A 52,105-nucleotide genomic window follows, 5' to 3' on the forward strand; every position below is an offset into this window, starting at 1 on the left:
ACCACCAACCTGGCATTAATTTTTCGGTAGGATGGAGGCTGGTATGTGTAAATTTGTACGGAATTTCTGCCATTTCCCCAATAAATTGCCGTCATCGCCAAAATGAAAGTCAATAATGATACAATGGTGGTATATAGCCTGCCCTCCATTGTTCCAATTGCAGAAGCAAAAGCCAGCACCCGACTATAAAATACTTCCCTAGTATTAGCTAATACTGTGTACGTATGAATCCGGACGTTGTCGTTATGAAGATTCGTTTGTACTAAGAGTCAAGATTCATTTTTGTTTGAGCGAATCCGGCACTATCATCCCAGTTCTGAAATCAAAAGAAAATATGTATCAAGGTGTATGCATCCTTGTTATAACAATGCAGTTTTTTAAGTTTTTTTGCGGACATGTGATTGAAGGTTCGGTAATGCGGTGGACAGCGTGGAGACGTTTTTACTACAGGAACCCCTCACCCCCGCCCCACACCCCATCCGGGTTCTTAGTCCCACCATACCTCCTCATATATTAAATGAAAGTTGAAAATTAATGTTGCAATTAAAGTTGCAAGTTATACATTTAAGGCTAACTGTGATAATAAAGGTACCGCTCTTCTCAAAATCAACAGATAAACTCTTTCTTTCTCTCTCTTTCTCTGCGATCAAAATTGGGCGGGTGAGGTACTGATGTTCTTACTCCACTGAAAGGTCTGTCAAAGATATATGTTACATGGTACATATAGTTTCTAATTATTCAGTACAAAATAAAGACAGTCAACTTTAAAAAGTGTTATAGATTCTTTGACTGAAATATAATAGGAAGGTTAAAATGATAACTTCAAGCAGGGGTGCAACTTCCTCTTTCGTAAAGGAGAGATGGGAGGGGTGGGGGGGGGGGGAGATGGGGTAATTATGTTAAGTCTTCCAATAGTCTGTAATAGTTATCTGAGCAATTTTGGTAAAATCGACGGTGCTTAAATTCAAAATTGGGTACTAATTTAGAATCCGTACCATCCGATATCCGACAGGCTAAAAGAGGGCGCTCTTTTTGATGGGGTGAGCGTTTTTAAATGGGGCTTGGATATTTTTGGGGGACTAAAAGAGTTTGGCGGTTTTCATGAACATAGTAAACTCGCTTCAGTTTAGTCTATAGTCGAAAACCCTTTTTTTAAAGAAATGTCACCCAGGAAAGAACCTGGGCACGAAAACCAAACTACCAAACGTCTGATCCGCTCTCAGCCCCAGCCCCCTTACATCGAGACTATGACTGTCATGTGATCATCGTCGGGTGTGTTTCACCATTCTCCTCGAAGGGAACATATACTTCACATGATAATGTCGAAAATAGTACCACATCCAGAGGTAACGGAAGTCGGTGTAACTAACGCACTACGGACACTTATAGCCAATTTGCCCCATATTCAGTACATTTATTGTGTGTAATGTATACTCATTACAAATCTGCTGACATTTTTCGAATGCTCTTGACATTCCCAAGATATACACATTTGAAGTTTTGACAACTTTGGGAAACTCATTAACTATGCGATGGTCGAAATAATAATAGATTAAAACCTTATAATTACAACCTGCACATAATTATCATGCCTATTATGTGATGTTCCTCTCTTCAAAGAAGACAATAAAACATTTCAAACAAATCACATGAGGTTACAAACCTGTGTTCCGTGTCCTTGTAACGAAGGTTGTAAAAAACAAAAGAATAACATAACAGAAAATAATTAAGCAGTCACTCCCTTTTCCACCATCAATGTGCATAATTAGCTAACGTTTATTCATAAATAAAACTAGAATTATACAGCCAATCCTCACGTGACAGTATAGAGAGAACCGTTTTGTACACAGTTAAATATGTCGAGCAATGTCATCATGCATGATACAGCCCAAATGAATGACGTATCTCGTGGACCTGGAAAAGCCTATGGTTAGGGTTAACCCCTAGAGTTGACCCTAACCCGAGAAATACTGCATCACATGTAGTATCATAAAATACCGCACTTCTTGAGGCAATGCAACTTGCCACATTTTAACTTGTCTTGAGAACTAAGAATAGACTTGTCATATGGTCACTCTTTGATGGATTTTTTCATGATTGCTAACTTGCCTGTTAGAGTGATTAGGATAACCTTATTCATAGGTGACCGTAGACCTTTAAGAACCGTATATGGATAAGAAAGAAAGTAGACGAAGAAAGAAATAAACTTCACAAAGAAACGCTTATTCCTAATCGCAACCAGAAATTATTCTATTACACAGGCTCTCTAGTGGATAAGCAGTTTGCTAACAGTTTTATTTTACTTAGACATTATATCTGTAAACAAATATATTGGGAGTCTCGTGGTTTCGATGGTGCATATATAAATGTACTACAAATTTATTTTCTATGTCAGTTTGACTGTATAGAATTTTGAACCATTTTTTTTGCAGCCGTACCGTACATATCCAATCATTTAGCAATTTCTCTACCTGAGACTATATTTTGGACATTTTTATAGACTTCCAACAGAGATCGGCCTGGTGTGTAATAAATAAATGACGCAATGCGGAAATAACAGTAATGTGCATCCATCCACTCGAAAAGATAAACTGTACAAAAACACTTAGCCTACTATGACCGCGACTGCAGTGCTTGTTTTGGCATATTTTCAGTAACGATCATCGTTTTTTTTTGCTGCCTTTATGTGAATGGAGCACAAATCAAAGTTCATATGATGCGAAAAGAAGAAGGCTAAAGAACTCGCACTGAGTGGTTGGTATAGCAACAACTGTTCATGTCCCACAACAGTGCATCAGTCACCCAGGAAAGAACCTGGGCACGAAAACCAAACAACTGAACGACTGATCCGCCCTCAACTTTACTTCCCTTGCACCGAGACTGTGACTGTGTGATCATCGTCAGGTGTGTATCACCATTCCCCTCGAAAGGGAACAGATACTACACATGATCTTAGCCAAAAGGCCGAGAACGCGCATCAGTAATTACAACTTTGTGTTCGAGACAAGGGCGTAGGAACCGGGGTTCTGGGGGCGCCAGCCCCCCAGTGAAAAACATGGGGGGCGGAAGTATCATTCCGCCCCCCCGCTCCGCAAGTCAGAAAACCCCTTTTTCATTTCCAAGTGAGAATAAAATCTCATTTGGAGCCCCAATTTGCATCTAAGGCCAGGTGAAAATGCAAAATTATTTACAAAATGGAGTGGGTGTTGAAAAGTGCTATATTGCACCAAATTGCATCTGAGGCCACCTGGAAATGCAAAAAAAATCCACACCCCTCACCTTAGACCCCTCCCCAGTCTTCAGACCCCCCCCCACTCAAAAGTACCTTCCTACGCCACTGGTTCGAGAAATATTTAACATGTGTTACAGGACATGAACAGAATTTACTGTACGAGCTAAGAGTATCGGGTGCCATATATATAGTTCAGCATACACCGTGCAATGCCTCATTACTATATATTGTCTGTGGCACCTCAGTCTCTACTTATTACAAGTTCCTGCAAGGTCTGACAAAAGCAAATGTAAGTTACACCGAGTTAAAACGACCACTTGACCATTAACAACGAGTAGTTTTGAATAAAAAACAACAAGGGGATGGGGTTGGGGGGGGGGGTGGTGAGCCATTTAACTCGAATCAAATCTATATCAAGATTGTTCAGGTTAGTACTACAAGGTAAATTTCTGAGTTGCAATGTATTGCCACTCATCTACACTGGAACACCTATCTGTGTATTCAAATAAGAAATAATATCTAACGACAAGATTTGAAATATTCCTGTTCAAATACTTATGTGATAAAGAACCATGCCTATATTAGACTTGCAAACCTATGTCCACAGAACCTTGATTAAGAAGTATGTGATGAAGTGTGTTAGAGTTCAAGTGTAATCAAATAATGTAATTAAACATTGCAATAAAACAATAAATGAAGCGAGATCGGCAATCTTGAACTTGGACTTTGTTCTATATATGATTAATAAGACGTGGAATGTCAGCGTCAATGCCACTATCTTTTCTAAACATTGACCAATATCGAACGGGTAATCTTCACAAACAGACATTTGGACTGGTAGGGACAATTTTTGTCATCAAACACATGTCATGTATAGAGCATTGAAAGGGCAACATCAATGTGAATTTAATGTTTTCAAATTTATAACTAATTTAACTGCTATGAAATTATACTTAAAAACATTATAAAACAACCCATTGAGTTGCAGATCTCAATTGGGCTGCATGACCTTTGACCGCTGACGCTATGATTTCATCACTCACATGCCCAGGTCTACATGCACTCACCAAGTTTGGAGACTATTGAGTTCTCACGAATGTGACATCACCCTCATGATTATAGTGCTGATAGTCGTAATCGATTAATCACCAGTAGTCGCGATTACACTTTGGAAGTTTGATAAATCGCCCTCAAAACCTAAGTTGCGATACTCGACCACAAGCTAACACTACACATAGGTTGCTATTGAAAAATAGCTTAAGCTATTAAATCAACACTAAAGCAGTTTGTCAGCAAGTATCGCAATACGTATATACAGGTTCTCACAATGCTACACTATAGCACTGAGTTTTTAGAGTTTTTAGAGTGTATTTCCACATCTCACCCGGGTAAATTGCATGATGTGAAATGAGCATAAACCATCAATATATTGTCATTCAACAAACGACATGGCGGCCATTACTGTTCTGTATAGTTGGTCATAATTCAGATGTCTTTTGGAAAGCAACGACACCGGTGAAAGGGGATGAAATTTCAAGAAGGAATTTCATTGTAATGTGGAGGTTTGCATGGAAGGCTTATATTAGAGCAAACAATTGTCAAGATACGGTACTGCATTGAGACAATTGATACATATTTCCCCATGTTTCTTAGATCCGGTAATAAAAAATGCTACAGGCAATTAGATTATTACATGTTTAATCAAATTAAATTTAAAACACCGAATGGAGGATATGCTTCAATAAAATACATGCCGCATGATTGGGCTTTTGGAAACTTGCGCGTGGACCGCATATACGACCCACGGGCCTTTGTTGTGACATCGTAAAGATAAGCCGAGGAGAGTGTTTCAAATGGACGAATTGAACACCTTTATTATATATATTAGTTAGCGACCTAGGGCGAAGGGAAAAGCCCTACACTACGACACCGGGAGGCGAAGCTCCCGGAATCTCGTTCGTTTCTAGTTCTCTCGTAAAGAAGAAAGTCACTGGTTAGAACTTGGAGGGAAGGCATGTCAATTTCTTGAATTAGAATATACGCTATCGCCTTCTATATAATAAAAAGATCTTTCTTTATCTTTGCCTTTGCTTAGCAAATTTAGAAGGCATAATAATGACATCATTTACCCCTACTCCTCTGGTTCCTACGTTACTGCTTTAATCATGTATCAAGCTTAAGAAATGATCACTGCTTCAAAAATATTGACATCTGTTAGAATGATCGTCTTTGAAAGCATAGAGGGTAGTATCAGGTCATGCGCCGCTACCGAAACATTGTTTATGTAGGCTCAGTATCTCATACACTTGTGTTTTGGAAAATATTGTCGTCTTGATCATTAATATACTAACATTAATATACCAGACCCATGATAACAATTTTTGCACTTTACGTCTAAAAAGATAACAAACAATTACTTAATATACGCGATCATTTTTAACAATGTTACAAACCGTTATTCTTCGAACTTATTGCTTGTTCTCCGCCAATGGATTCAGCATAAAAGTTCTGGCTTTTCTTCTAATAAAGATACAAAGATGGCAGCTATAAGTAACCACTCCCTGAGCGAAAACATGCCAGGTCATCACGGATAAAATAAACTCAGATATACCAGCTACGGTACATATATGTTTATATGAATATATATAAAGGCGAAGAACAGAAACTCTTTTCCAGGTGCACACTGTGAACCCTCACTTTATAACCTGATAACCTGTCTAGTATAGGCAAACATGGAACAGCCAGTTAAAGTTGGTTCTAGCTTGTAGACGGAGAGCTTTTGTTTTATGGCCACATGACCTATGCGACTCATGTCATTTTACTCCGCAAAGCCCTGTTTATAACCAATTGCTTACAGGTAGCAAACTCATTATAGAGTCTATATCGAGCAGCACGAGTGTTCTTCCGTAGGGAGAGAGTCGGAAAGTATCAGGAGAACATCTTTTTTGATATGTTATTTATACACAAAATCTGTTTTACGTGCTTGGATGTTGAAGTGCATGAATGTTAGTACAGCAAAAGGGGCGCCTTGTCTGCGATAAGCCCTGATATGTCGAACTAAAATTGGACATATGTAAGTTTCTCGTAATTGGATGAAATCTACATATGAAGAAGAAATCCGCATAAATCCATTTAAATTGACGTATGCCGGCTTCTCGTGCTCTCTTTCGACGGCTTTAGTCACATGTCGTTTCCTAGTGCACGTAACAATGTCTTCCAATGAGAGCACGGAAACCGACATATGTCAATTTAATTCGACATATGTCGATTTTATCGACATATGTCGATTTCATCCAATCATAGCACAATAAACTAGTATGTACTAAGTAATGTCGGTATGCCCAGGAATGCCACTGGGAACGCCACTGGGAATGCCACTGGGAATGCCACTGAGAATGCCACTAGGAATGCCACTGGGAATGCCAACTGGGAATGCCACTAGAAATGCCACTGAGAATGCCACTGGGAATGCCACTGGGAATGCAACTGAGAACGCCATTGGGAATGCCATTTGGGAATGATTAAAGAGTAACCCTTAGATTGGTAACTAGGAATGCCATTTGGGAATAATATTGGGAATGCCATTTGAGACTGTCATTTGGGAATGCCATTTGGGAGTGCCGCTGGGAATGCCATTTTGGAATAATATTGGGAATGTCATCTGGCAATGTCATTTGTGAGAGATTACTTATAGCTCTGTAATTTGCAAAACAAGTACCAAGCCCGGATTTCTTTTTAAGAGAGGTGGATGATGGCACACTTAAAGGTCATAGACTCATAGGGAACTCGCATGTGCAAGAGAGGCAGATTAACTATATCTAGTAACAAAAGAGACCATAACATCTAAACAACCTTTTAGTAAATTAAGAAGTGGGAATGGGGTCAATAGGACATGAGGCATCTGAGCTAGACATTATAATGCCCCTGACGTCATCTTCAGACAAAGGCTTAAAATTCGACAAAGTTGAAGTATCCTTGTAGAAATATGTAAAGGGATATGAGGTGGATAACAATTTCATGTAGCCACCAGTTTGGAAGAAATCGTGGATGACGTTTAGTCATGTGATATTGTCATTACTTGATTGATATCTTGAAGGTAAACTTATATTGACATTCATAATTTCGCTTACCTGAAGATTATCTGTTCCTGAAGGCATGTATGATCCCAGTACATAGTTCGAAGGTCAACTAATGTTGATATTGCCGATTTTACATGACTGATTGCGTAGTGACGATGAGCCCGACCACTAGAAGCGACACATGCCAGTGTATAAGCTGAAGGATTTGGCGTTATGAACTGATAGATAACTGTAGGAAAAACACACATAATATATATATATATAGGTTGTATGTAGATCGTAACTCGTGTCGTCGTCTGCCGCTACGACCACTAAAACTAGTGTTACTACTACTGCTACTACTACTACTACTATTTTTACTACTATACTACAACTACTTCTATACTACTACTACTATACTACTACTATACTACTACTACCATACTACTACTACTACTATTACTACCACTACTACTACTATACCACTACTACTACTACTACTGAACTACTTCTGCTACTACTACTTAAACTATTACTACGACTGCCGCTACCACTATTGGTACTGCTACTACTACTACTACTACTACTACTACTACTATAGTACTTCTATATACTACTACTATAACAAGTACTGAAACTACCGCTACTATTGCTACTGCTGTCTGCACTACCACCTATACTACTACTACTATAATAACTACTAATACTACTACTACTACAACTACTACTACTACTACTACTACTACTATAACTACTACAACTGCTACTACAACTAAATGAAAAACAAGTGCACACACGCACATTCACAAATATACAAACATTGTTTTTTCTGTCTTCGACAGTGATCTGCAAATTACAGACTTAGAAAAACCACTATAGTCCTACTTAACTCATTAACCACAGCAATGAAGTCACTATGTGGCGCTGCTTGAGTTATTCCAAACGTTCATTATAGAATGGCACATTACCTTTGATATGCTGTAGAAAAGGAGTTCCCTAACTGGGGCCCGTGCATGAACCCCCAGGGTGCGTGAGTCCATCCCAGGGGGGTCGTGAGACGTTTCTGAAAATCAAAACTAAAATCTGATATATCATATAATTTAGTAATGTACAAAAGTCGTACCTATCGAAAAACAGGAGCATAAGTCTCATCGTGTGTAATGGGTGATCGATGCGTGATACTATTCGTGATCTGATCTTGAAGTTTCCAAATGAATATATGTCTTTTTTTTCCATTACAATATTACATTATGATCTTGATCTTTTACGAAGCACTGTTATGCGTATAATAATGACTCAGATCGTGTCTCGAAAAGTTGGGGGTTCGTCGATAACTATGACATCCACTGAGGGTTCGTGGGGGGGGGGGGAGTTAGGGAAACCCTGCTATATAGCATTATAAATTCGGAAATCAAGTTCCATTATTTGAGCAGCAGTTAAACACATCTGTTGAACTATGGTTATATATATATATATATATATATATATATATATATATATATATTATTTGCAGTGTGCGGCGATCATCAGACAACTCATATAGATTTATTTATTTATCTATCTATATATATATATATATATATACATCTGTGTATATATACATTATATATATATAATTCTATATATATAATTCTATATATATAATTCTATATATATATATAAAGGTATAAGTATAATAATGACTCAGATCGTGTCTCGAAAAGTTGGGGCTTCGTGGACAACTCTGACATCCACTGGGGGTCCGTGGGGGCATAAAGTTAAGGAAACCCTGCTGTAGACCATTAAATACCACTGCTTTCATTCCAGGTTGTAATATAAACCTTTTTAATTTTTGAGAAATAACTGAAATGATTATATGCTTGCAGTGTAGGACACACTTTGTTTATATCATTATAGCGTTGATTGTCATCCAGTGATACTCTGCTGTTAACATGAAGTAAAAAGTTGTCTTATTAGAATGTATGCATTAGCATTTAGGCCTGCACTGAAGAGCCGACGTCCTAGCTCATTAAGTAATCATTTAATGGGCATCCAGAGATATAAGATATTTTAATAGTGAATACCTTGAAAATCCGGAACCGCTATCGAAACGTTAAAAGCAGTCAAACCTTTTTCTCTTTTTTGTTGTTGTTGTTGTTGTTATTTTGTATTTATCAAGAAGCAAGACCAAAACTCTGAATAACGTCAAGCTTTAAACATCTCTTCCTGGTTAAGCCCATCATGTAGCATTTTATTTATGGCAAAGATATGGAGAATTTGTTGTAAATGACCGCCCTGTAAAAGTGTCAAATATGTTTGATTTAGTAAATGACGTGTTGCGCCAGCGGAAATCTGGCGCGGGTATCATCGAGGTTGTAGTCTTGCAACACAGAAGATAAATTTTCTTCAAGTTCTGGTAATTGAGGTCTGGATGATTTGACTCGACTGAGATACTCTGGTGCAGGGACTAAGACGAGCTTTTTTGCGTGTTGCATGTTTTGATTCACTTGAATAATACACTGCCAAGGGAAGGGAAGGTGGTAACTTTTAATTTAATGAATAAAAACAAATAAAAACAAAACCGGATAATGATTATTACTTTGCTGTTCTTCTTTATTAAGTATATATCATTATAAATTCGAAAGTGTGGTTATGATATACATAATGGCTTGTCATACAATTCACACAAAGAGGCAAATTTGTTTCGTTTAAGCTCGTAAATACATTCAAATATCTAAATAACTTGTTTCAACACCATCGCTCCCAACTTTACGTTTCATGTATAAGTATGATAAAGCGACCTTCTCTTGAACATATGTTTGCATTTGATTGCCATGAAATCTAAATCCTCTATTCTTCATTTGTACAGAAGCCTTATTGTGCAGAACACTTAAATAGCTTTCCTTTGTTAGGTCGGCCATGTTTCGATTAATACCTTTACAAGTAACTTGATCTTTATCAGAACCGAAACAATAATAACATATCGATAATAATGAAATAATCGCGTTACTTTCCCACTCTAACTTAAACAGCCCAGGTGTGCTTTTATCATACTTTTCGATGTTCGACAGTGTCCCATCCAATCATAAGGAAAGAATCCCTTTTCTCCTTTGCATATGGGAATGGTTTTCTAGTTTTCTGATTAATTGTCATTGATATAATATTTGGACTTTGCTTGGTGAAGTTGGACAGTTGACCTTTAGGAGACCCTACCATCGGGAAGGATCCTGGTTTTGTGACATAAATTGTTCAATTTGTGATATCTTGTAAAACCCACCTTGATTCGGGTTTTTGGTTTATAAGCAACTGCTCAATATCTCGATTGCTGAACTTTTCGAGGAAATTATCGAAGTCTCTTTTGCAACTTATTACAAAGGGTATTCAAACAACAGGTGATTGTTGTGTGAAGAATGAAAATATCTTAGTTCCTAAGTTACTTTAACCTTTAAAACAAATCCAAAAGACATATTCATTATAAATTGAAATGTCTGTTCCTCTAACACAGCATCGACCAAGTACTGTATATACTGGTGATTAACTGGGCTTCAACAAAAATTGTATAAATCATTATTAATTTGGCCTTAAAGAAGCGTTCCAGAAATATGTAAAAATATGAAATATGTTAAAGATTATCAACTTACAAACAGAAACGTTTCTACAACTCATTTGTTTCTATTCTCAGTTGCAATCATACTATGGACGTAATGCATATAGGACAAAGTCATTCAAATGATCAATCACAAAAGTCAACTAGAATATATATATATATAGCATATATAGGCCTATCTTTATCTCCACTTCTGTTGGAAAACATTGATACGCTTTCCTCTGTATAAACTGAATTGATACTTTGGAGACACATATACTTTTCGAAGTCTGTGTCAATGTATTCCTTTAAAAGATAATCTGTGCGTTAAGCACTATGTTAAATAGAATAGCTCACTCTTAACGTTTAATACCCCGATTGGCAGTATTTGCGTTAACAAAGAACTAAAGCTCCATCCATTCACCCATATTTGAACAATTTCAATGAACGTAGAATCTGAGTGCCTCCATTAACTATACTTATAAACCATTATGTGACGTCTTCAAATCCTTCCCTTCAATATGTTATCTAAATATAAATGTCTTTACTCAATGCTGTCTGGCAGAATATACGAGTAATACAAGTATATATATATATATATATATATATATATATATATATATATATATATATATATATATATATATATATATATATATATATATATATTTATTTATATATATATATATATATATATATATAGGCCCGTGGTTCGAATCCCGGTGGAGGCTGAAAGTTTTTTCACTGTTCTTGATTTTCCAACTTATTACGATATATATATATATATATATATATATATATATATATATATATATACATATATATATATATATACATACATATATATATATATGGTACAATATACCCAATTATAAGTATGGTGGTAGCCTTTATACGGCATAGACACTGCCATGTTTGTATATGAGTCAAATTGTAATAATTGTGTATAAGAAAAGAAGAAAAAAAGGACTATTTGGTGTTTCGAGGCCCTTTCACGAATTATTTCGCCCATTTGCCAGAATTATACGTCATATATGTCAGGTTGACTAAACTGTCTGTCGGTTATTACATGAATTACCCCACCATTTCGTTATATCGAGAATCTGTGGCTGTATTTCACATCTAGATCGCTGGTCGTGATCGGCTTTCAGTTTTCCTGCGATGCCAAATTAGAACTCTCTGGCGAATGTGTTCGTAAAGATCATTTTTTTTTGTACATTCCAAATGTTCGTTATAAATTGTATCAGTTTTATCCAAATATTTGATATAATCAGCTAGATCCGTCATATTTTAAAAACACTGATAAGAAAAGTGTCACTGGTAAGTTGGCCGAAACACTGGTAAGTTGGCCGAAACGGCAGGCCAACTTACTTTCACACAAGAAAAAAGGAATATAGAGGTGCTACTGCTCGTAATCCTTTCGTGTTGGTCCATGATAAACTACAGGGCCATGATTTATACCCAAACTTCTTTGCTCCGTATATTAATCTTCACATTCATTATTCTCAAACTTTCAAGAAACTTTATAACTTTTCAGTTTTCGGTCACAACCTTCACAATCTTCTTCTAGACCTACTTTTTGTGTAGGAAGTGAACAGTCAATCATTGATTGACTCACTATTGTCTGAGTCTGACATTATTCATTAGATGTATGTTTATAATTTATATTTTACTCATACTCATAGTCATAATCATAGTCATAATCATAGTCATAAATCCCTATAATATTAATAATTTTAATATGCAATTTGCAATTCAGATACAACTCATGACACCTAAATTGCAGTAAAACAATAAATTTCACATCTAGACATTCATATCCCATGCCATGCCCATACTACTTTAGGGTAGAGATTAGGGTAGAGATTTGTTTTCTATCACCAGGTTCAAGTGCGGATCCTGCAGGAAGTGTGGCCCTGGTATTGGCGAGAGGGGGGGGGGGGTAATCGGTCCTCCCTCATTTTTCATCCCTTATAGACAATACGCCTATTTTATATGCAAGGTGTATGGCGTATCTAAAGAGTCTAATTTCATGGCAGTACCATGCATATAGATGCAGGTTAGGCGCGCTTTATACCTGGCAGTGACTTTTTTATTCCTCATACCGATTGCTCTCACATTAAGGTGAAAGCCAAAACTGGTCAATCGGACAAAATGAGTTTAGATGTTAATGCAATATGAAACATTTCCTTTTGGTTTATAACATAATAAATTGAGGTATATATGAATTTAAAGAAAAAGAAGAATGTTGCATTTTTTTTATGAACACAAAAAAGTGCCAAAAATGTTTCTAATATCATAAAAACATGTCCAAATTCCGTCCCTTGTGTTTTGAGACACGAAAGTTGAGTTTTCAGGTAGAAAAAAATCTCTAATATGTGTAAAACTCTCCAGATGTATATATATATAAAAAAAATCATAACCTTAATACATACAACATGCATTATGAGAAGAAAAATCGGGTGGCCACCATTTTGAAATTTTTGCGAGGCGGTACGTAATGTCGATGTGAAGAACAGAATTTCAAACAGCAGTTTCATAAGTAATGTTACCATGCAATTGCCAGGTGACCACTCGAGACTTTACTGAAACGTCATCAAATGGTTCCATCACGCACAAAAGGTAGTCATGTGAGAATTCAGTTCTGTAATCAAAGTGGTCCCAGCAGGCGCGTAGCCAGGAATTTGCCAAGAGAGGGGCGAACCTGTAGGCAAACTATCAGAGCCGTAGATTCTGCATTGAAAACTATCTACGCGTAGCGCCATAATGAGTTGGCGCTACGCGTACAAGAAAACTTTGGCTGAAAATGCCTCCCAGATCGCTGGAAATGGCACTTCCGAGGCCTGGTAAGTTGCATCTAAGCTTAAAATTACTAGCGATAACATAAAAACATACAAACAAATATGATCAAGGGGGGGGGGGTGGCGATCGCCCCTTCGCCCCCTTGGCTACGCGCCTGGGTCCCAGATAATACCGCTATCTGAAAATTGTTCCACGCATGTCTCTTAAAATGTGGTCATTGTGATTCTTCCCCAGCTTTGGACACTAATAACCACAATAAGTTTCTTGTAGGATTATTCTTTGCCAAACCTTCACAATACATTGTCAAACCATCAACAACGTATCTCAGATTTAAAGCTACTGCAAATGCATCTCAAAATCTAATATAGTGAGTATCATTCGGTCATAGAGTGCTACATAACCCTCAACGAGGGATAATAAAAATGAATTCACAAATGATGTTAGTAGCAGACTTTCAAAACTCCCACAACTTTTTTTTAAAGAAAATGGACCCTCCTTCTGAAGGTCAAAACACGGGCCCTGTGGATAGAAACTTAAAAAAAAAGAAGAAAGATCCAGACCTGTTTCATGGCGTGTGCAGCATTTGTGTGCAGCATAATACGTGTGTAGCATTTAATTAAGCTGATGCAACTATAGTTATCCATAATGTCTTAATATTGTAAAATCGTTCTCTGCAAAGTTCCCAACTGATCCACTCATATTTAGATAAAATTCAATCAGAATAACGAAAACATAACATCACCCAAAAATTAACTCCATGGATGATATGGTTCTGATAATCGGTTCAAAACTCACTTTTGCCTTACATATATATGTTACAGTAATCTTGTCTGTGTTTATTTTTTTCCACTCTGACTTTGAGATATCTATTTGCCCTTAGATATCAGGTACGAATATGAATATGCTTCAGATAACTATATTCAGAACCAGACGTTAGATTTCTAACGCCCTTCAATAAGCATGTTATTGGCCCATAAAATAGCTACTTTTGCCGAAATATCAAGGCGTTTCGGGAATTTTATTTATGTATTTATGTACAACGCATCATGAGGCTCTCATTAACTCCACATCCAATTATGTTATGCATGGATACATGACTATAGTCTGAAGATAAGGAAGATTAACAACCTATTCCAGAGGAATGATTAACATCAAAACGTTGTGTCATGTCAAATACAACATGTTTTTTATATTTCATATTTCTCCCTGTCAATTGGAAACCATATGGCCACGCAGCTAAAACATATATTACATCGACTGTAAATTTCTCACCAAATATTAATTTTAGCATTTATTCCACATTAACATATTTCCTTTCTGTGTTTATAATGTTGAATTTCACGTTATAGAAGCTGTGATATAGACTGAAATGCACCATACGAGAAATAACTTGATTGTATTGTAATCTGTGTCTAAGGTCCGATTTTTTTTCTCCAAATATGGGAGTGGCAGAGAACTTAGATGTGTTCATTGTTATGTCATGATTTGATTCCACTCCAATATTAACTGGGCTGCAGCATGTTTGAAATTCCTATTGGTCAGGTGGGACCATTAAAGGGGAAGATTAAGGGTTGGGAGGGCGTTGTGGTCAAGTGGTTAAGTCTCGTGATCTAAGGATTACAGGTTCGAGCCCTGGCCAGGTCATTGCCTTGTGTCCTTGGGCAAGGCACTTTATCTCCATTGCCTCTCTTCACCCAGGTTTATAAATGGGGACTTGCGAGGTTACTTGTAAATATATATAGTTGCGTGCGCAGGTTTGTGCCTGCACCCTATGGGAAGTCCCCCGTGGGAAACGTGGTTTTGGTTCACTGTGGGTGCCCCAGGAAAGATTGTTTGAATTGTGCACACTTTGGTGTGTATAGGTGTGACAAGTTACCAATGACCAGGTTTAAGTTGTAAAGTCGTGTGAGACGACCTTAGCCATGAACAAGACTGTACACCTGCGCCAGGAGTGTCAAGTTGACAGATATGGCGCGTTATATAATGGCCGAAAATTAATTAAATTAAATAAAAATAATGAATGAATTAAATTAAATTAATTAATTAATTAAACAATAATGATGAATATTGAAATCTCAATACAGCTTACTGCGGACAAGTAGTGTGAACGGCTCTTGAGCTAAACCCTATCCTTTGTAACATCCTGTATCCACTCCTTCCATAATACTGCGAAATTACAACATCTGAATATATAGTTGAGTTTACCTCCGAAAATATAGAAAATGCAGAAAGATTTGCAAAACGTTGTGATATAAAAAAAGTTGACAGAAGTGAGGAAAGTGCCGGGATAGGCAAATAAGCACACGAAAGCACATGAACAATATTGCCTTTTATAATTTCATTTTTGGTAGAACTTTGAAATGAGTTATCTGCAGAGAAATTATTCTTTTTTTTCGGATTGTCTCTGTACAGGTATTTTTATTTCGAAAAAGAAACTTTGTAGAGTATGTTTTCTTAATATCTTAACACACAATCTGAGTTGAAAAATACTAGCTATAAAATTATGCTTTACAAAAGATTTGTAAATGTTTAATTGTTTTATGTAAGTATATGTTTATATTTTTGCTGCTATTTTAAGGCGACCAAATGGTTTTACGATGATGACATGAAGCCCGCCACCAGTTGTTAATATCCATAAATTCAGGCTGGGTTTGACCTGTTTTGAAAACCTGTTCATCTATCTCCTCCAACTTTTTCACAATTCCACAGAAGAGGTCTTGCGCAGTATGTGCTTGGCATTTGTTATAACTTTCTACCGATCCTTTTTTCTTCCATTCAAAATATTCATTATAAGCTGTATCATTCTTATCCAGATATTTGATGTAATCCGCCAGATCCGACATATTTTTATAATCACTGATATGAATAAACGAATATGGCGGCGCTACCTTCTCGTAATCTTTACGTGTTGTGCCATAAACTATCGGCACCATGTCTTTACGCAGTCCTTTATCCCAAAATTTCTCCGTGATGTAATCCTCACATTCACTGTTCTCTAACGACAAGTAAAATTTATGACTGCTCAAGATTCGGTCACATGCTTCACTATTCCGTGGACATTTCAATTTTCCACATGCGCCGTACGTATCGACTTGAACATACTTCTGAAGATCCCGTACAAATTTGGTCCTACCCCAAGAGGTAACCCCACAGTTTGACCCCATCCAGGCCACCAACCTCGTCTTTCCAGACGCCCAATTTCGATCGTCACTTTGAGGGATTTCCGGTGAATTCCCAAAGTACCTTCCATACGGAATGGTGACTTCTGAATCGGTATGGAATGTCATTGACCAGTTGTAAGCCATTTGGGAAGGGTTCTCTGATTTCATTTTTTTGGAGTTTAGAGGGCTCTCTTTGGACATGTAAATCCACATCTGACCATCTGGTCGATTTCTGTAAACGGAGAGAAAAAGAATTCATCAATTCAGTCAGGAAGGAAGCTGGGAACTTTTATCCTTCTGGTGCAATGAGTTCATCGGGATATTACTTATGAACATTGAATCAATTTTTTTTCTCAAAAGGAACAGACATATATTCAATATTTGAAAATTAAGCAGGTTAGGTCGAAAGCAAATGTTCCCATTTTTTTTATTAGTTCATGGGCAAGGGCGATGCAGTATTAATTGTTAGTTACAGTATAGAATGCCAGCTGCAAGCCAAGTAAATTTTAGCTTTAAAGTGTCAAGTATAGCACAACGTATAGATTACCTTGACCTTGTGCGTAGATTATCTGAAATTCCATATCTGTTTTTGTAGTAACTTTCATATAAAATAACAATAAAAAATAACTTTAAGTTCGTATAAATTTGATAGCATCCAAATCAAAACATCTAACCACATGACAGTTGTAACATAATATTATCCACACATTTCTCATACGTTGTTGACTATGTTAGAAATATTGTTCGTTAAGGCGGAATATTTACACTTTGACAAAATTGACCACTTCAAGCAAAATGGAAGACAAGAAATTCATAGTGAGGTTATATTTTTCAACATATCAATAATGTAATGTTACAGTTATCACAATGAATTTGCTCTATTGACTTACACAGTAAAATCACAACCTGCCAAGACTGCTAGAACATAGACAGAAGTTTCCAACTGACATGTCCTACCCCACCTGCCCACCATAGGAGCTATAGAAGAGGCCAAATATTAGCTTCGTGATCCCCAACCAATCTGCCAGCTCTCGCTGCGGAATCTTCTCTTTTTGTCACCCAGGAATGTCTAAAGTACCTTAAATCAGCTTCAGTCCTCCAGATTTTTAAACTATCGGTAGATCAAGTGACGCTCTTCAACATCCAAAACATACAAACGTATGATGATGATGACACTATAATGCCCTCCCAAGAAAGTTCCCTCAGAAGGTCAAGTTAGGACTATTTCCCGACATTAGTTAACTCTTCAGGCGGAAGTACACTATACCCTAATTGTGGTATATGGTGTACCTACACACACTGCATTGCTATATAGTTATATAAGTCCGCTACAATGACGTGATTTTTGGTGTAGATTTACTTGAGGCATATCTAAAAGAATTTCTGATTTGCCAAAGTCTCGTCCGGTCAGATCTCAAACCGATTAGAATCTTTCGAACATTTTCTCTCAAAATCCGTTTTCAAGGAAATCAATAGTCACTGTAAAAAAAGAGGGAGGGCCGGGGGGGGGGGGGGGGAACATAATCATAGTTCATTTTGCAAATTAAAGAAGTAAGTCTACTTAAACGAATAAGTCTTTTTTTAACCCCTTCCCAATTAAGGCCTATCAGGGTGGAGTTGTAATTTTCTATTATCTAAAGACATCTGAAACTAAGCTAGTTTAATTTAATTTATTTGTTTTTCCAAAACAACATATAACGATATCTTGAAGTTGGAAGTAAAATACAATAATGAATAGAACCATGGTATCGCCTAAAGCCAAAAGGGTAATTTCTTCAGGGAAACGGTCATTGGTACAGTACCTAAATTTTAATACGTAGCTATGTTTTGTTTTCGAATATAATCCCCAATATATTGAAAGTAAACATTATCCTTTTCACCCTGCGCGAGATTCTCTGGGAGTGGAATATCGAAAAGTGTTTATTAATTAATAATACGTCACAAACTGCAAATTTAAGGTAAAATCCAGTCCTAAAATGGTTTGTATGTTAGGTAGAATAAGAAATTACATAAGTAGACTGGGGGAAGGGGAAGATAGGAAATAAAGTCAAATCGTTAAAACTCTGTAGTAATATCTCTGTATGGACTAACGTCACTATTTCCTTTTGAAATAAACAAGGGTTTGCTAAAATGGAACAATTGACACATTATACGGTCATCTCTTTCAAATATTTTGATGAAATTATTGATAGCCGAAAAAGGAGAAGTTTTAATTTCAAAGAGAACATCTTGGTCATAGAAATAGCGAATGGGGATGAAACATACTGATCAGGAGAGCTTGCTAGTATTACGACGAGAAATAATTCCTTTTTTTTTTACCTTGCGATATCTTCCCAGCGCCATGTTCCTTTGTGATGTAGTATGACTGCGTGGCTCGTAGCTAACCTCTGATAGGAGTTACTGTGTATGTACCGTGCCTTACAGTTAGTGTTAGCACAGTCATAGTCCTGCTCAGGGAAGGCAAAAGCGAATTTAGACCAGAGTTGTATTTGTTTCACGCAATTAGAACGTATTCCGCCTTCTCTAGTTGGTGACGATGAGTTGGTTACATTTCCACCGCCAAATCCACCAATTCCTAGCGGTGTGTGTTGAGATGTTTTGTCATTTGAGTCTGAAGTTGGCGAAGATAATCTCTCGGAGGCAGGATATGTTGTTTGTTTAGATTCGTTGAGCATAGAAATGACCGGTATAAGCGATGGAGTCCTCATTTGATCAGCCACCAACAACCTGGCATCAATTTTTCGGTAGGATGAAGGCTGGTATGTGTAAATTTGTACGGAATTTCTGCCATTTTCCCAATAAATTGCAGTCATCGCCAAAATGAAAGTCAATAATGATACAATGGTGGTATGTAGCCTGGTATGTAGCCTGCTCTCCATTGTTCCAATTGCAGAAGCAAAAGCCAGCACCCGACTATAAAATACTTCCCTAGTATTAGCTAATACTGTGTACGTATGAATCCGGACGTTGTCGTTATGAAGATTCGTTTGTACTAAGAGTCAAGATTCATTTTTATTTGAGCGAATCCGGCACTATCATCCCAGTTCTGAAATCAAAAGAAAATATGTATCAAGGTGTATGCATCCTTGTTATAACAATGCAGTTTTTTAAGTTTTTTTGCGGACATGTGATTGAAGGTTCGGTAATGCGGTGGACAGCGTGGAGACGTTTTTACTACAGGAACCCCTCACCCCCGCCCCACACCCCATCCGGGTTCTTAGTCCCACCATACCTCCTCATATATTAAATGAAAGTTGAAAATTAATGTTGCAATTAAAGTTGCAAGTTATACATTTAAGGCTAACTGTGATAATAAAGGTACCGCTCTTCTCAAAATCAACAGATAAACTCTTTCTCTCTCTCTTTCTCTGCGATCAAAATTGGGCGGGTGAGGTACTGATGTTCTTACTCCACTGAAAGGTCTGTCAAAGATATATGTTACATGGTACATATAGTTTCTAATTATTCAGTACAAAATAAAGACAGTCAACTTTAAAAAGTGTTATAGATTCTTTGACTGAAATATAATAGGAAGGTTAAAATGATAACTTCAAGCAGGGGTGCAACTTCCTCTTTCGTAAAGGATAGATGGGAGGGGGGGGGGAGTGAGAGGATGGGGTAATTATGTTAAGTCTTCCAATAGTCTGTAATAGTTATCTGAGCAATTTTGGTCAAATCGACGGTGCTTAAATTCAAAATTGTGCTAAACTTTTGGCACAGCCCGAAAGAATATTACGTTTTTGGCTGTATAGACACAAACTTAAATGTTGATGTTTAGGAGAGCTTTAAAACACAGCTATCATTTCATTACTTACTATAATTCTTGTAATTATTCTCTGACACTAAAGAGGAGCAAATGAAGAAACTAAGAAGGACGAAACTAAGAATGTCAACCTGTGAAAGTAACAGATAACGTTTATAATAAAAAGGACATACCTGTATAAACAATGAACAAAAAAAAAAAACATCGAATCACGTATAGGCTATTCATTAAGAGCCATACGTGTCCTTCTCCTGTATGCAGCAACACATCCCGAAATTCAACTTTCATTCGTCATCGTTAACCATGTCTTTAAAATTAGGTTTAAGTTAACATATTGGCTGAAGAATCCAGGAGTATATAACAATAATTTTGTTTTCAACTAGCTCCATTTACAGAGCGCTCTACATGACGGTCTATATCTTTGAATCCATGAATGCATTCTCACAACAAAAACACACACTGCACTCATTATAAAAGTATGAACAGTATGAACAGTTTGGAGTTGGCTTTTTGGGGCTGGTTTGTAGAGCTTTATTGTTTTGGCTCTGTTAGCCTTTGGGTCCGTGTCCTTTTCACGTCACGTTAAACGCTACATTTATACATTTGTGGGTTAGTGAGAGATTTCTGTTTGTGGGTTTTCAGTTGGGTTTTTGGTGGTTGTTAAACAGACTGGGATTGATTTTGGTTTGTTGACCTTTGGTCCGTGTCCGTTTCTTTGCACGTAAAAAGCAATCCATAATGTCCTATCGACCTTCGGTTAGACTTGAAATAAAAAGGCCACGGGAGATGTGAATAACTAGAGCCAGTCAAGAGTAGTAACTCTGCAGTGTGTTTAGTCTATAGTCGAAAACCCCCTTTTTTTAAAGAAATGTCACCCAGGAAAGAACCTGGGCACGAAAACCAAACTACCAAACGTCTGATCCGCTCTCAACCCCCAGTCCCCTTACATCGAGACTGTGACTGTGGGATCATCGTCGGGTGTGTATCACAATTCTCCTCGAAAGGGAACATATACTTCACATGATAAAGTCGAAAATAGTACACATCCAGAGGTAACGGAAGTCGGTGTCACTAACGTACTACGGACACTTATAGCCAATTTGCCCCATATTCAGTACATTTATTGTGTGTAATGTATACTCATTACAAAATCTGTTGACATTTTTCGAATGCTCCAGCCATTTCCAAGATATACACATTTGAAGTTTTGATAACTTTGGGAAACTCATTAACTATGGGCAAACTGCGATGGTCAAAATAATAATAAGTTAAAACCTTGTAATTACAACCCACATGTCATGCCTATTATGTGATGTTCCTATCTTCAAAGAAGACAAAACATTTCAAACAAATCACATGAGGTTACAAACCTGTGTTCCGTGTCCTTGTAACGAAGGTTGTAAAAACAAAACGAATAACATAACAGAAAATATTTAAGCAGTCACTCCCTTTTCCACCATCAATGTGCATACTTAGCTAATGTTTATTCATAAATAAAACTAGAATTATACGGCCAATCCTCACGTGACAGTATATTTCTCAAGAGAACCGTTTTGTACACAGTTAAATATGTCGAGCAATGTCATCATGCATGATACAGCCCAATGAATGACGTATCTTGTGGACCGGGAAAAAACCTATGGTTAGGGTTAACCCCTATGGTTAACCCTAACCCGAGAAATACTGCATCACATGCATGTAGTATCATACAAAAACCGCACTTCTTGAGGCAATGCAACTTGTCACATTTTAACCTTGTCTTGAGAAATGAATAAAACTTGAGGTCTAGGTGAGAATTAAGAAAAGACTTGTCATTTGGTCACTCTTTGATGGATTTTTTTCTTGATTGCTAACTTGCCTGTTAGAGTGATTAGGATAACCTTATTCAGTGGCGTAGGAAGGTACTTTTGAGTGGGGGGGGGGGGGCTGAAGACTGCTGGCCGGCCTGGGGGAGGGGTCTAAGGGGAGGGGGTTTCCCCCTCCCATTTGTATTTTTTGGCATTTCCAGGTGGCCTCAGATGCAATTTGGTGCAAAATAGCACATCTTCAACACCCACTCCATTTTGTAAATAATTTTGCATTTTCACCTGGCCTTAAATGCAATTTGGTGCTCCAAATGAGATTTTTTTCTCATTTGGAAATGAAAAAGGGGTTTTCTGATTTGCGAAGTGGGGGGGGGGGGGCAGAATGATACTTCCGCCCCCCCATGTTTTTCACTGGGGGATGGCGCCTCCAGCCCCCCGGTTCCTACGCCCTTGTCTCGAACACAAAGTAGTAATTACACCCCCTCCCCTTAGACCCCTCCCCCAGGCCGGCCATCAGTCTTCAGCCCCCCACTCAAAAGTACCTTCCTACGCCACTGGTTCGAGACATATTTAACATGTGTTACAGGACATGAACAGAATTTACTGTACGAGCTAAGAGTATCGGGTGCCATGAGAGAGAAACTATAAGAATATAGTTCAGGGTACACCGTGCAGTGCCTCATTACTATATATTGTCTGTGACACCTCAGTCTCTACCCAGATAACATCATGCTAGCGGTCCACCGGTGGCCCGCCAGCTGCACCACTGGCGGTCCACCGGCGGGGAAAGCCGGTGTACCGCCAAAGAAACGCCAGCGTTCCGCCGGTGTACCGCCAGTGTTCCACAGGCAGATCGCCGAAGAAACTCCAGCGTACCGCCGGTGTTCCACCAGTAGACCGCCAAAGAAACGCCAGCGTACCGCCGAAGAAACGCCAGCGTACCGCCGGTGTACCGTCAGTGTTCCACCAGCAGACCGCCGAAGAAACGCCAGTGTACCGCCGGTGTACTACCAGCAGACCGCCGGAGAAACACAAGCTTACCACCGGAGTACCGCTGAATTTCTGTCAGAGAGAGCCACTGGCTATCCACTAGCTAATATCCAGTGTTCTGGCGACCTGCTAGCCCAAATCTGGTATTCCGCCAGCAACCCGCTAGGCAGAGATCTTCACATGAATTGCTAACCAAATATCTGTGTTCCGGCAGAAAACTGTCTGTCAAATGTCTGGTTTTGTCCCAGCACATTGTCAAGGGAATGCCAGCAAGAGTGCCAGCTTGTTTGGGGTGTACTACTAGAACAGAGCTATTGGTCTACCTGCAGATTTTACTGAATTACACATGCGGTTACATGTGAAGAAATAATGACTAACACAGTGAAATTAGTTGCTATCATTTTATTACGCCTGTAAATTACAAAGCGAGAAAATGAGTTCCAGCATTAAATATTGCAACAGCACTAAAGAAATTCACTCGTCAACTGTTTGTGGTGTAGTCCGAGATTTTCGCCCTCCCTCACAATCAGATGCATCCTTCAGAAATCTCACCACCGCCGCCTGAATATCAGATGAAGTCGATTGTGCAGTTCCTCCGTACAGCTTCTGTTAATACGAAACACATTACACAAAACATTACATAAAAGACTGCATTCTACACAAGCAATAAAATGAAGCCAATAATGGGTTACCCGATACTCATAGCTAGAACAGTTACTACTGTTCATGTTCCACAACCATGTATCAGTTACTACTGTACTGTGCTCGTAACACAGTAACATGTGTAACAGGTGGCGCGTGGCAAGTTTTTTGTAAATGCAAATTTAAAAAAAATAATAATTTAAAATTATAAAATTTAAAACATTAAAAAAAATTAAATTTAATTTTTTTTAAAATTACTGCAAATTTTCACCTGTCTGACTCTTAGTTCGACGTGTCACAGCTTTTTGATAATTACTGTGCATACTGTAACACTAGCTATGAGTATCGGCTGGGGTCTCACATTATGATCACAATTGGTTAAACTACATTATTCACATTTTCACACATTTACCATTTTTTCAGTGATATACGAAATATTTCCTTTGCCTTTGACAGTCACCTTCTTTCATTTTATACTGAACACATGCATTACTGTTGCAAATCCATCAATTGGGAAAGAAAGTGACAATGGACTGGTCAATAAAATCATATGGTGAATTAACTTTAAAATCAATGCTTAATGCTGCTTTTCAACTGCATCTGAAACAACACATCTTACATCAACATATATTTGTAGTAACTTTTTTAAATGACCAGAATTCAATGTATATTAAAGCAAGAATTCTCGTTGATGGGGTGTTGCATTGAAAAGTTGGCCGATCCATGAGTCAAATGCACAACCCCTTCCCCACAACTCAAGGTTCTCTTCACTGCTGCTGAAAACAAAAATGACACATATAAACTCACTTTCAATTATGTATTTCATACATGTAGCTTCGCAAAGGCTGTTTTCCCAGTGGTACATGTCCAGTTCAGTGTGGTAGCAACTGCATTTGCCAATACATCACCCAGGATTCTTTAACGCACTCCTTCAACGTGTTGCCACCAAGAATTGATAGTCTTTTCTTCTTGAAACAACAACAAAAGAAAAGTTAATCAGAAACCATTCAATAATTATTATACAAACAGAAATATTCAAGTAATTCTATTTCATCTCACACTTTGGCATCTTTTGCTAATTTCTTATCAATATTTTAAGAGGAACTAGCAATGCAGTGCTGCAATGTTCCTTTCTGAGTCCAGTCAAAAACAAGATTGATTTAACAGCCCACTTATGTAGAATGCACCGCAATGTAAAATCATTTCTGCCCAACTCTTGTTATCTAAATGCTTTCATGTCTGTTACTACCTTAGAGTTTTAATTGTCTCCCAGAAAAAGGAAATTAGCCCCTCAGGAAATATTTTATTTTGTACAGACCACTGACACAATAAAACCTGACTTGGCTTCAAATTTATAATGATAAACTAACATTACACTCTGGAAAACTGTTTTCTGATTACTACCTTACACTTTTAAACTGACCTACCAAATATCTTTCCAAAGCCTTGTTTGTTTCAATAGAGTCATCCAGGTTATTAAGATCCCACAGGAATAGTAATGCGCTGGCTTCTAACTTAGTTCCTGAAAATCCTGATCTGGAAAAATTGATAAATTGTGATTAAATCTGCTGACTCCATCTTCCTCAAAAAACAACAACAACAACAACATACTTTGGTGTTTCCATACTGCAAATTAAAGTTAACAGTAAATAAGTTCACAACAACATATTGTGCAGGAGAGGAATGGCTATCTGTCGCTCCTTTATATACTTAGAATCCTTTCACTATTAACTTCAACTGTGTCATCATGCAGCTCAAAGTTATCATTATTGCATGTTTCTTGTAAAATAGTGTTGACATGCCCATCAACCTCATTTTGTATTTTCCTTGTTTAGTTCGCCAGGGATTTCACATGAGTCATTTTTTTCCCTGTTAATCTACCACAAAAAAAGAACCAAAAACAACAACCTAGAGCTCTTCATTCTGTATCCATTACTTACAATGGGCATCACCCCTTCAATTAATTTTTTTTTTGGAGAACTTCCTACAGTGTCCCTATATAAGGTCAAATTTACATCATCAAATACAGACAAATCATGTTATTTGTTACTTTGTCTGCAGAGCTTTTTAAACAGAATAACAACTGGTAATTACCCTCCTGCTTGCCCAAAGTTGTATCTACTTTCATTGCCATTTATTTCACCTGGGAATACAATAGAGGGGCAAATTGAACCTAAACTACCTCCACTAACTATGCTTTCAATGATTTATTGCCAAGGAATTTAAACAGTTCTCCCCGCAACACTGTAAACTTTTAACCCTTTAAAGTAACTTTCCATAGAGTTAAATAGTGGCATGCAGTACAGACATAGCATAGAGGCAGTTCAGCTATTGGGCAAATAAACTTTACTTTAACTGAGGATCACTTCAATGTAGGCAGTTATTTTCTTGGAAATCATGAGCAGAATGATTCACCAGAAACTGAGCACATGGAATAGACCCAATGCAAATATTTCAAATTGACAGTAGCCAAGACAAAAAGCAACAAAAAGAGATAAGGCAGCCACAATTTTTTTAGAAGCCTAGAGGCTAGATATGAAATATTTTTCATTATCGTGTTGGTTGGTATCACCAAGGGCGTAGGAACCGGGGGGCTGGGGGGGGGGTGCCAGCCCCCCAGTGAAAAATGTGGAGGGGCGGAAGTATCATTCCGCCCCCCCCCCGCAAGTCAGAAACCCCTTTTTCATTTCGAAATGAGAAAAAAATCTCATCTGGAGCACCAAACTGCATCTAAGGCCAGGCGAAAATACAAAATTAAGTTTACAAAATGGAGTGGGTGTTGAAGTGTGCCATATTGCACCCTCTTCCAGGCCGGCCATCATTTTTCAGCCCCCCACTCAAAAGTACCTTCCTATGCTACTGGGTATCACTATACTCCACAGGAGTACTCATAAACTATGATGACGATGATCTATTGTTCTCCAAAATGCTTAAAGGCACACTCTCAGCTAGGAAATTGCTAAAATCAAAAATCTTGTCTCAACGTATTCCCCTATTAAAAAATAAAAACAATGCTGCCCTCTTCTCACAGCGGCAACATATTCATTTCTTTAATATGGCATTCTCATCCTAAGCTATAAACAGCATACGCAAATGGGTACCGTTACCGCGATGGTATCAGATTTCCGAGATTCTAATCTGCCTCTCAGTGTTGCGTAACCTATAGGCACACTGTGTAATTGTACTGTGTGCTATTCGAGTTACGCATTTTTTTCGATTTGCTATATGGAACAGTGCATATTGTACTGCTGGGAAAACGCTATACCAGCTCGTAGCAGCAGGTAGTTGTTATGGAAGGTCATATGGGCTCCTATGATCTCGTGCTGCCGATTTTTGTTGGAGAAATTGCTGAAGAAATAAAATGCGAATAGTTTCGTCGTGTAATTCTCTATAAACATGTGACTGAATGTGTGCTGCTTATGTACTGTTATTTGACGAAACGATTTGCTTCTGGCCTAACGTTCTTCAATACTTGAGTTCAAAATAAAATAAAACAGTGAGCAAACAGCTTATCCACTAGAGAGCCTGTGTAGAAAAAACAAGCACATAATACAGACAGGTTAATGAGCATGGTGAACACAAAGAGATAGATGTAAGGGAATTAGTAGACAAGGGATTGAGAGAAGAATGAAAGATAGAAACCAACAGGGGAAGAGGATAGGTAGGAGATAAACAGTGGAGGGACAAAGAGAGGATTAAGGGAAGGTGTAGGGAATAAACTGGAGAAGGACAATGACAGAAATGTGTGGAGAAAAAAAGGTGGAAAAAGCTATGAGAAGAGGAGTAATGGGGGAGGGGGGCAAGGGGAGAAGGAGGGGGAATGAAGAAAAGTTAGTCATGTCCTTCCTGAATGTTGAGCCAATGAGGTTGAAAGGTGCGAAGGCGTAGCATCCACAACCTCTCTCTGCTGATTCGCACTAGCTCAGGACGGCTACCTAAGGATTCAATCCCCTGGGCCTATAGAGACATGTCGTTAATGGCATGGTTGCATAGCTCCCAACTCTTGAGAAGGCAAATGCTGGTCCATGCCACAAATTGCCGTCCTGTGGGAGGGGTATATGGGGGTGTCTCCCTCCCCTCTTTATTTTTTTTTTTAATCCTGGTGATGCCTACATGTAAACTGGTGGCACCTAGAAAGGCTTTTGTCACCCACAATTTTCTGAGAAAAGTGCATTTTTTTGTGTGTAACATCAATAAATTGAGTAGTAGGTGATAATTCATTCTTGCCCGTGGCATGAAAATGTTCGCTGCTCGCCCCAATGAAATGAAATATAGCCTAATTTGAGGTTCAAATGCATGATGATGTAAAGGAGGTTTTATACTCTATTATGCTAAATGCCAAAGAAATGATGGTTGCTAAGTCCAAATTTGATGCAATTTTTTTTATGTATACTTGTCAATTACAATGCAGGTTTTTGGGATGCTTGAGCGGGTCAGGGGCTTTGGGTGTTAGAATGCGGGTCCAACCCGCAGTTGTGGGTCAGTTGGGAGCTCTGTGGTTGGGAAGGTTAAAGTGTTCTCCAAAAAAACCTAAAAGATGAATGACCTTCGGCACAGGGGTAAACTGGACTCCTCCAGCTGCCTTTACTACATTTTACTGCATTACTACAAACATATGGTGGCTTCCACGCCAACTCTCGACCAGAGTATGCTGTATTGGCCCCAAATAAACCAGATATTCAAATATGGTTACCTTTGGTCAAAGTTGGTGAAATTGGTTTTATTACCACCTTCCAGGAAATTTACCTCACTGGGACATTCAGGCTTCTTATGCTTTCAATTAGAATGCCTTAGAACAATTTGGAAAGTAAATACCTCTACGAACATATTAAATATTCTAGCAATTATAGCATGCTAAATTTGGGGACAATACTACATAGCCCACCTTGAAAATATCCTGTAACCTACTCTGGATAAACACTATCTAATATGGAAGAAATGCTTTGGTTAAAGTATGAATATGGTCACTTGAGCATTAAGAAATGCAAGTGAGATAGTGGTAAGTTTTCCCTGCTCATTGTTATTGTATATAGTTGAACTCAATGTAAGAACTGTACAGATGCAATCAATGTGTTAAAAATAAAAAACATGTTACAATACTGACTTACCTAACTTTAGAATAAGCAATAGAAACAATAGAAGGGCAGTGTTCCAAATACGGAATGCAAGGACATATACCCAAATAAGGCTAGGAGACGCCATGCCTCCATTGTGGAACTTCTCCATGATACAGTAAGTATAGCAGCTTTACATGCAAAAGAACTTTTGCCAAAACTTCAAAAGACCCTATAATGTCCCCTGCATTTCAAACATCTCCATCTGCCACTATCTCCATCTGCCACTGGGCCCGACTGGGGTTATCATGAGAGCACTGAATGAACTGTTTTATCACTACTCGCTGCAAGTAAGAGTACAGTACCTCTTCAACACTCTTTGACATCACAAAATATGTTATGTTAAATTGATCTCACACAATACAAAATAAAGACAAGTTATTCTGTACCAACAATAAATAACCCAAGATCAATGTCACATTAGAGCTACTGGTATGACTGAACAAGCTACAGTAATTAAAAAGATCAGATATTGCTATCATGGAAAGCCAAATAGTGTACAATCAAGTATGTAGTGAAACCAATATTCAATCATTTACTTATTTAATATGACACAGTTGTAACTTTGATGACATCAATTATGTAGTTTACTTACACTATGAATGAACATGCAAATCAATGCTAAATACTTCAGAAAGGAGAAGGATACATAACGCACTGAATGCAACAATCAATGTTTGACACCATGGAGAAGATAAATTCTTATGATACATTGCACTAGCTTAGTAACTTCATTTTACTGAGACACCATGTTTGTTGTTGTCTGTTATGGTACAGTTTGTTCAATTGTCTTGAAGCCTTGTGATATCTACATTCTGGATACTTGTTACTCCCATTGTCCATTCTTGTGTCCTTGATGCATGGTATTTAAATAAGCTGAGAAACTGCTTTGACATTAGCTATTTCAAAATTGTCCGTATCCATGTTAACAACGTTCACTATGCAATTCCATAGCTTTCACTGGAGAACAAGAAATATGACAATCATCTTACGTAAAGTAGAGAAGCACACATTTATTAATGAAACAATCCAACACAAATACTTCCAGTTCCAACCCTTATATCTGCTTGCAAAACATCCATCATGCCATAACGCTATGCTGTGCTGTACTGTTCCTCTAAAGGATGTTCTGTACATCTGTAATGTGAAATAAAAATGGAAAAAAACATATTTATGGCATTGTGTGAGGACAGAAGTGTCACAAAGATACAGTATACCTGTTCAAATGATTTTCCAAGATATGATTTATTTGATTTTAATTGCAAAAGAGACATTCAGGCTCATAGCCAAGGTAACTGGGTTGGAGCCAGCATAAATGTTATGTTTGTTTATTCACTGAGATTGTAACTTGCACTCATTGTAATAACTAAAAATTATTGTTCAAATCTGGGTGAAAGTAGACCCCTTAATGATGCCCCTAACACATTAAACTAGGAATATAGCTCACACTCAAAATTTGCCAAAAATGTCATTGTCTTTGCTGATATGAAACTATATGCACATGACAACCTGATCAGATGACAACTACAGTATAGGCAGTTAAGAGTATCTTCAAGCAGTGCAAGTACTGTACTGTAAGTACGAATGATGCCACATCTTCAGACAGGTAGGTAGCACATTCTACAAGATTGGTAAATGTCTTTATTTTTCAGAGATAAGGAAAAATACTACAGGTACTGTTATCATTAACTTGTGGGGTTTGAACATTTTTGGGTCCCTCACATTTACAGACCTCCAGTGGCTGTATTAGCATCATATTTTACACTACATGTCTATGTCATTAATATAACATAATACAATAAATGAATAAATGTGTCCAATGTCCTAAATCTGGTTAGTCATATACAGTCCTACAGTAGTAGACTGCAGACCTAGTTAAAATGTAGACTTATTTACAGCATTGAATGGTTACAGTGTGTACATCAAAAAATTACCAGTCTCCACTGGGGTATAGCTGCTGGAGTGCATTGCTGCATCAGCCTGTGTTGGGCATGGCCTTTCATTGAGGAACTGGTGTTATCTTTTCTGGTTGATCAGTTTGGATACCAACCTCTCGAGTTTCTTAATTGGGCACACACCTTCAACTGAAAAAGACAAATAATACCGGGATGTGCAAAGTTAATAATATATCAGAATGCATACTGTACGCATAGCAGGGAAGTGCTCATGAATATTTGAGTGCCAGGCAGATTGGGCGGTAGTGTGATCCACACCCTGGGAGAGGGATTTCATGGGTGGGGTACCCCCCCTCCCCAAATGGACAAATTTTGCACATGAAGTATGCTTAGGTGGTGCTATATTCCTATTCTGTGCCATATATTCTCCCAGACTTTGGTTATGGTAAAACTTATTAAATTATCATCAAAAAGTGCTGGGCGAAAAAGGTTAAATACTGTTTGTGCGGGGCGGCATTCAGAACTGCTGTGCGTACAGTAGCTGCCCATTCTGAGCAAACGCAGTAGTGAATTATATAACTTCCAACATAAATTACTGAATACCACATTTTGCCCTTCACTAAATAGTCAAAAATTCAAATCAATTTTGCAAACACAGAACAGTAATAACATTACTAGTTAATACAGAACTTTGCTATTGGCAGCATAAATTCATCACAGCTGCTTTATGATTTACAGTATGTATAGTGTCAACTCTGCAAGTATTCAAGAATGGTCCATTTACTAATATAGTGCAAACCTAAACTAGTGATGTGCAACAATTTCTATTATATTTCTTATTTCTATGTTAGTAGTATACACCTGCAGTATTATAACTTATCTACTAATACCTTACATACACTAAATGTCATAACGTATGATGTTACAATGGCAATGTCCCAGTAGGCTTGCTCATACATTAATATGTCACCAAATTTCATCATGTTCAGGGATGCATAATTGCTTTCAAAAATATAGCTAGGCTTTGCTTATTTCCAAGACTAAAAATTACGGAATATTCTACAGGTGTGCCCTAACATAGAAACATGATATGGTATATAATGGGTGACCATTCTAGTTCTCTCACAAATCAGTAGTATCATTTTCATTTTGTAAAATTTTTAGAACTGCATGATCAGATTATGTGTAGAGCTATGAAGCCTATGATGTTGTTATATTTTGGCAAATGTCTTTAATTTCTATATCATGATGAAATTATCAATTATTGTAAGACGGACTCAACGACCCCCGGAATGGTGCGTCATGTCCGATGAAGCGAATATTTGGTGCGTTATTACAAAGTTCTTCAGTGTCCGTTAATGTGCCATGCATGGTGTATCCTTTAAATTAAATGTGATAAATTTTGTCGAACATAAAATGGTGGCATTCACAATTAATGGTGACATTGATTTGTTTATGTTGTCCTTGATTTTATGATTAAACAACGATGATAGCAAACTATCATGTTATGAATGCATAAACATGTGAACAATATCTACTATCCTTCACTAATTCAACAAAGGAGCCTGTAGAGCTAGTGTAGCTTCTTTCTGAGAAGGCTTTTGAGTTTTGAATTAATTTGGAAAACTTAGTAATATCAGTTATCACTTTACACTACAGTTACAGGAAAAGCTGCTACCGTTTTTTTAAGTTACTATACCAAGTTGGGAGTATTATAGGCAAACTCTAATTTGGGTGAAAGAGTTTAAATTACAAAGTGGCTATTCTTATGACTAGTCGTAGCAATAATTCCCTTTTACGAATGCACAGTTGCTTTAACGTGGCTATTTTTACGACTAGGAGTACTCTTTTTACGACTTTGAGTAACAATATTTTCTGGTTAAGGGTTGGGTTAGGGGTTAGGGTTACCACTACTACATGCGCAGTTGCTTTATTTACTGTACTTTACTGCACATGAATTCGCCGATGACGTATGAATAGTTAATAAACAATTGTTACGACTAGTCGTAAGAATAGCCACGGCCTTTAAATTAATGCGTACATTTTTTCTTTGCAAGGGGAGAATCATCCACAGCTAAAGTGGCTATGCGGATTGACAAACAAGTGAAGCAAAGTAAATATCCTAGCCTATGCATAATATGCATTGACTTAAAAAAGTAAAAGAACCCAATGCCTTAGTAACTTAATTCATCTTGGAGTTGCTCAGCAAATTCGAGGTTACTGTATTTCACCACTTAAGAACCCATTCTCAGACAAAAAAAAAAGACAAAACTGAAATGGCTACACAAATTAGTAGTCTATAACTGAGAATGACCATGCATTCAAATATGCAGTAAATTTTCAAGTTGTCAGACTAATTTATTTGTTGCTAGGAACTCTATAATTGTGCTGGTAAAGTAGAGTAGGAAATGAAAACAGTTACTTTATTGCGTATAGGCCCGTCCCTCACGTATCTCATTGCATACTAGACTTACAGTTACAAAATAAATATGCCCATATCAAAAATGCTCTTGACAGGAATAACCATCAAATTGAGGGAGGCCCTCCATGGTGCATAATTTTATAAATCTGGGCCTGGAGCTAGGCTACAGTAGTCCTACTTTTGCTATTGCTCCGCTCATGAGAAGTTGCATTTCTTTCGAGTTTCATTTTCTTGTGGGGAGATCTCCTACCAAATCCATATTACACTAATGTAGGCTAAGTCCTATTCATATTTGCAAAGCTACCGATTCATAAACCAAACACATGAGACCGCACACTTCAATACTGATCATGCTTAGTAGGCGAATATAAGTAGAAAAGCATAAATAACACTTCATGAAATGTTCGGCCTAGGCTAGGCTACAGTTTGTACAGCAGCCTGCACTGCAGTAGCATGGACACTGCGGAGTTCGGACACCTAAGCCTTAAAACACCCCAAAACTATATCTCATGGTATAAATCACCTGAAACTATACTTGATATGGTTGGGTCATTTTGGAGAGAAAATAACTGTAGCTTCGTAGTTTTTCGTGCAATTGGCTCTTGCTGTAGGTTGTCTCATCGTGAAATCGCGTATTTCTTAGGGGTGTCATAACTTCGCAGTGTTCCAAACTTCGCAAAACTGACTATACTACTACTGTACTAGCCTATGTCTCTCGGTGTATTAGTTGCCTTAGTTTGTAGTACTCGTAGTAGTAGGCCTAGCTAGCATGATCTATTGAACAATATAACAATGAAGCCTACGGCAGACCAAACACTTCGGCCGGAAAACAGTATGCAGTAGCCTAAATAGTAAATATATAACGTTAGTCGTTAGCATAATTTGCTGCCTACCTTCTCGTATGATCTGCCATGCCAGTAAATGCTCCGCGAAGGTAGCATTGGTCATTTTGTCGATCCCCGATCTCTGTTCCAGTAGATCGTTTTTGGAGACCCAATCCACGTACGTAGCACCAGCTCAAGTACACTTTTCATTTCATGTCCGTTTTGTCGCTCACTGCTTTTGGCATTGGGACCCACAATAAAGCAACCTGTGCCTTACACCTCAACAGCGCGACGACGCGATATACACGTTACGTGTGTTATGCTACCACTGCATGAAACTGTGCTATATATTACGTATATTTACATACAGGGTACACTGTACACTGGCAGTATATTACAAATACCGTGTCACGTGATTAACGGTGAACCATCGAAACATATGAAATTGGCCCGCCCTCTAAAAATTTCCTAGCTGAGAGTGTGCTTTTAATTTGTCACATAAACTTTGAAGCCTAAGCACTAAACATGAAATCCAAAAAGATTTAACCACCAACCCGTTCCTGATATTTAAAAACAACCATACTTATATTATTATTAATAAGGTTTTAACATTGAGTCTTCACCTTCTTAACTAGGCCTAGGGGCCTAGCTATAAACAAATAAAACAGTACATTATTTCTTAAAAGTTATGAATGACCATGATTTTTCAATACTGTAAAATACCAAATGATTTAAAACTAGGCCTAGGCCCCTAGTACTAGTGTACTACTACTACTAGTAGTAACTAGCACTAGGTATAGTAATATATATTTCAGAATATGATATTTAAAATTAGGAGGAAGCCTTCCATAGTCATCTAGTAATATTTACAGTATTAACCTTCTGCAGATAACAGTTTTCTTCTAATACAGTCAGCAAACAAATGTTTCGGCATAACCTAGCTATTATACAAACAACGGTCATTAGTTTACCTTTATGTGTGATCGTTATTGCTCAGCCTAACACAATTAACACCTACAAATGTAGGCTAGGTGTAATTCATACACCGCGAAAGGCTTCTCATTAAGCGATACATTCTAGCCTAACGCTAGATTACGTCTAAGTTTATTTAAAAAATAGTCACTTCAAATACTTGCGAAATCAATTATGTACAACTGTCAACCCTTAGTAAGAAAAAACAGGTACATACCTCTTAAGCAAATTTGTATCTGCAGACTGCAAGAACTTTCAAAAGAATAGATCAGGATATCCGACATCGAAAGAGTTGTAACGGATTACGAAAGCGACCGCTTTTCAAACTAGCTGCTATATCTGAGGACACTGAGCATTGCGGTTTAGCGATTGGATGCCAGTTATACTAGGCTCGTTCGATCAGTGAAAAATGTTTTCTGAACTGTTTTCTCTCAACTACGCTAAATTGTTGATTAATAAATACTTCTTGGGATAGTTGAAATTTATTAAAGTATTTGGATATCGCTTATAACGTTATTGCTTAATATTTATTTCAGAATTTGAATTTGTTGAAAATATTATTCTGTAAGTGTTCCTGTGGTTAAGGGTATTACCCGCCCATTTTGCCCAAATGCTTCCCAACATTTCTTCATGTGGTATCCGTCAGACTCGTTCGATCAGTAATTTTTTTCCCCTTCAAATATTATGTAGTGTATGATAATATATATTACATTGGATGGTAAGCAAAATTTAACTACTTTGAGTTAGCTCAATCTTTAATTACCTTATAGTTATTGGCGAATATAGGTTTTAGGAAAATATTATTCTGTTAATTGTGCCAGTGTGGTAAGGTAACTTCCCGCCAATTCTGCACAAAAGCTATCCAATATTTCCTCCGGCGGTACTGCTGTCGGCATTCCGCTGGACTTACAAGCCAGCTGTAATATCTATCGGTCCGTTAGCGGGCCACCAGCCGTTGCCTAATAACGTATTAGCCCATGCAGCCGCATACTATGTACACAAAATCCAAGTATTCTTAATTTTTCTCTCCACAGGAACAAATATATACAAAATGCACAGGTAAAATAGTTTAATAGAAACTCATCTTTAACTTTCACATAGAGACTTAAGATTTTGGACAGACCCGATCCGATGGTCAATGTGTATGTGAGCTTGTGTAAATTGCTGAGTGACTTTCTTAACATAATATTTGTGGGAAATTTTCTACGGTGTTACGTGGTCGGTCTGCTGTCGGAATTCTGCTAGGTTTTTCCAAGCAACAATGTCTATCGGTCCGTTGGCGGACCTCCAGCGTGTAACCACCGGCTTTTTTACGACGTCGATCCGCTGTTGGTCCGCTGTCGGCAATACGCTGGGTTTTTCCAAGCAGCAATGTCTATCGGTCCGTTGGCGGACCTCCAGCGTGTAACCGCCGGCTTTATTACGACGTCGATACGCTGTTGGTCCGCTGTCGGCAATACGCTGGGTTTTTCCAAGCAGCAATGTCTATCGGTCCGTTGGCGGACCTCCAGCGTTTTACCGCCAGCGTTTTTACGCCAGCGGACCGCCAGTGTGATGCGTACTGGGTACTTATTACAAGTTCCTGCAAGGTCTGACAAAAGCAAATGTAAGTTACACCGAGTTAAAACGACCACTTGACCATTAGCAACGAGTAGTTTTGAATAAAAACCAACAAGGGGCTGGGGTTGGGGGGAAGGGGTGGTGAGCCATTTAACTCGAATCAAATCTATATCAAGATTGTTCAGGTTAGTACTACAAGGTAAATTTCTGAGTTGCAATGAATTGCCACTCATCTACACTGGAACACCTATCTGTGTATTCAAATAAGAAATAATATCTAACGACAAGATTTGAAATATTCCTGTTCAAATACTTATGTGATAAAGAACCATGCCTATACTAGACTTGCAAACCTATGTCCACAGAGTCTTGATTAAGAAGTATGTGATGAAGAGTGTTAGAGTTTTGTAGTCAAATAATGAAATTAATATTCAACGAGCATATCAGACATACGTCGTCCGCCTGGCACCGCAACCAGCAGAATTTCTCCGTAACAGCTTTTAACCAATATAGTCAGCAATCTTGAACTTGGACTTTGTTCTATATATGATTAATAAGACGTGGAATGTCAGCGTCAATGCCACTATCTTTTCTAAACATTGACCAATAACGAACGGGTAATCTTCACAAACAGACATTTGGACTGGTAGGGACAATTTTTGTCATCAAACACATGTCATGTATAGAGCATTGAAAGGGCAACATTAATGTAAAGTTAATGTTGTCAAATTTATAACTAATTTAACTGCTATGAAATTATACTTAAAAACATTATAAAACAACCCATTGAGTTGCAGATCTCAATTGGGCTGTATGACCTTTGACCGCTGACGCTATGATTTCATCACTCACATGCCCAGGTCAGGCTACACTCACCAAGTTTGGAGACTATTGAGTTCTCACGAATGTGACATCACCCTCATGATTATAGTGCTGATAGTCGTAATCGATTAATCACCAGTAGTCGCGATTACACTTTGGAAGTTTGATAAATCGCCCTCAAAACCTAAGTTGCGATTCTCGACCATAAGCTAACACTACACATAAGTTGCTATTGAAAAATATTAAATCAACACTAAAGCAGTTTGTCAGCAAGTATCGCAATACGTATATACAGGTTCTCACAATGCTACACTATAGCACTGAGTTTTTAGAGCGTATTTTCACATTTCACCCGGGTAAATTGCATGATGTGAAATGAGCATAAACCATCAATATATTATCATTCAACAAACGACATGGCGGCCATTACTGTTCTGTATAGTTGGTCATAATTCAGAAGTCTTTTGGAAAGCAACGACACCGGTGAAAGGGGATGAAATTTCAAGAAGAAATTTCATTGTAATGTGGAGGTTTGCATGGAAGGCTTATATTAGAGCAAACAATTGTCAATATACGGTACTGCATTGAGAAAATTGATACATATTCCCCCATGTTTCTTAGATCCGGTAATAACAAATGCTACAGGCAATAAGATTATCACATGTTTAATCAAATTAAATTTAAAACACCGCATGGAGGATATGCTTGAATAAAATACATGCCGCATGATTGGGCTTTTGGAAACTTGCGCGTGAACCGCATATACGACCCACGGGCCTTTGTTGTGACATCGTATAGAGAGGCCGAGGAGCGTGTTTCAAATGGACGAATTGAACACCTTTATTATATATATTAGTTAGCGACCTAGGGCGAAAGGGAAAAGCCCTACACTACGACACCGGGAGGCGAAGCTCCCGGAATCTCGTTCGTTTCTAGTTCTCTCGTAAAGAAGATTGTCACTGGTTAGAACTAGGAGGGAAGGCACGTCAATTTCTTGAACTAGAATATACGCTATCGCCTTCTATAATATCTAGATCTTTCTTTATCTTTGCCTTTGCTTAGCAAATTTAGAAGGCATAATAATGACATCACCCCTACTCCTCTGGTTCCTACGTTACTGTTTTAATCATGTATCAAGCTTAACAAATGATCACTGCTTCAAAAATATTGACATCTGATAGAATGGTCGTCTTTGAAAGCAGTATCTCATACACTTGTGTTTTGGAAAATAATTTCGTCTTGATCAATATACTAACATTAACATACCAGACCCATGATTACAATTTTTTGCCCTTTACGTCTAAACATAACAAACAATTACTTAATATACGCGATTATTTTTAACAATGTTACAAACCGTTATTCTTCGAACTTATTGCTTGTTCTCCGCCACTGGATTCAGCATAAAAGTTCTGGGTTTTCTTCTAATAAAGATACAAAAATGGCAGCTATAACCACTCCCTGAGCGAAAATATGCCATGTCATCACGGATAAAATAAACTCAGATATACCAGCTACGGTACATATATGTTTATATATATGTAAAGGCGAAGAACAGAAACTCTTTCCCAGATGCACACTGTGAACGCTCACTTTAAAACCTGATAACCTGTCTAGTACAGGCAAACAAAATGAGCGATTTATGTTCAACATGTGGATCAGCATGGACAGCTTACCCTTGAATTTTATTCCAATTTTATTCCTAGTAATGAGACGAATGAGGAAGATATGTCAACTCGAGTGAGCAAATCGATAATACATCTTCGCCGATAACATTAACTCACAATACCAGTAAAGTAAAGGCGGCGGACGACAGAACTGCAAGTAAGTTCGTATAATTTGCCGATCTTTGTTCGCTCGATTGAACAGAACAGAGCTTTTATGTAAACGCAACAACGTGTTTCCAATCATGGAAGGCATGTGATAAACACATTGATGTATGTAACATGGAACAGCCAGTTAAAGTTGGTTCTAGCTTGTAGACGGAGAGCTTTTGTTTCAGGGTCACATGACCTATGCGACTCATGTCAATTTACTCCGCAAAAGCCCTGTTTATACCAATTGTTTACAGGTGGCAAACTCATTTTATACAGTCTATATCGATCAGCACGAGTGTTCTCCCTTAGGGAGAGAGTATCGGGAAAGTATCAGGACAACATCTTTTTTGATATGTTATTTATACACAAAATCTGTTTTACGTGCTTGGATATTGAAGAGCATGAATGTAAGTACAGTAAAAGGTGCGCCTTTTGTCTGCGATAAGCCCTGATATGTCGAATTAAATGGACATAGGCCTATGTAAGTTTTTCGTGATTGGATGAAATCTACATATGTAGAAGAAATCGGCATTAATCCATTTAAATTGACGTATGCCGGCTTCTCGCGCTCTCTTTAGACGGCTTTAGTCACATGTCGTTTTCTAGTGCACGTAACAATGTCTTCCAATGAGAGCACGAAAAACCGACATATGTCAGTTTAATTCGACATATGTCGATTTCATCGATATATGTCGATTTCATCCAATCAGAGCACGATAAACTAGTAGTATGTAGTAAGTAATGTCGGTATGCCCAGGAATGCCACTGGGAATGCCACTGAGAATGCCACTGGGAATGCCACTGGGAATGCCACTGAGAATGCCACTGGGAAGGCCACTGGGAATGCCACTGAGAATGCCATTGGGAATGCCATTTGGGAATGATTCAAGAGTAACCCTAAGATTGGTAACTAGGAATGCCATTTGGGAATAATATTGGGAATGCCATTTGGGAATGTCATTTGGGAATGCCATTTTGGAATGCCACTGGGAATGACATTTGGGAATACTATTGGGAATGCCATTTGGGACTGTCATTTGTGAGAGATTACTTATAGCTCTGTAACTTGCAAAACAAGTACCAAGGCCGGATTTCTTTTTAAAAGAGGTGGATAATGGCACACTTAAAGGTCATAGACTCATAGGGAACTCGCATGTGCAAGAGAGGCATTTTAGCTATATCTAGTAACAAGAGACCATAACATCTAAACAACCTTTTAGTAAATTAAGAAGTGGGAATGGGGTCAATAGGACATGAGGCATCTGAGCTAGACATTATAATGCCCCTGACGTCATCTTCAGACAAAGGCTTAAAATTCGACAAAGTTGAAGTATCCTTGTAGAAATATGTAAAGGGATATGAGGTGGATAACAATTTCATGTAGCCACCAGTTTGGAAGAAATTGTGGATGACGTTTAGTCATGTGATATTGTCATTTCTTGATTGATATCTTGAAGGTAAACTTATATTGACATTCATAATTTCGCTTACCTGAAGATTATCTGTTCCTGAAGGCGTTTATGATCCCAGTACATAGTTCGAAGGTCAACTAATGTTGATATTGCCGATTTTACATGACGGATTGCGTAGTGACGATGAGCCCGACCACTAGAAGCGACACACGCCAGTGTATAAGCTGAAGGATTTGGCGTTATGAACTGATAGATAACTGTAGGAAAAACACACATAATATATATATATATATAGGTTGTATGTAGATCGTAACTCGTGTCGTCGTCTGCCGCTACGACCACGAAAACTAGTGTTACTACTACTACTACTACTACTACTACTACTACTACTACTACTACTACTACTACTACTACTACTACTACTACTATACTACCATACTACTACTACTACTATTACTACTACTACTACTACTACTACTCCTACTACTACTACTACCACTACTACTACTACTACTACTACTACTATACTACTACTACTACTACTACTACTACTACTATATTACTACTACTACTATTACTACTACTACTACTACTACTACTACTACTACTACTATACTACTACTACTATACTACTACTATTACTACAACTACTACTATACCACTACTACTACTACTACTACTGAACTACTTCTGTTACTACTACTTAAACTATTACTACGGCTGCCGCTACCACTATTGGTCCGCTACTACTACTACTACTTCTATAGTACTACTATATACTACTACTATAACTAGTACTGAAACTACCGCTACTATTGCTACTGCTGTCTGCACTACCACCTATACTACTACTACTACTATAATAACTAATAATACTACTACTACTACTACTACAACTACTAATACTACTACTACTATAACTACTACAACTGCTACTACAACTAAATGAAAAACAAGTGCACACACGCACATTCACAAATATACCAACATTGTTTTCTGTCTTCGATAGTGATCTGCAAATTACAGACTTAGAAAAACCACTATAGGCTTATACTTATCTCATTAACCACAGCAATGAAGTCACTATGTGGCGCTGCTTGAGGTATTCCAGACGTTCATTATAGAATGACTTTAGGCACATTACTTTTGATATGCTGTAGACCAGGAGTTCCCTAACTGGGGTGCATGAACCGCCAGGGGTGCGTGAGTCCATTTAAGTCAAAACTAAAATCTGATATATCATATAATTTAGTAATGTACAAAAGTCGTACCTATCGATAAAACAGGAGCATGAGTCTCATTGTGTGTAATGGGTGATCGATGCGTGATACTATTCGTGATCTGACCTTGAAGTTTCCAAATGAATATATGTCTTCTTATCTTTTTTTTCCATCACAATATTACATTATGATCTTGATCTTTTACGAAGCACTGTTATGCGTATTATAGTATAATAATGACTCAGATCGTGTCTCGAAAAGTTGGGGGTTCGTCGAAAACTATGACATCCACTGGGGGTTCGTGGGGGGGGGGGGGAGTTAGGGAAACCCTGCTATATAGCATTATAAATTCGGAAATCAGGTTCCTTTATTTGAGCAGCAGTTAAACACATCTGTTGAACTATAGTTATATATATATATATATATATATAAATATATATATATACATACATATATATATATATATATATATTTATATATATATATTATTTGCAGTGTGCGGCGATCATCAGACAACTCATATAGATTTATTTATCTATATATATATATATATACATCTGTGTATATATACATAAAGTTAAGGAAACCCTGCTGTAGACCATTAAATAACACTGTTTTCATTCCAGGTTGTAATATAAACCTTTACATTTTTGAGAAATAACTAAAATGGCATGCTTGCAGTGTAGGACACGCTTTGTTCATAGCATTATAGCGTTGATTGTCATCCAGTGATACTCTGCTGTTAACATGAAGTAAAATGTTGTCTTATTAGAATGTATGCATTAGCATTTAGGCCTGCAATGAAGAGCCGACGTCCTAGCTCATTAAGTAATCATTTAATGGGCATCCAGAGATATAAGATATTTTAATAGTGAATACCTTGAAAATCCGGAACCGCTATCGAAGCGTTAAAAGCAGTCAAACCTTTTTTTCTCTTTGTTGTTGTTGTTGTTGTTATTTTGTATTTATCAAGAAGCAAGACCAAAACTCTGAATAACGTCAAGCTTTAAACATCTCTTCCTGGTTAAGCCCATCATGTAGCATTTTATTTATGGCAAAGATATGGAGAATTTGTTGTAAATGACCGCCCTGTAAAAGTGTCAAATATGTTTGATTTAGTAAATGACGTGTTGCGCCAGCGGAAATCTAGCGCGGGTATCATCGAGGTTGCAGTCTTGCAACACAGAAGATAAATTTTCTTCAAGTTCTGGTAATTGAGGTTTGGATGATTTGACTCGACTGAGATACTCTGGTGCAGGGACTAAGACGAGCTTTTTTGCGTGTTTCATGTTTTGATTCACTTGAATAATACACTACCAAGGGAAGGGAAGGTGGTAACTTTTAATTTAATGAATAAAAACAAATAAAAACAAAACCGGATAATGATTATTACTTTGCTGTTGACCTTTATTAAGTATATATCATTATAAATTCGAAAGTGTGGTTAAGATATACATAATGGCTTGTCATACAATTCACACAAAGAGGCAAATTTGTTTCGTTTAAGCTCGTAAATACATTCAAATATCTAAATAACTTGTTTTAACACCATCGCTCCCAACTTTACGTTTCATGTATAAGTATGATAAAGCGACCTTCTCTTGAACATATGTTTACATTTGATTGCCATGAAATCTAAATCCTCTATTCTTCATTTGTACAGAAGCCTTATTGTGCAGAACACTTAAATAGCTTTCCTTTGTTAGGTCGGCCATGTTTCGATTAATACCTTTACAAGTAACTTGATCTTTATCAGAACCGAAACAATAATAACATATCGATAATAATGAAATAATCGCGTTACTTTCCCACTCTAACTTAAACAGCCCAGGTGTGCCTTTATCATACTTTTCGATGTACGACAGTGTCCCATCCAATCATAAGGAAAGAATCCCTTTTCTTCTTTGCATATGGGAATGGTTTTCTAGTTTTCTGATTAATTGTCATTGATATAATATTTGGACTTTGCTTGGTGAAGTTGGACAGTTGACCTTTAGGAGACCCTACCATCGGGAAGGATCCTGGTTTTGTGACATAAATTGTTCAATTTGTGATATCTTGTAAAACCCACCTTGATTCGGGTTTTTGGTTTATAAGCAACTGCTCAATATCTCGATTGCTGAACTTTTCGAGGAAATTATCGAAGTCCCTTTTGCAACTTATTACAAAGGGTATTCAAACAACAGGTGATTGTTGTGTGAAGAATGAAAATATCTTAGTTCCTAAGTTACCTTAACCTTTAAAACAAATCCAAAGGACATATTCATTATAAATTGAAATGTCTGTTCCTCTAACACAGCCTCGACCAAGTACTGTATATACTGGTGATTAACTGGGCTTCAACAAAAATTGTATAAATCATTATTAATTTGGCCTTAAAGAAGCGTTCCAGAAAATTTAAATATGTTAAAGATTATCAACTTACAAACAGAAACGTTTCTACAACTCATTTTTTTCTATTCTCAGTTGCAATCATACTATGGACGTAATGCATATAGGACAAAGTCATTCAAATGATCAATCACAAAAGTCAACTAGAATATATATGGGCGATTCCATGGTAACTCGCATTACACTTTTTGCTGTTTTTTTATAATCCAAGTGCTGTGGCTTGAATATGGGTTAGTGTAACTTCTCAATTTTCTGTGGTGTTATATCCAACATTCATAGCTACAATATGAAATTATCAAGAATTATAATTCTGTTCGCCTTAATGTATGGTGCGCTTCCAAATATCGGTAACTCGCATTACGGAAAAAGGACACCTGAAAAATTGACACCGGTACAAAATGGCACTGTGCTCAAACAAAGAATGATTTCTTCAATTGCATACATGTACAAAATATCTACCCTACTGATGTTTATATATCAGCAGTAGAAAATATGAAACAACTTCAGATGTGGTATGGAGGAGGGAAAAGTCTGGTAACTCGCATTACGGTAACTCGCATTACACTATTTCCAGTCATCGATTTTGCTCTTTATTCATCAAATTCTTTGAAAGAGATAAGCTCCAAAGCCATTTTTGAAACACTTGGAAACTCTTAGAAACTGTAAAACTCTTTCCAAAACTTTTAACAACAGTAACAAAACATCCTGACAATTATATCAATAATAATCGAAGCTGATTGAACCAGAAAATTCAACTGAAGAATTGTTGACTAACAAGATTGCAATGTACACTCTTGAATTATCAATCCAAATTTCCAATCAAGCCAATCCAAAATTGTTGACTAACAAGATTGCAATGTACACTCTTGAATTATCAATCCAAATTGCCAATCAAGCTAATCCAAGCAAAACTGGTAGCTCTCCTCTTCCATTTTAATGTCTCAAAACATCTACTGAAAGTTAAACAGGTTCACAGCTTATAGTGAATTGCAAGAAAAGTTTCTTTGGCATGTTAATTAGTGATTGGTCCTTTGAAAATTTGTATTTAGGGTTCTTAGGAAAAGCATGAAACTAATAAAACAATCCTTGTTCCTAATTCTATCAGTATAATACATGATCAAAAATAACACAATAGATGTTTCATCATGCGGTATGAGGGCATGATGGTAGGCCATTCTAGATAACCTTGAATAGATGGTGTTTTGTGTCAAATTAGAATTTTGATGTAAATTTGAATTGGGCACAACTATTAGCAATCAAAGGCGTTTCCAACTTCTTTATCATCTGGCTTTGTGGATAGAAAGTTTTGTAATCCCTGGGGTTCGGCCATATCCAGTTATCGATCATTCCCGTGAAATCCGGTGGCTTGCTCTATTTTGTGTAATTTGGGGATTTGAAATGCTTTGGAGTAAAGGTTGATTTTCACATTGTAGTGATTAGACACTCATATTGGGGAAAGGGGTTTGCACATCTTGATATTTGGGGAACACACATTTGACTTGGTAAACCACACCAATCTATCCCAACTGACCAAGCCTCAGCAACCCTGCCCCTCCCCCCAGCAGCCCCAATCCTCCCCTATTCAAACTCCCCGTCCGCCCCCTCCCCTCTGCCTACCCCACTAATTCTGAGGTGCCCACACCCTTGGCAGCACCAGTTTTCATATCAAGACTAATTTCCATCAAGATGTTAGGACATTATAATGGTCATGATTTACAATATTTGCCCATCCTACAGTAGAACATACTAGATTACTATGTGATAGGCTACAGACTAATATAGCCTAAGCTCTCACAATTTGTCCTAAATATTGTATTAAGCAATTAATATCCCATGGAAATGCTAATGTTAAAATGGAGAAAGAATATGCTAACTTTACTCATTTGATGATGTCACAGTTGAATGCAACTTGGAAGGTCCGTGATTCCACAAAGGTCAAGTCTTCAAATCCTTCCCTTCAATATGTTATCTAAATATAAATGTCTTTACTCAATGCTGTCAGGCAGAATATACGAGTAATACAAGTATATATATATATATATATATATATATATATATATATATATATATTTTTATATATATATATATATATAGGCCCGTGGTTCGAATCCCGGTGGAGGCTGAAAGTTTTTACACTGTTCTTGATTTTCCAACTTATTAGGATATATATATATACATATATATATATATATACATACATATATATATGGTACAATATACCCAATTATAGGTATGGTGGTAGCCTATAAACGTCATAGACACTGCCATGTTTGTATACGAGTCAAATTGTAACCACTTTATTCGAACGCAAATTTTAATCCCTCCACGAAGCCAAGTAAAATTTACATAGTGTATAAGAAAAGAAGAAAAAAAAAGGACTATTTGGTGTTTCGAGGCCCTTTCACGAATTATTTCGCCCATTTGCCAGAATTATACGTCATATATGTCAGGTTGACTAAACTGTCTGTCGGTTATTACATGAGTTACCCCACCATTTCGTTATATCGAGAATCTGTGGCTGTATTTCACATCTAGATCGCTGGTCGTGATCGGCTTTCAGTTTTCCTGTGATGCCAAATTAGAACTCTCTGGCGAATGTGTTCGTAAAGATCATTTTTTTTTGTACATTCAAAATGTTCGTTATAAATTGTATCAGTTTTATCCAAATATTTGATATAATCAGCTAGATCCGTCATATTTTAAAAACACTGATAAGAAAAGTGTCACTGGTGGTAAGTTGGCCGAAACACTGGTAAGTTGGCCGAAACGGCGGGCCAACTTACTTTCACACAAGAAAAAAGGAATATAGAGGTGCTACTGCTCGTAATCCTTTCGTGTTGGTCCATGATAAACTACAGGGCCATGTTTTATACCCAAACTTCTTTGCTCCGTATATTAATCTTCACATTCATTATTCTCAAACTTTCAAGAAACTTTATAACTTTTCAGTTTTCGGTCACAATCTTCACAATCTTCTTCTAGACCTACTTTTTGTGTAGGAAGTGAACAGTCAATCATTGATTGACTCACTATTGTCTGAGTCTGACATTATTCATTAGATGTATGTTTATAATTTATATTTTACTCATACTCATAGTCATAATCATAGTCATAGAGTCATAAATCCCTATAATATTAATAATTTTAATATGCAATTTGCAATTCAGATACAACTTATGACACCTAAATTGCAGTAAAACACAATAAATTTCACATCTAGACATTCATACCCCATGCCATGCCCATACTACTTTTACTAGCCTACCTTGTTGTTGTGCATGCATCGTCAAATTGAATTCCGTCTGCTGTGGTTGCGATGACACTTTCCGGACGATTCTCTAACTCTTTCCATAGGGTGGAACACTCTAAAAACTTGTTGAAGCTTTTCTCTGAAAAGGGAATAACTCTTCCATGGGTTTCGATTACATGCATGAAACAGTAAGACGAAGTTTTTTCCCTCAGAATCATCAGCTTCCGATGACATTGATGACGACGTGTACGCGTCCATCTTGTACAGTGAAGGTGAAATGCAATGAGCGATGCGATTGGTCAAGAGAGGATTCCCCCTTCCAAATGTGGGTGAAACGCGCAAGCTGGTTGGCTTACAATCATCGTGAATAAATAAATATTTTATAAATAAATAATATTAATTACTATAAAATGCGCAACTTTTACGCTTGACGAGTTTGAGACAAGACTTCTATAATATTTCTACATAATATCTGAGCATATAAGGTAGTTGTCTGATGGTGGTCACAAGAAGTCGACTTTTGGGGCCTTGCATCCCGGCCTAATGGTAGCACAGACTACCTTCTCGTCGGTAACGAGCTCAGTCTACTTAAAACACATTGAAATTGAATGATACTGTATTAAGCTACATATGCGTAGTCCTTTAATAGCGCACTCTTCATATTTGAATGTCTCTGCCAGTGTAGATACATACCCAGCCATCGTTAATTGCAAAGCTATGCGCTTTCAGCTCACATCTTTAACCCGCTTGAGACGTTCTAAAGTAAGTTATAAACTAATTACTCTAAAACGCTAAAAGACATTCACGAGGTACCGAAGTTCGCTGGGGGTATCGACGCTAGCTGTATAGCTTACGTGAAAATTGAATTAGAGTATCAGTATACGGTAAAATTGTCAACAGATTTCAAAATTCCTTTTTTGAAGGTTCTATCCTCATTTGTTGTTTCCATTTAATATTCATGAGACGCCAATAAGGAAATGCTCAGCTGGTGCTAAAAGTCGGGGGGGGGGGGGGTCAAACACATGCATATTCCAGGGGCGGGGCTAAGATGTTATATCGTGCAGGGGAGGGTGTCAGCGGAGGGCCTTTCTCACTACTTGAAAGATTTTGGTTAAATGGAGGTTGCTTACATGCACGATGCTGCTGCTTTGCAACATTTGAAAACAATGTTGAAAATTTTTCAAGTGTTTAGGTTTGTTTACCTGCACGTACATATGCGTATTTTGCTTAGATATGATTTACATACGTATCTTTTTTTATATCTCTCTGCCGGTAAGTGAGTTCGGGGGAGGGAGGAAGGGTATTCAAGCCGCCTCCCCAAGAAGGGTATACGTAGTTGCGCCCCTGCAGCTATAGTGGTGTCAAGGCACAGAAATAGACATTTTGAATTTATGTTTTCTACCATATTTTGGGAAATACATACATTTTCTCTCTATGTTATTGAGCGTGGGAGCCTATATACGGAGGGAATAGATAACTTTGATGAAAACTTTGGAAGCCCAACAAAATAATCAATACATAATAATAATCATCCATAGGTTTGTATTACATTTCAGACTAACGGACAGTAGATTTAAGCGACGTTATATCCCTAAAAGAATGGTTTAGTTGGGGACCAAGGTGAAAAGGTTGAACAGAAGATATCTTCAGACGAGGATCAAAGGGGTTGTGGGTGGAACACCCCTCCCCATCTTCAACCCATGCACACACAAAAGATATCTTGTTATTACTTGTAAACCTAATTGTAGAACTCGTTATAGCCTAAATATGAATACAGAATACAACCATTCCGGCTGCAAAGAACCCAGGGCAACATCCCCCTTTATTTTCAAATTCTGGATGATTCACCCCTGATCATAAACAGTGTGATGCATTTATCGTCATATCGGATGGAGAAACTTTAATACCAGGATATGTGTGTATAACAGAATTCATGATTGCTCTCGAGTCTCGACCTTTAACAACGCAATATAATGAAGAATAAAATCACTTTGTTGCTGGGTCCTAAAGTCTTGCGTGGAGTCACTCATCAATATATAATAATTCATTTTATTCCCCTATAAAAGGTGATCGTCCGGGCTATTGAGAGATTGTAGATTAAATGGGTGCCGTTCAAAATGTGAATTATAGGCGTATACATGACATGGTCAGAGTAACACATAATTACAACCAAACTCAATACACAGCTTTAAATTTGAATGAAGCGCAAACAATTGCTCTTAGGTTGTAATTTAACCCCGATGATTCTTATATCATTTGGACACTTTGATATAATATATTATTCGAATTGTTTTTTTCTTCTACTTCTTCAATCTTGAGGGGGTGGGGGGGGGGGTGGGAGAGGCCGTGGTGGGGGTAGGTGGTGGCGATGTTGGTGGTGTAGGGACACGTGATGATCATTTCAGCATGAAATTATTTTTCTAGTGTGACGATATCACTCGATATAATATAGAATGCAACTTAAATATAATGTTTCTGAGTCAGGCAGTCGACCTCGCATTATGCAAAAAGTGCTATAAAACAACTGTAAGGTTGTGATCGATGCTAATACATATTAAGTTTTATTAATGTTTATGTATCAATGCTGTCAAAGTTGATATCAACAAGAGAGCAAGAATACTGGATGGATGACAAATTTGTAATATATCGTGAACATATTGTTTGAGAACACAAACGTTGTATGTATCTTTGTTTCGTTGTCAATTCTCCATTTTTTTTTCTTCTGTATGTATATGATCCATAATTTAAACCTAAACTGAAATTATTGTGTAACAAGAGTTTTGTTATTGGACTGCCTAATATGAACGTCTTCAATGAATGGGCGTTGTTGCTTAAACTGTGCAGAAATTTAAATATTTTTTTTTTATAAAGTGACAGTTTATTTGCAAGGTACGTATCATGAGGAGAGGGAAGGGGGGGTGGGGAAAATACAGATCGCCTGCCGTAGCCAGGTTTGTGTCACCAACATGTGTTAGAAAAAATAACTTCACAAGTCACAGGACACGAATATTGTGTCCTAGCAAGGAAGAATCCATTGTTATCCTTATACAGGTTGAATGTTGGGACTAAAACTTTTACTGAGTGAATTCTAACTATTTCTTGTTTTCAAATGAACGAAAACAAACTGAAATATGATTTACTCGTTATAAAGAAGAATGCATGAAGTAGTTTATAGTACTCCTACTCCTACATCAAATTTCAGTGTTAAGAGTTCAGTATCCAAATAATAATAATAAAAATAATAATAATATTAATAATAACAACAACAACAACAATAACAATAATAATAATAATAATAATAATAATAATAATAATAATAATAATAATAATAATAATAATAATAATAATAATAATAATAATAATAATAATAATAATAATAATAATAATAATAATAATAATTATAATAATAATTATAATAATAATAATAATAATAATAATAATAATTATAATAATAATTATAATAATAATAATAATAATAATAATAATAATAATAATAATAATTATAATAATAATTATAATAATAATAATAATAATAATAATAATAATAATAATAATAATAATAATAATAATAATAATAATAATAATAATAATAATAATAATAATAATTATAATAATAATTATAATAATAATAATAATAATAATAATAACAATAACAATAATAATAATTATAATAATAATTATAATAATAATAATAATAATAATAATAATAATAATAATAATAATAATAATAATAATAATAATAATAATAATAATAATAATAATAATAATAATAATTCTTCCAGTGTAATTGTTCAAAAACGGATATTAGTTTTATTAAGAATATTTTTCTCCGCCAAGTTTTGGATGCTTGGTGTGAAGTATCTTATGCCCCACCTAATAATAATTTTGGAAATGATTATATCTGGATTAAATCCAGTGTAAAAATTAACAGTAAGACCATTTTTTATGATATTCTGTTCAAAAAGGGGATTATGAAAATTGCCGACTTTTTTTATGTTAATAATAGACCTCTTGATTTCCTTACTTTTGTTAGGACCTACAATATTGGTAATTTTTCGTTTATTCACTACTGGGGTTTAATTAAAGCGATTCCTCGTCATTGGAAAATCGGCTTACAGGATACCGATAATAACCCTACTGTCAGTGAACTCTTACTTGAGAAAATTATGGGTAATTATTCCGTTTCCCACATACTTTATCCAGTTTTTCTAAAAGGGGTAACCTCTTTTCCCACCTCACTTAATAAGTGGAACACTGTTTATTCTTTTGATTCTGAGCAGTGGGCGATGTTGTTTAGGATGCCATACATGAGTATTACTGAAGCACGTTTGCAATATTTTCAGTTCAAATTTTTGCATAGAATTATCCCTACTAAGAAATTGCTTTTT

At 37.1% G+C, this 52,105-nt stretch overlaps 2 protein-coding genes across 15 annotated transcripts in view; both read right to left on the reverse strand.

Annotated features, from left to right (window-relative positions):
- Positions 1-5,945, reverse strand: part of LOC139963347 (alpha-(1,3)-fucosyltransferase 7-like) — a 10,769-nt gene extending 4,824 nt beyond the window's left edge. Inside the window, exons 1-2 of the mRNA XM_071964013.1 lie at positions 5,686-5,945; positions 1-316 (exon numbers count right to left, since the gene is read on the reverse strand). The exon at positions 1-316 is cut by the window's left edge and continues 399 nt beyond it. Of these exons, the coding sequence (XP_071820114.1) occupies positions 1-149 (149 nt within the window). The 5' untranslated portion in view covers positions 150-316; positions 5,686-5,945. The remainder of the gene's footprint in view (positions 317-5,685) is intronic.
- Positions 5,946-11,718: 5,773 nt separating this feature from the next.
- On the reverse strand, positions 11,719-42,054 carry LOC139963344 (alpha-(1,3)-fucosyltransferase 7-like). 14 transcript variants are annotated; one of them, XR_011791562.1, is made up of 6 exons: positions 38,985-40,882; positions 34,343-36,836; positions 31,067-31,216; positions 25,446-30,269; positions 24,826-24,986; positions 22,917-23,982 (listed from the first exon to the last, which is right to left on the reverse strand). XR_011791562.1 is itself a non-coding variant. In XM_071963998.1 (5 exons), the coding sequence occupies exons 4-5, from the start codon at positions 19,695-19,697 to the stop codon at positions 16,231-16,233; spliced, it is 1,380 nt and encodes a 459-aa protein (XP_071820099.1). In that variant the 5' UTR covers positions 19,698-19,864; positions 38,985-39,051; positions 40,936-41,113; positions 41,845-42,054; the 3' UTR covers positions 11,719-16,230. The 14 variants fall into 14 exon arrangements, 7 of the variants coding, with proteins under 7 accessions (XP_071820099.1, XP_071820098.1, XP_071820100.1 ...); XR_011791560.1 differs by adding an exon at positions 40,936-41,381 and having other exon boundaries at positions 22,924-23,982; positions 31,067-36,836; positions 38,985-39,051; XM_071963998.1 differs by lacking the exons at positions 22,917-23,982; positions 24,826-24,986; positions 25,446-30,269; positions 31,067-31,216; positions 34,343-36,836 and adding exons at positions 11,719-17,050; positions 19,138-19,864; positions 40,936-41,113; positions 41,845-42,054 and having other exon boundaries at positions 38,985-39,051.
- Between the last annotated feature and the right edge of the window lie 10,051 nt (positions 42,055-52,105).

This window comes from Apostichopus japonicus, chromosome 22 (assembly GCF_037975245.1).
Source record: "Apostichopus japonicus isolate 1M-3 chromosome 22, ASM3797524v1, whole genome shotgun sequence".
NCBI lineage: Eukaryota > Metazoa > Echinodermata > Holothuroidea > Aspidochirotida > Stichopodidae > Apostichopus > Apostichopus japonicus.

What these genes read in the sequence shown, in the direction of transcription:
- LOC139963344 (XM_071963998.1), bottom strand. Translation starts at nt 19,697, where the DNA reads ATGGAGAGCAGGCTACATACCAGGCTACATACCACCATTGTATCATTA. An exon ending in CGCTGGGAAGATATCGCAAG is followed by an intron (nt 17,051 to 19,137) that starts GTAAAAAAAAAA and finishes CTCCGTTTACAG; the next exon opens with AAATCGACCAGATGGTCAGA.